Source organism: Gouania willdenowi, chromosome 10, assembly GCF_900634775.1.
Source record: "Gouania willdenowi chromosome 10, fGouWil2.1, whole genome shotgun sequence".
NCBI lineage: Eukaryota > Metazoa > Chordata > Actinopteri > Blenniiformes > Gobiesocidae > Gouania > Gouania willdenowi.
The window spans coordinates 7,464,403-7,527,863 of NC_041053.1; the positions used below are offsets into that span (position 1 = coordinate 7,464,403).

General features: G+C 38.7%; 4 protein-coding genes and 1 pseudogene across 5 annotated transcripts; 1 reads left to right on the plus strand and 4 right to left on the minus strand.

The window, feature by feature from the left end:
• Positions 1–8,128: 8,128 nt before the first annotated feature.
• LOC114470551 (forkhead box protein N2-like) lies at positions 8,129–16,994 on the minus strand. Its single transcript, XM_028458785.1, has 5 exons — positions 16,899–16,994; positions 11,280–11,895; positions 10,314–10,435; positions 9,022–9,068; positions 8,129–8,563 (listed from the first exon to the last, which is right to left on the minus strand). Exons 2-5 carry the CDS (start codon positions 11,865–11,867, stop codon positions 8,226–8,228), a joined length of 1,095 nt encoding a protein of 364 aa, XP_028314586.1. The 5' UTR covers positions 11,868–11,895; positions 16,899–16,994; the 3' UTR covers positions 8,129–8,225.
• Positions 16,995–19,039: 2,045 nt separating this feature from the next.
• LOC114471679 (uncharacterized) lies at positions 19,040–19,157 on the minus strand (annotated as a pseudogene).
• A 544-nt stretch (positions 19,158–19,701) lies between these two features.
• Positions 19,702–38,847, minus strand: yif1a (Yip1 interacting factor homolog A (S. cerevisiae)). Of its 2 annotated transcripts, none has more exons than XM_028458790.1 (9): positions 38,742–38,847; positions 38,335–38,380; positions 32,599–32,843; positions 27,082–27,186; positions 24,330–24,408; positions 23,435–23,492; positions 23,191–23,346; positions 23,002–23,095; positions 19,702–20,337 (listed from the first exon to the last, which is right to left on the minus strand). In XM_028458790.1, the coding sequence occupies exons 2-9, from the start codon at positions 38,363–38,365 to the stop codon at positions 20,179–20,181; spliced, it is 927 nt and encodes a 308-aa protein (XP_028314591.1). In that variant the 5' UTR covers positions 38,366–38,380; positions 38,742–38,847; the 3' UTR covers positions 19,702–20,178. The 2 variants fall into 2 exon arrangements, with proteins under 2 accessions (XP_028314591.1, XP_028314592.1); XM_028458791.1 differs by lacking the exon at positions 38,742–38,847 and adding an exon at positions 38,517–38,732.
• A 6,274-nt stretch (positions 38,848–45,121) lies between these two features.
• fosl1a (FOS like 1, AP-1 transcription factor subunit a) lies at positions 45,122–50,017 on the plus strand. Its single transcript, XM_028458789.1, has 4 exons — positions 45,122–45,830; positions 46,901–47,152; positions 48,079–48,186; positions 48,555–50,017. Exons 1-4 carry the CDS (start codon positions 45,720–45,722, stop codon positions 49,107–49,109), a joined length of 1,026 nt encoding a protein of 341 aa, XP_028314590.1. The 5' UTR covers positions 45,122–45,719; the 3' UTR covers positions 49,110–50,017.
• Positions 50,018–54,048: 4,031 nt separating this feature from the next.
• On the minus strand, positions 54,049–56,402 carry ccdc85b (coiled-coil domain containing 85B). The gene has a single exon (XM_028458795.1). The coding sequence runs from the start codon at positions 55,723–55,725 to the stop codon at positions 55,138–55,140; it is 588 nt and encodes a 195-aa protein (XP_028314596.1). The 5' UTR covers positions 55,726–56,402; the 3' UTR covers positions 54,049–55,137.
• Between the last annotated feature and the right edge of the window lie 7,059 nt (positions 56,403–63,461).

Below are 63,461 nucleotides of genomic sequence, written 5' to 3' on the forward strand. Positions count from 1 at the left end.
AGAAGAAGAAAACAGTGAATCATATGAAACAATGGAATGGATGTAACCAGTTTCCCAGCAGCATGGGTAGAGAAAAGGTGAGTCCTATCTTCTACTTAACATTTTTTTTTTTACATTGTCAGCTTTATTTGAATGTCTCAATCTACCTCACGCAACACTGTTACTCAAATTATCAGGATAAAACAAATGTTTCCTTTTTTTTTCTTTACTTATTTAATTAAGTAAGTTTGTCCTCTCGGTCAACAGTGAAAGTTATCCAAGAAGCTGGTTTCTATTCCTGAGAAAAAGCTAACATTACCATGAATTAGCAACCATGTTACTATGTTTAGAGTAAAAGGGTTGCACTACATTAACAAGGTTGCATTTCCTTCAGTTTTTTCTCCATACCAAAACTATCTATTTATAGTTCTATCAATTACTTTGCATATTCTAAATTATTTCTGAGTTTTACAGATTGAACTATAATCATAAAGGGGGAAATAAATGAAGTTATGTTGTGTTTTTCTTTCTTTCCTATAGCATGGAGTACCAATGAGCATGAATAAAGCAGCAACGCTACCATGCCATGATGTACCATGATGTTGACCTACAGAGGAGACAGCAGGACTTATAAAATAGAGAAAATATAGAGGCAAGGTGTAGAAACAGGAAAAATGCTCCTTTAAAAAGACCAATGTGAGAGAGGACTGAGCTTCCAGTGAAAAAAAGGGGAGAAAGGCACATGAGAGTCAAGCCAGAATATATTTATTTAAAGGGTTAAACACCCCTCCAATCAGCCCTGTAACAGCAGAAGAAGGAGAGGATAAGCCATCAAAAAGGATGCAGCAGGACCTGAAAGAAAAGTTGAGAAGAACAGAACAAAAAAATGCAGGAAACATCAATAAGAACTATATTTTTTAATTAAACAAATGCTATTAATGATGAATATATAACAAAAAACTGAAAACGAGAAGGTTTATTTTTCAAAAGTTTTGAAGCAAAAATGTCCTCCAATTCTGGAATGACCCTTGCACAGTACTTTCCTTGCATGATGTATATAATTATATTGAAAAATAAAGTGCACGTTTTGAAACCCGTTGTTTTCATGTCTGTGTCCAACAATACACACATGGTTTGGCACAGTAGGTAAGTAATAATCCAGAAATAAATTACATTTAAAAATGCTTAAAAAAACATTAAACATTATTTTCTGTGGCTGGAAAATAAACAAGGACTTTTTAATGCTCCTCTGAAACCGCACACACACACACAAAAAACCCCTAGCGGCATGGCGGCCAATCACATAGCGATGCGTTCCCTTGACACAGAAGTACAGTTGGCCAACCTCTGCGTTATGTTGATCCTGATGCTGAAGTATATACCAGGCTTTAGGTTAAACACTTCAACACGTAGATAACGATATACAAACCAGTTAATTTTTCCTAAAATTAACAACTAACTAAAACTGGTTGTCTTGTCATGTCTGTATAAAAGTATGGATAGAATACCCGACCCTAGCCCGACAAGACTCCTACACATATTTAATATGTGCTTTTAGTTCATGCTCAGTCACTTGAGCACCATAAGGGATTAAACATTTGAAATTCAAAACAGCTCAGTATGTCTGTAGCCAATGGGCCGGTTTCACTTGAAGCAAACATTTCCTCAGTAATAAGACGTACACTCTGCGGGATTGCAGAGACTTGTTAACCACGCATTATTTCCCTACCTGGCAGAACACACACTTTGCAACAATGTGCAGGCTTTTTTTACACACTGTAGTGATGACAGATCTTATGTTCAACCATATGGATACAGACAGAGTGGAGACTGTGTGTGACGAGTGCCTGTGTTAACCACATGTAGGGTCAACGGTTGACTTTTCCGTATGTGGAAATGTAGGAAGTTCCGAGTGTCTTAAGGCTTTCAACACAAACAAATGTAAATGTGTCAGCGGTATGAGGGGGAAAGAGGTTTGAACAAGGCTTGGACATAAATATCAAAGTGCCTGTTGGATTCGACAACATATGCTGCCCTATCCACACTCTAGTTGTATATCACATTGTTTTTATGTTCTCTCCAATTTTGTTGTTTTTTTCAAGGTGTTATTTATTTTACAAACAAGCACAATTATTTTTGTCCCACTTGATGGGCTGTGTTTGGCCCATGGTTCTTGAGTTTGACACACCTGCTGAATATAGAGCCTTCATGGGAGCTTTAGCAGTTGGTACATGTGAAATTGACATTTGCTTATATATGCACAATATTTAAAGCTTCAAACATCATCTGAAATTAGTTTTTGTGGTGCTCAAACCCTGGGCATCTTTTTGCCATGTTACTCGAGTAAGCAACCAACATCTCCAGCCATTCATGTGATGGATGGTAAAACTCCATGCTTTACTTCTTCCACCAACTTCTTCCACAATTTGAGCATCTATTGACATTTCTGAATGCGTAAATGTAGGAAGTTCCTACATTTGAAGCTCATTTACTCAATTGAACCCTACACTTTAGCATTACCTCCCCACATACCTCATGGCGCCATTCTGCTGTTTTTGGCCTTGTCACTTTCATCAAGGATAACCTATAATAGGTACTCACCACCACAGACTACAACACCCTGAAGAGCTGCGGTCTTTAGCTCTGACTCATTCAATAACTCCTGGCTCAGATTGGATCTAAATTGAAATGTATAAAATATTTCAAACCTGCTTGAGATTGTCACAGCAAATTTGCGGTTGACCTCATTTGGAGACATAATTTATTGCTCTGGTTGAATGATGGAGTCCAGTCGAAGAATGATGATTTTATAAAAAAAAAAGGATTTATTATAAACTAAATGAAAAAGAGTACAAAAGAAGAAGTGTCCCTTCCTGTTGGGAGGAAAGGCAGCCAGAAACTAAGCAGGATGGTCCAAAAGGTCTTGTCCCCGGCTCAGGGTATACAGGACTGACCAACAGTTTCACAGTTTAAGCTTTTATACAGATAGGTAAAAAGTTGCACCCTGAGAGAAATAAAAGGAGGGAGTCAGATGCTCCCAACAGTGGAAACGTTGGAAGATGATGAAGACGTGTATATTATAAGGAAGGCCTGCGCCACTGGTATCTGTCCTTGATAGTGTGTGTGCGTGTATATCTGCATGTGAGTTTGAGTTTGGCCTTCAGACAGAGACTGTGTGTTGCACTGTGGATACAATCTGTATTGTTAATCTAACACATGGCTCAGCTGTTCAAAAGTGCAAAGATTAATGCAATCATTGTGTATTAAAACATGACAAATTATATACATGAACACACATTTGACGATATGATGATGAATATAATAACAAGATGTATCAGGAATCATTTAATAAGGGATCCCTTCCTCCCTCTCTTTAAGCAGCAACAATGGGGCAGTAATGACACAACGGTTAAGGAAGCAGGCTTATAATCAGAGTGTCACCAGTTCAAATCCAAACTGGGTCATCACTGTGGGATATTGATCAAGTCCCTAAACCCTAACCCTGTGTTGTATGTCGCTCGGGATAAAAGCGTCGTCCAAAAAATAAATTGCAATCTTGTAAAAATACAGACACGTGTTATTGTGAGAACTTTTTTGCCCTTTCATGCTTATTGAATAATTTTTCATGGTTAATGATTCATCCAGTCTTGTGTTTTGCATATGTTTATTAGTTATTCATCATTTTTTGACCTTTTCATGTACTTGTGAAGTTTTCTCTTGATAACATAGCTCCCTCTCGCTCTGTAGATCCTCATCCCTGATCTTAGAGTTCTTATAATGTGCACAAGTGAAAACCCAACACAAGAAATTTATTCCATATTTGTTAGATGACAAAATCTAAAACTTTGGGAAATGCATACAATTTACAACGAGGAATTTAGTGAACCCGGAGATGTGTTCAATTAAATGGCAGTGAGTTCAAAACTTAATAATCAAACTATTCCAAAGATCATATCACAATTTAAAAAAAAAAGACAATCATGAAAACACAATCATATGTGGGGAAAAACCATCTCAACAGAAAGACATTGAAAATATGTATAGGGAAAACTGGAAGGACTTATTGCTTGTACACCAATCAACCATAACATGAAAACCACCAATATATTAATGCCAATAGTTGTCACCTTATGCTGCAGCAAATATTATGCAAACAGAAAGCCTACTTGGTGGTTGTTGCATGTTGGATGGCCCCATACAAACTGGAAGTCACTGTGTATTCTCATACTTTCCCATTACATAACCTGCAGCTCACCAACATATTGTGTATCAATGAGTCAAAGGCTATCATCAATGTTCTCTCTTTAGATTACAATTTGAAACTGACCAACAGTGCAGAGCAGGAATTACTCAAGTCAAAACATTTCTTGTAGTTCTGACCTGCCTTAATTCTTCTTTTAACACAATAACTTTGAGAACATATTGATTCAGGGCAGCCTTTTATATGCCACTCAATAGCCGTCCAGGGTGTTTGTGTCTGTCCCTTTTAGGAGCAGGGACAGACACCAGCAGGGGCACTATTTGGAACTCGGCATGTCTTTTGAAGAAAGAATCAGTGCTTTTCACTTCATAATGGTCATAATGTTAGTATGTAAGTAAAAGGCCTAGACTTTTTCCACTACATTATAGAGGTACATCTCAAAAAATTAGAACATCATGAAAAAATGCAATAATTTTTGTCACTCATTTCAGAACGTGAAACCCATATATGATTTTGGCTCATGACTATCCTAGGGCTATGTGTTAAAGTGTCCTTGAGCAAGACACTGAACCCTAGGTTGCTCCCAAACATCTATCCCATTGGCGAATGTGAATGGGTGAATGAGATGATATTGTGAAGTGCTTTGGGATATAAAGTGCAACATTAGTCAAGTTCATTTGCTTCTCAGAAGTCTGACATTTCTGTTTAAAATATCCTTTTTTATTGATCTAATGTAACAATCTAATTTTCTGAGACAGTGAAATTCATCACAATTCCAATAAATAAAGGCTTGAGATATTTCACTCTATATGTCATGAGACTATATCAGATATGGGTTTCACTTTCTGAAATGAGTGACAAAAAATGTAGAACAAAACTTTTAAGGACATAAATGACTGTAAATGAAATGAAACTAGATCAGGAAAATGGTTTTAGGAAATGGTTGTAGTAACAGCTTCAAAAAGATCATTTCAATGTCTTCATCAAAATAGTGTCTTTGCATATCCTCAAACTCTCATCAGCTAAATGTTCTATACAGCCATTCTTCTACATCATCCATGCATCGTGTTTCAGTGGTTTATATAGTGCTGGCCAGTAAGCCAGTTTATATTGCTGTTTGTTTGGGGTTTTGAAGTTGTTTTTTTTAAGATGTGATATTTCATATATCACAATACCAGTGAGTAGAATGTAGTATGTGATGTCGAGCTGAGTGACGTAGCGCCACTTAACATTATTTGAGACGGGACAGTTTTTAATTTGCATTAAGCAAGAAAGAAAAAACTTTGTTTAAAGCGAATGCAGCAGGGCTTTATTTAACTGAATGTGAGGCATTTTGCTCTTTGTCTCACAAAACTTGCTATTGGGAACAAGCGCTGAACAGAGAGCGTGCCAGAATGTGCTCGCGCTGCGTAAATGGCGTGAAGTGCGCACATGACTAAAAAGCAGTTGGCAGAGACCGAGCGTGTATGCTAGCTGTTGGAGCATAAATTACAAAGTTTTGTTATTTATTAAGTTTTACTAGTATTCAAATTTGGAATACATGAACTCAATTTTGGTCCACTCGTGCACAGGTACACTTCACTAGTGAAGTAAAAAATGTAACTAGTATTAATTGTGAAGCAAAACATGTCACTAGTGAGCCTTAGATGTAATAATGGGGCGGAAAAACCAAACTGGCTGGCGATTGGCTTTTAAAAATAATACAACCAATCAGGGTGCTGGATTTGACTTTTTGAATCTTTTGATTCCATTAAGTTCATTTTGTCTTCTTTTAAATATATGTTAAGGTTTCATTTATTCAGACAAGGTTTTTCAGGAAAAAGCCCAGAGAGAACTCATAGGGACACATGAAAGCCATCAGAAAATGCTTTGATGCTTTCCTTGTGATAGAACTTATAGGGACACATCAACGCATATCACCTCTGAGGAAGACTGGCAGTTGACAGTCAAAACATGTCAATAGATAAAATTTCCCGAATAAACGAAACCTTAATATATATTTGAATCTTTACTAGTACGACTAGTGATTTTATGAGTGTACCAATAGTACTAGTTAATAAAATCTTTGTTCTACTAGGTCAATTTTGTGTTACTAGTAGTACCCGTACTAGTTATGGCGCGTTCACACCAAACACATTGAAAGCGTCAAAAGCATCAGGTGTACATTCACAATATATGGTGGACGTGCTTCTCGGGAGCGTCAGAGGTCCCACTGCCTGTTCCGCGCCTCCTGTGCAGCACGTTTTGAAACTTTTCACGTGGCGGGCGCTGCGTGTTTTAAAACCTCAAGCTTTTGACGTGTGTCCGGCACCTCCAACTCAGCCAATGCTAGAGTTGGGATTGTTGAACCTTTGGGGCATATCACGACGCGTCGACCAATCAGGAGCTTTCCCCAATCGTGACGAATTCAGAAAGAAAAAAAACTAACCGAAGAAAGATGGACAGGGGCTCTTCTGTTGGCATAGAGCGCTTGTAGTTGGTGTCCTGGTAGGAGATGCGAGTGCCAATGCGGGTCAGCAGGTTGTCAAACTGGGCCCGGGAGAGACGGAAGTATCGCTGAAAGCGATTCTCGTCCGAGTGCAGCTCTAGTGAATCCAGAAACGGCGCCGAGGTGCAAATAACGCCACACCACTCGCTCAATAATGTAGAGCCGATGAATGCGAGTCAAAGGCGGCGTGTTCAGCAAGGAACTCCAAACTTTATTCTCCATTCACCACACTTCTCTATAGCCCTCTGACATCACAGAGTCACACCAAAGAACATCCTACCGGAAACACCACCTTCTCAACACAACAATGCTCCCCACCACTTCACAGTCACTGGGTGAATTATGAACGTAACTGATCGCCACAATATCATCCATTGTATGAACACCACCGGCAACAGAGAAGCCCCTCCCCTAAACACACTCTCTTCCCAACTTGTTTGGACGCTCCAGAGCGTCTTTGACAATGGTGACGCTGGCGTCTGATTCAATGAGCACAAGCGTCCAACTAGGAACGTGAGGCACCATTATGACGCCCGAAACGCGTTTGGTGTGAACGCAGCATAAAGCTTTGGGTTTTGTAGGACTAATAAAGCCAACAAATTAATGAGTAGTACTAGTAGATGTAATGCAAATAAAGTTGCAATGTTTTCAAAAGCCAATGACCAGCCTGAATTTGCTTTTCCTCGTCCCCTTATTAGTGACTTCATCTTGTGTTATTGGAGAGTTTTCTGATGTTTTAGAAGCACATATCACTCTCTAGTTACTTTCCTGAGCATTGGGTGCTGCAGTGCTGCTTATCACTCTCCCTCTGAAACCAGTACATGGGGTGGACAGCGCATCGTCACACACGTCTGCTTTGAGTCCACGCGAACCTCCGTGAAGTCCGTTCCACCCGAGAATGTTTGGAACTTTCGAATGTCGCTTCATCACGTCGGTCTTTTTTTTGCCACTTGCATGGCGTGCAAACTGTAGTGCCTAAGTCCACCATTACACTTTACTACAAAGGACGTGAATGCGCATCAACTTTAGTCGGGCAGCCAATAACAATGCCCCAGAACAGCTCATGGAGCACTCTGTTTGTAAAATGATCTCTGATTGGCTGAAAAGTCGCGTCATGCTCCTGGATTTCTAAAACTCAAATACCAAGCCAAGAGAAGAAGAAGAAGAAGAAGAGGTCCATTTTCCTCTCAGAACATTTTAAATTACAATCTGCTCAAAGGTTATTATGGAGTTTTGACCAAATGATCATAAAAATTACATACTGCAGCTTTAAATAAGAAAATACTGTCATATACAATGAAACCGCAATAATTTAGCATATGTTCACTAATCCAGAAACGGTGCATCTCCTTTCTTCCCCTGTGAGTAAAACCACTGTGTTTGCTATACCTTGGTCAACACTTTTCCTAATAATCTGCATATTTAGCTTCCAGGAGAGTTTTTTTCTAAGTGGAGGCCAATTGTCTTTGTACTTACTGTCAAAGTAACTGTCAAAGTACACTGTCCAACTTCTCCTGTTGGAGGATTTAAATTGGTGAATGGTGAATATGATATGATCTAATATCCGCCCCCTGCTAAGTCCAGCAGTGACCCAGCAGCCTCTTGGGCCTCGGTGTCGAGCTGGAGGATCTCTACCGTCTCCAGGTCCCACTCGGCATCACCTGGCAGCACTAGGTACTGGTACTGGCTAGACTGGTAATAGTGTAACTCGATGTAGCCGCTGTCAGACAGGGGGTCCTTCTCTGTTTCATCACAGACTTCCTCCTGGCAGTCCATGGTGACCAGCTCCTCGTCATCTGGGGTCAAAGGGCATGTTGGGTTTTCAGCAAGAGTCGGGTTTCCAGTGGTGAGGATTTGGGATGAGGATGAGAAGAGGGGAAGGTTGTGAGACAGATCTGAGAGAGAGAAAAACAAAAAAAAGATGCAGACATGAATATTGATGTGTGCCATCCAGCGGCTGTTTGAGCAGCCACTTGTTGGACACTGAAGGACTAGGCTGTAAAAGGGGCGGACTCATAAAGTAGACTGTTGCCAGGTTTCCAGAGAGACAGCAGGCGGTTGCCATGACAACATGGCCCAAACACAGGAACATGCTGAGAAAAAGCCTCAGGTAATAAAAGTGTCACTGGGAGCTGTTACTCAGATTAAACTCTGTCCACTACTGAATTCACAGCAGGTCAAATGTATTCTTCATCTGTGCATCTCAGAGCCTTAATTAGGTTGGTGTCAGTGAGGTCTGTGAATACTGAAGTGCAATGTAGCAGAATCAGGAAGCCCCTTAGCCATTGGATCCCATCACATATGAATGATTAGTATTTTCAATAGAGACACAAGTCTCTGTGGAGTCACTAACCTGACATTTCTATAGCTGCAGGAATCTCATAGGCAGCTCCATCCAGCCTGCAGAGACAAGCACAGGTACACGTTCGTTATAACAGGAACAGACTGTAGTGGTGAGCTCTTCTGCCTTACGTTCCTGTTCCTGTCTTTTATGGAAAAATGTTGTGTTCTTAATGTGCATTATTCTGTGTAAAACGGTCACTGTCATTAGGGAATGAATTCTGGAAAAGTAAAATCAAAATGAATGACAGAATCCAAAATGTCAACCCTTCCTTCCTGTAATAGTTTACGAAACAAACATGTAGTGTTGATTTATACAGGTTTTTTCCCTAAATTTTGAGAAAGATTGATATGATCCATGATATTAATAAAAAAAATCCCAATGTAGCATTAAAAGAGTGATCGTCGTCATCATTGTCACATCATACATATTGTAAAAGCACTGTATATTAATTAATTAATTAATTAATTAACTAAATCATTGCTTTCTGTATGTGCTGAGTGCATATGACTAAGTTTATATTGTAGAAAAAGCATTCCTAATTTATCATAATTATCAGAGAAGTGATCAACTATTTTAACTATTATTGACACTTTGATTAATTGTGTAAAAGTCTGATTGTAAAACCAAAACTTCTGAAAATGAGCAGTGTGTGAATGGAGACTGTTATGGCAATTATTATCTTCATCATCATATCGTCAAATGTGTGTTCATGTGTACAATTTGTCATGTTTTAATACACAGTGACTGCATTACTCTTTGAACAGCTGAGTCATGTTAGATTAAGAGTACAGACAGTCTCTGTCTGAAGCCTCATACAAAAAACTCACATTCTTTCACATGCACACACAGATAAGACACCAGAAATCTTCAAGGCCGAACTCACTCACATTACACACACACACACACACACACACCAACTGACACACGCACATTATCAGGACAGATATCATTGCTCCAACATCTCCACTGTTGGGAGCATCTGACTCCCTCCTTTTCTTTCTTTCAGGGTTGGGACTTTTTCTCATATCTGTAGAAAGCTTAAGCTGTGAAACTGCTAAGCTGTCCTGCATATCCAGAGCCAGGGAAGAACCTTTCTGGACCATCCTGTACTCGTTTTCATTTTAGCCTTTCCAATGTACAAGATGAGACACTCTCCTTTTTTGTACTCCTTTTCATTTAGTTTTATAATAAATCCTTTTTTTATAAAATCATCATGCTCTGACTGGACTCCATCATTCAACCAGGGCAAAAATAATGTCTCCAAATGAGGTCAACCGCAAATTTGTTGTGACAAGACTCACAATGCAGGCCGATTGAGCAGGTTGCTGTTGGTGCTGTGATAACTGTGGGTCTTTCTCAGCACTTCCAGGAGCGTCGGTCGATATTCTGGGCACACACACCACAGCGATCCCTTACCTACAGACTGAAACACACACACACACACACGTCAGGAAACACTGATTGTTATTTTACAAACTTTTTTGTTTTTTTGACTACAACATTTTGCTCAGAATTCTGTGAAAAGCATAACGATGGAACGAATGATAACACAAGGTCTCTAACTTTGTAAATAAGTGAAATAAAACAGTATTTAATGTTTCCTGAATAGATTTATTTCTATAGTTTGTATAATTTCCTGTCATCTCCCTCCTGATGTGGGTCAACACTGATCTTTGTATTTTCAGTTCATGTTCTAAGATCATTTTTATCATCATTTTGTGGGTTTTTGGTGTCATTTTGTTGTTATCTGGCCTTTTTATCATTCAGTGTATTTTTATCATATTTTGTGTGTTGTTGTGGTCATTCTTGTGTGATGTTGGTATTACATTTAAATTCTGTTTTTGGTGTTGTTTTGTATGTTTCTCTGTTGTTTTTGTGTATTTTTCTCTCACTTAGTGTCTTTGTTGTCGTTTTGTGTGTTACTGGTAATTGTATTTTTCCCTCTTAGTGTGTGTGTGTGTGTGTGTGTGTGTGTGTTGTTGGTGTCATTTTGTGTCTGTTGTTGTTTGTTCTTTATATCATTTATTAGTATATATCATCTTAGTTTGTGTGTTTTTGTTGTCGTTTTGTGAGTTGCTGATCATATTCACTGTGATTATCATTTTTAACTATAAATAAACATTATGAAACCCCATATTTTTAATGCTTTCATTAGTTATTTTTACTCAGTCTCAGTACCCCCTGTAGTCCAACCGCTTACCCCTAGGGGTACAAGTACCTCCACTTGAGAAAAACTATTTTTTTAGTTTGAAAAGTCTTGTGCCCACCTGGTTCCTGTCCCTCTGGATGCGTCGGAAACTCTTGCTGAGGGACAGGTTGTGTCTAACAGAGTTCCTCCAGCCTCCTGTGGCCGTCCTGTAGTAGGGAAAGTTGTTGACAATCCAGGCATAGATATCCTTCACTGGAAGCCTCTTGTTTGGGGATTCTTCTATTGCCATAAAGATCAGACTGCTGAAGGAGTATGGTGGTTTGGACGAGGGTGGAGCAGCCTGGCCCAGGGTGGGGTCCTCCTGCTGAGGGGTTGCTTTGGTGAGAGGCTGCATAGGCAGAAGGTTTCCTCTCTGATGCAACCAGCTGAGACAGGTCAAGTCGTCCTGCTCGGACGTGCTTTGTGGACTGAGGCAGTGAGACGTGCAGTGTGTGGGAGGGGAGGAGTGACTGGACTCTGCTGTGGCAGGAGACAGTAGGGACGGGGATGGGGATGGGGACAGTGGGAAGGAGATGGGAGAGAAGAGGCCACTAGAGGTGTGCTGGGGCGAGGGGGACCGTGAGGAAGGGCCTCCAAACGTCGGGGGACATGAAGACAACGATGGCAGTGGGTGAGGGGCGTTCTCCATCTGTTTCTCCGTCAGCATGAAACCACAGAGTCATCCAGCCAGAGTTCTGCGGACAGGCAGGGACCATTTATAGTTAGCCACAAACATTCTCTCTATAGTTACTTTTCTTTGTATATTTAACAGAGATACTTTAATCCACTGCACCCACACACCTGGCATGCCTTAATATTGGGTACATAGATAAATATGGATACATTAGGGCTGGGCAATATGAACCAAAAGTCATATCTCAATATTTTTTTTCTTAAAATGGCGACATCCGATAAGAATCTCGATATTTTTTATTCAAATAAAGTCTGACCAGAGAGACAATTCAGGGTTAAACAGCTGACAATATGTGCCACTTTTGGCTTTTTTTTAAATAAGGGACAGCACATGTGAGTGAGTTCTGTAGTGTGGCTTGTTTAGGGGAAGGACGCACTCAGCATCCATCTAACTGTCCTTTTCATGCTGTATTTTAATGCAAAATAAGCTGTGTATATATATATATATATATGGGCGACCGTGGCTCAGTGATAGAGTGGATCATCCAATAACCGAAGGGCTGGGTGTTTGAATCTCACTTTATTCAAGTCATTCTTGTTGTGTCCTTGGGCAAGGCACTTTACCCACATTACCTTGTATGAATGGGTATTAATTGTGCATGAATGTTGGTGGTGGTCAGAGGGGCCATAGGCGCAAAAAGGCGGCCATGTTTCTGTCAGTATGCCTCAGGGCAGCTGTGGCTATAATATAGCTTACCACCACTGGTGTGAATGAATAATGGTTTCTCTGTACACACTTTGTCTCCTCGAAAAAAGCACTATAAAAATTCATTATTATTATTACTGATACAGGCTATAATGTCATTTTCTATATCGCCAAAATAGAAAACTCAATATTTATTGAAGGTTGATATATTGCCCAGCCCTAGGATACACGTTTTTCACTTTTCATTTTATTTTGAACATCTCTGATTGTTTTTCTCTGTTGGAGTTTCCTTCTACACAAGTGACTTTCTGTACCTTTTTTGTTGTTTTTTTGTCCCTGCTCGAAAAAAATAAAAATAAAAATTTTGGTGTAGATTAATTTGATTTGTGATTATGATTGTTTTTGATACAAAACTGATTACAGTGTGCTGCTTTACAGTCATTTCATGTTTCCCTGGAGCCTGTGATTCCTAAATTATGCAGAAGTAACTGTGATAAACAGATAAAATACTTTACTTCATTGTCAAACAAACAGTCAAGTGCAAAACACAACACAAATTTCCACATCTAGTCTTTCATAATAAGAGCCCAAGACAGAAACTGCTGTCATAAACAGATGACTAACTCAATTTATTCACTCTCTCCCATTTGACGCAGGAAGTTGTGCCCTTAATTATATTAACCCTGCCACACTTCTGATTGTTCTGGGTAGGGTTTGCATGTTCTCCCTGAGAGTGTGTGAGTTTACTTCAGTGACTTCCCACTCTCCCACTGAGTAACATGGATAATGGGTACCGGGTTCCTTCACTGATCCCAGGTGTAAATATGTGTCTGAGATAATTAGTCATTTTTTCCAGTCCTGACAAATACAAGCAGCAGCCCCTGGAATATCAGTTTGACAGCCCTATTAGACGGATTGTTTTGGATCCTCATTGACCACAGCATACACTCTATTTCTATTCCAGAAACATAGAAAACAACAGCAAAATGCACAAAATGACAACAAAAACACACTCAAGAAACCATCCATCCATTGTCAGACCCACTTGTTCCTGTTTTTCAGGGTCGCAGGGGTCTGCCAGTGCCTATCTCCAGCTCACACTAGGTGCTAGGAAGGGGTACACCCTGGACAGGGCGCCAGTCCAATGCAGAGCAACACGTACACAGACAACCACTCACACAAGCAGTTTAGAGACTCTAATGAACCTAACAATCATGTTTTTGGATTGTGGGAGGAACCTGGAGGAAACCCACGTGGCACGGGGAGAACATGCAAACTCCACACAGGAAGGACCCAAGTGTCCACCCCAGGGCTTGAACCCTTCTTGCTGTGAGGCAAACGTACAAACCACTAATCCACCACGCACCCTTAAAAAACCACTTTAACACATAATGACTACAAAAACAACAACATAGAGAAGAATTCAAAGACACAAAATGCCAACAAAATTGCACCAACTGACAGAAAGATACACAAAAAGACAACAATAACACAAAAAAAATAACAAAAACACACATGAGTAGAAAAACACACAAAAAGGCAATAAAAACTTTCCATATTGACAAGAAAATAGACAAAATGATTTGAAAAACACAAAAATGTCTAAAAACTCAAAGAAACCCCACATAAAAAGGCTACAAAGACAAAACCTTTTGGTCTTTATTCTAAATACTAACATTAATGTTGATAATGTGGCCCTCGGATCAGAAAATCACATTTTGTGTTCATGTGTACAATTTGTCATGTTTTAATACATGACAAATCAATTGTAACAAGCAATAGATTAATGCATTAAAGTCAGAGCTAACTTATAGACAAAATAATCATCTTCTTTTTTTGCATCAGGATGTTGTAAACCCAGATGGATCATCCATCGGGTGTATCCTGATTTCACACTAAGCTATGGGATATAATACTGTGTACATGATGGGTTATTCATAAATCTGGCTCCTCTTGAAACAGCACCTGTTTCTGTACTTTTAATATTAGACTTTGATGATCTAAATTAAAAATACAATTTAAAAAAAAGACGATCTCATGTAATGTGAAAATGAATTTGGCTAATTATGGAGCCAATCCAGCAAAATGGTTATCATCACCAACCCATGTTGTTTCCATTTGTGGAACTGGGACTCAAATTCCTTTGTAACCCTTTAGATCAGACATTGAACACTGGGGGCCACTTATGGCCCTTGGTTTCATTTGATGCAGACCCCAAAGTAAACACAAAATGACAGAAAAATACATAAAACAGAAGCAAGAATACATATTAAAAAAATACAAAATATTAAGACTGCTGGAAAATACAGTAAAAGACAAGAAAAACAGAAAATATTCCAAAAACACAAAACTACTACAAAAATAAACAAAACAACAACAGAGGGGTATTCCATAAAGGAGGGTTAACAAACTCTGAGTCTATCCATAAACTCTGGGTCAACATACCCTGTGATGGGAAACTCTGGGTATCTGATTCCATTACAGCTGGTATGAAGTGGGTTAATCAACCCTGAGTATGTAAACCTTGGATTACTGACGTGGACGCGCGCAATAAAAAGACATCATCATTGGATCGAAGATTACTCAAGCTGCCATGACAACCAAACAGAATAGAGTGATTTATTCACCTTGATGGTGAAATAAGCTGGTGTTTGAGGAATATGAGCCTGTTCTAAAGGTGTGTTCAGTCTTCAGTGACTATAGTGGCTTAAATCACCCGTAATTAGTCACACTTTTTGTTCACTTCATCACTTTATTGCTTCAGTGACGTGACGAGCGGTGAATAATATGAATAAAATGCGTTTGAGGAGATGTGACAGCAGCATAGGATGTCTGCATAGAGAGTCCTCCTGTTACACTGGATATTAAGACAGTAACTGCCGCTTGATATCGAATCATTTATATTGATTTTTAATGTAATATTGTCACCAGAGTCATCTCGACGTCCTAAAAAATGTCATAAAAAAACAGCTGGACGCGAACACGTGACCCATCACTTTCACAGCAACATCACAAGTCACTGCGCCGTCATATCTTCAAAGATATGTGATCTACAGATTTAACTGTATAACAATATAAAACAACAATCATCTCCTTTATATTATCCACAGGTTTGTATTCAGAGAACTTTACTACAGACGTCAGTAGATCTTTTAATGCAGATCAACCTCTCAGTGACTTTCACTTAATGATCTGTATCCACAATGTTAGAAAGAAAACAAGTGTTTGCACAAAAAAAACAACATTAGTAATGATGTGAACACGTCTGTGGTGTGTGATGTCACTAATGTGTTTCAGAGAAAAGTGTTAAGGTTCATTAAAGTGTTCAGAAATGGTGTTCAGGTGGGCGGAGCCAGGTAGAAACCCAGGGTTTCTTTGATAAAACCTGCCAGCGACCAGGTTTAGTTCACTGACAATGTTGCCATGGTAACATACTCAGAGAAGAACATACCTCGTGTTTAGGAATGAGATACTCAGAGTTTCCCTCATTTGAGCCTGAACATACTCAGAGTTTGAACATAACCTGCTTTATGGAATAAACCTCTGGAGTACACAACATTATGCCAAATAACACAAAACAACAACAACAAAAATACACAAAATGACTCAAAATAATGTACAAAATTACAGAAAATGAAAACAAAAGTAGACAAGAAAAACACAAAACAATTACTTAGCAAACCCACAGTCCTAACAAACAAGCAAAACAACAACACAAATACACAAAAATTACTCAAAAAAAAAAAAAAAAAATGCAAAATGACAACAAAAATACACAATATGACTCCAAAAAGCATACATTTTACAGGAAAAATACACAAAAGGACAACAGAAATGCACAAAAAGCACATAAAGTAACTATAAAAAGTTAATGCTCAGATCGGTCATTATTCAGAATGCTGACATCAATGTTTATAATGTGGCCCTTCCATCAAACAAACACATTTTCGTGGCCCCAGCTGTGATAGAAGTTGCCCACCTCTACTTTAGATGTCAATGTTTGTTTTCTTCTTTAAGCAGGTTGCCAGATTCTATCATTTGTTTGAAGAATAAGAATTACAAAGCAAAGCAAAAACCAAGTCATCTGGGCTTTGTTTTTGTGTCTCTGTGAGGGATGACACATGATGAATGGAAACAACGAAATGTACATTCAGTGATCACTACATGTGACAGAAACATGACTCAGCTTAATATGACCAATGTTTAGGCCTGGTCCCATCAGTCTGAGCTTTAAAGTCCACATGGTTTAACAAAGCTTGGAGAGCAAATGGCGGAACAATCTAAAGTTTCCGGGAGGGGAGAAGCCGCCAGTTTTCCGCTCACAGACCCTCACAGACAGCAGCACGAGCTCCCACTCACCCACTCACACAGAACACTGCCTCTGGTCCACAGCAGGTCCAAGTCCCGGTCCCACAGCAGCTCAGAATATCTCCAGATGGGCTGTGTTAGTGTCCGCGTTACCAAGGAAACCAAAGGGACGCTCTGCGGGCACGCGTCTCAGTGCGCGTCCCCGCTGTGTGGGAGATACCTGATCTCCATGTACCCCTCTGTCCGACTACAACCAACTATAGAGCATAATAATGGAATGGATGAGTCATAACACATTTTGGATAAACTTGATTTGTAAATAAGTGGAAAGAAACAGTATTTAGCGTCTTTGGATAGATTTATTTCTAGTTTTATGTTTTTAATGCTATCATTTGTTAATTTCCCCCCTCTCTCTTTCTCAAGTACCCCCTATATGTGTCCTAAGGGTGCACGTACCCCCATTTGAGAAACCCTGTCCTATCCAATACCTCTGTGTATTCCTCTTATGCATTGTATATCTTTTCTTTATCTAATTTCAAGCTATAATCTATTCTCTGGTCGTCTCTAACCGAGGTTAGATCTATTTATAGGTCGGGACACAAAAACAGGTCATAAGCATTATTAGAAATGTATCTATACTGATTAAGTACTGGCTTTTTTTATACTGGAAAGGCAAAATATGTTACACTTATTGCATTTATGAAGTAATCATTGGATAATTTTGTTGGTTTAGTTTTGGTAATTGCACTTTTTCTTTGATTGATTTTCCAAATGTGCTATTAAAAGGCAGTCTTTGACGTTTGATTATCTCAAGTGTAAATGCAGCATTTTTTCTTTAAATCAATTCTATAAAATAATTTGAACAACTGATATAGAAGTTTTCACCTGATAAACCTCTACAATCTACTGTATATCTACAAACTAAAAAATTTTTTTTTTTTATTTTGACTGGTGTTTATAGTGGGTCACCAATGTTTGCCTTTCCACAAATGTAAGAAAATTATTCTTGAGCCCTTTTCCAAAAATAATGGTTTTCCCCTTAAAAATATATACATATGTACATAAAAACACTAAATAAAATAGCTTTTGAATTCCTAAAATAGGGTAAATGTTGCCTCGGGTCTTAGTGTTCCAACCTGACCAACATGTAGTTTTTCACTCAATCAGGGAAAGGTTGAGCTTGAGTGAGTCACGTGCTCTAAACATCTCTAAAATAGGGTGGGACGATACATCAATATCTTGTTGCACGATACGCCACCACCTTTATTTAAATACCACGATTAGTAACGTGTTCACAGATGGCAAAATAAGATATTTATGAAATTATATTCTGATATCAGCACATTTTAGTCTCCGCTGCTATTAAAGGTGCAGTCTGCAACTCTTATGAAAGTAACTTTTTGTCATATTAGCTAAAGCTGTCCTGACATAGCTTGATGTGTGAAAAAAACAAACTCATTGAGTCGCCCCTGCAGCCTTTGGCAGATTGCCAGAATGCACCACAACTGAGCAAAAAGAACCAATCAGAACCAGGATTGAGTTTGACGGGCTGTCTGACAGCTGTTGCTCACAGGCCCCGCCCCTTTCCCGGAGCTAGAGCGCCGTATTTTTTTTTACAGTATATGATCTGGAGGAGTAGAAGATGGAATTAGCGACTTTTCTGCTTGAAAGGTAATTACTGCTGCTTGATTTACATTATGTTTGATTGGTAATTGTTACACTAGAACTCTGTAATGCATGTGTTTGTTCGTGTGCATGCAAGTGACACTGTGTTGCTGCTGAGGTGTGTGTACATTGAGAGAGAGAAGCACTACAGTAATATACTTTTAACAGAGCATGTTATATTACTGTGATGTTGCTGTTGGGCTAACGTTAGCTTGTTAGCTCCTCTGAGGAAGGTTTGGAGGCAGAGCAAGAGAGCAGTGGGAGGGAGGGATCTGAGAGGTGCGGACTGCACCTTTAACAGGTGATATGACATCTTAATGATACATACATCTTATATAGCACTTTTTTGGACACACTCCACACTTAGTGGTGGTAAGCTTCTATTATAGCCACAGCTGCCCTGGGGGAGACAGACAGAAGCGAGGCTGCCATAATGCGCCATCGGCCCCTCCGACCACCACCAACACACTACATTCATACTAGGCAATGTGGGTCAAGTGCCTTGCTCAAGGACACAATGACAGATACCACTGTGGCACCTGGAATTCTCAGTGGTCTCCCATCCAACTACTAACCAGGCCCAGACCTGCTTAGCTTCTAAGATCTAATGAGATCGGGCAATGACAGGCTGGTATGGTCACAATGACTGTGTCTTATTCAGTCTGAGGATCATTCAGCAGGAGAACTGAATTTATGATCACTGGTGTTTTATTTCATGCAAATCACTGTAAAAGAAAATGGTTTCCTTTCAATGATTTTCATCTTCAGACTATAACCAGGACTCAGGGGAGGGGTTGCGTCTATAATATTAATATAAGCATTGATCCAGTGGTTCCAAAATTAGGGGTGAGGTCATTGCGGGGGTCCACATACAGGACATCATGTATATGCTCCATTTTCCCCTGAATATTGGACAAAATTATTTCTTTCAGTGTGCATGGTGGGTAACCACGGGTACAACGTTCAGCACCGGTGACTTTCAGAAGTTTGAGACTTGAACTAAAAACAAATTTGAGACAAGAACGGTTTTCTTGAATTGCACCAGGTCTACAAAGTAACTCCTTCATGAGTCACTTGACAAGTTCTTACCTGCTTAATCCACACAAAGTAATGCAGTTTGCAGCATTGAGTGCAAAAGCACTAGGCACTGAGGAGGGGTTTTTAAGGCAAAAAAAACATTCACAACCAGTTAAAACTGAATACACAAATATTTATGCATTTTATTTTTCCTAGAAAAATCCAAACTGTTGTCATGCTTTGTCAAACAAAGATAAATAAAATTATTGGTGAAAAAAAAAAACAATTACTAGAACAGAAATGGTAGTCAGATTAGGAGTAGAAGGGTCTCTGCCTTTGTGCTTTCAATCTGGTCAAACCTGTTCAGAGGTGTTTTATTTTGAAAAAAGGACATCTGAATCAAAGCTCTTGTGTTCACTGAATGGTGGCTAAAACACTTATCTCTGGTTCTCTGGGATCAAAATATTTTTTTTCCTGTGTCTGTTTTTTTTTTTAGTAAAATGAAGGAATCCAGAATCCCCCCTCCCCCTCCCCCACTGTAGCTCAGCACCGTCTACCGATGCTTCATGTTTACTGAAAACAGCGGGAGTACAAGCCAGATTGTGAAAGGCAGTTACACTCAAATGTGAGTGCATTGAATGCTTCACGGTCACCTGACCAGGTGAGATGTTAACCAGTATATGATGATTGGCTGAAAAACTGCAGTGGCCACAGTGATGTAAAGGCGGAGCTGAGGTTTGGCACTTGATGCCATTCCCATGGTGTCAGAGGAGATGGAGGTGAGGATCTTCATCTTCAGAGAACGAACCTGCAGGACAAAACAAAGACCTTCATTAGCAGAATGCTGTTTAATCGTCAGTATGGAATATGTAGATCCCAGAGATGAGGGATTATCTATCGTTGTAGGCTGGCTGACTGATACACATTTTTTATTGTAGAGAGAAAAAACCTATTATTTATATTCAGCTCCATGGTTTTCTAATATTTACATTATTTAAATTCACTTGAATGTCACGTTCAGCCCTGCCAAATTTAGTAATGGGGGCGAGAACAAATAAATAGAAAAAAAAATGTAACAATGAGGTCATAACTAAACTAATGCATTTAAATCTATTTTGTTTTAATGGACCAATAACATCCAATGATCAAGTTATTACCGTTGAAAAGGCCTATTTAGGTACTGTATATGAAATGGCCGGTCCCACCCAAGATCAAAGAAACTAATTTTAAAATGTAATATTTACCCAGTTTCTAATTTTCTAAACAAACGTTTCAGATTTGATCAAACAGAAAGTATTTTTAGTAATTACCCAGAGGAACCTTTAGAACACCTATTCTTTACCTGCCCATTTAGAGATTGGCTTTGTCTTAAAATTCCTAACATTCCCATTTTTACTTTTAATCATATAAAATGATTTGTTGACAACTTAGAAAGTAATGTGTCTGTTACTGTGAATATAGTGTTCCTCTATGCAAATACTATTTTATTAATGACTTTAAATTGTATTTTTCCTATTTAAAACTGTTGAAAGCTGACCACCATGCCATAAAAATGACATCTGTTTATCTGTCTAACTGTTGTTTTGAATGTATAAAGTCAGGCTCCTTTTGGTTTCTATTTTCCTCTGCCTTACAATGTACAGTATGTGTTTGTGTGTGTGTTAGGGTGTTATTATTTTTGTTTTTACTGTCTCTTTGTTTGGTTTGTGATATATTGTTGTTCTGCTATTACCTATACTCTATATCTTCTTGTTGTTCAATTAAAAAAAAAAGATATATATATATAAATATATATATTTATATTTAACTTGGCCATTGTGTCGTGCCAAGAAAGGACAATAAAGACGACAATTCAAATGTCTTGCATTTTTGATATTTTTCATAATCAGTTTGAGCCGGTTTCACAAACTATTAGCTTTAGCTTTGACATTGTGAACAAGCCTTGTATGTGTTTGTATAGTTTTGGTTATTGTAGGGAAATAAAATTAACTGTATGCGCCATTCTGTTTGTAGAGAACCAACTCCAAATCAGTTGTTATTTAATTCAAAATAAAACACCATAGTCTGTGGTGGTTCAGTAAAATATTCTGAAACTAATTAGGTGTAATTAGTTGCAGGTATATTTGCAGAATAAACTGAAGAAAGCTTTATATTAATCATCTTCGCTGCTTTGTTGTTTCTTCCTCATTATGCATCCGAACATCTGAGAACAACAACCAGGAGCAATAACAACACGTGTAAATAAAATGAACTGATTTACTTATGCTTGTAATTAGTGAAAATATTGCACATATAAATAAATGCCTCCTTTGGTCTGGAGTTTAAAAATAAACATTCATATATATATGTGGATGCAAGCAATATACAGTAGATCAGAGGTGGGCAACTTTTATCACAACAGGGCCACAAAAATGTGATTGTTTGATCTAAGGGACACATTATCAACATTCATGTTAGCATTTAGAATAATGACCAATCTGATCATTAATACAGGCAAGAACAATGAGGTTATGTTGTCATTCCAGGTATTTTTCTCTCATTTTGCGCATTCTGTTGTCTTGAGTGTTTTTACTGTTGTTTTGTGTGTTTTTGAAGTCATTTCGGCCTTGTACTACGAAGCTGGATTTCCTCTTATCACGCTAACTACCAGGATTTAATCGGTGTACAGCATCCTATACTATGAAGCTGGCTAACGTCTTACGGGGCTAAATCACCATGGTAACTTAGGCTGAACGATTAACCTGGTCAAGACCAGATTTTGTTCTGGATCAGATCTGAAGTTCTAAAGTCACGCCTCTTGACCAATCAGTCACTGTGTGGATCTGATATGACTGACAGAGAATATTTTTCCTTTATTTACTATGACATCCTATAGGAAATAAAGAGATTTGTATCTGATGGACTGACCTACATTATTCAGCTGACAAAGCTTGCGTGCATCGGGCGCTTTCAGACCCATAAATAAATAAATTAATTCATGTATTCTGTGGTGACGCAGAGAGTCTCAGTCCTGTAAGATTATATAAAATACAAATATATTCCACCTTATGATGTAGGCTGAACTGTATGAATGCAGCATCAGAGCCACAGACAAAGTGAAACTCATCAGTGTCTTATTCTCTGTTTACAATCTCTAATTTAATCATTAACACTCTTCAATTCCTGCATTCATTCCTTGCTGCTTTTATTGCAGCAATGGTGTTGTTTTTGGTCTGAATTATGGAGCCATTTTTTGTGCATTAGTTTTCTGTAGATTTTGTGTTTTATTGTCATTTCATGGTTTTGCTTTGGGGGCCACTCAAAATTAGTGCGACGGCCGCATGTGGCCCCTGGGCCACCAGTTGCCCATGTCTGCAGTAGATCAGGAAAAACATTCTCATAGTGAGATTAGGCAGAACTCCTTCAAAGAGGCCTCAGTTAACCTCAGGAGGCCCCATATCGCTGTGGATTTACAAAGAATGAAAACACTCACGATGAAGAACATGAGGGCACAGGAGGACCAAGCGAGGGCCACAAAATACCCATCACTCCCAAACAGCAGCCCACACAACACCGTGAAGATAATCCTGCAGGAAGAACAGGTTTCCAAATCACAAATACCATTTTAGATTCCATATTAGATCACATGATGCCAGTATGTGTGTGTGTGTCCTGCTCTCACCCAACATATTTGTATCCGCTGTAGGCCATGAGGTCAAAGGTGGAGAGGTCGCTGTGAACCGTCAGTAGATACAAACTCAGCAGCAACACTAAAACCTCGATGATGATCCACACGAGGGCAGTGCTGGCACACAGACCCAGAACCTCAGGGCTGAACCTTCCCATGATGTCAAACACAAACGTCTCCTTTAGTTCATCTTACAAACGGATTAAGTGTGAGTCATATGAAGAGGCAACACACACACCTTTTCTGGATCCCCAAAGCCATCCCCGCAAGTAAAATGTAGGTGATGAAGGCCATGGCTGAAAGAAGACACCATAATCAGCACAATGACCACGGGGGGGGGGGGGGGAGAGAAAAGAGAGAGAGAGAGAGAGAGAGAGAGAGATTGTAATTGCATATATTATAATTGTAATTTTTAAAACCGGTGAGACTAATTGGTAAAATACACTAAAGCTCACACCCTATTTAAAAATAACTGATGAGTATTTAAGCACCCTCAACTGAAAAATCTGTTGCTGTTGTAATTGTGATTAAATTGTAATTGAGTTTAGATAATTGACTTTGTAATTCTCATAAAAAAATCTATAAAAAAATGTCTATTATCATTTAACGCAAAACTGGGGAACCGTGTTACAGTTCTATGTACAGTTCTACACGTGTAGTTAATAATTATTAAAATATGTTTCGTATCATGTTTTCCCACATTTTACCATTAAAAAAATTATAAATCAAAGGGCATATTGACACAACAAAGGCTCAGGCGCCCACACCAAAAATATTAAAAACTATATTTATATTGAGTAGGAAGCCTAACAAGGTAACCAATAAATAGGAAATAAATTAGATGATAGATATGAGTTACTAGTGTATTTTACAGTTATCATAAGAGATGCTAACAGAAAGCTAACACAAGAGGAAGGTTAACTTTTATTAGGTTATTTATTTCAGGCTCAGTAATTGTGATCAATTGTTATTGAATTTCAGTAATTGAGAAGGTAATTGTAATTGACTTTCTGGGGATAAAAAATAACTGCAATTTAATTGTAATTGGAAAAAATGCTGGTCACTGTAATTGTAATTGAAAATGTAATTGTAACTGAAAAATGTAATTGATCCCAACCCTGGTGGAAACTCACTTGGTATGTAAAGATCAGGAGCGTTCACATCCTGTCTGGGAGGGAGAGGAGTGTCTCGATGGTACCGAACCTCCCAGTCCTGCAAAACAATGCAAACAGTGGGATTCATTCAAACCATGTCAGTCACAACACATTTCATCACGGTTCTACGCTAACATTTTACCATTGGAGGCCGTGTGCTCCTAAAGGCAAATATTTGGGAACAGTAAAAAATGTATTTATAGACACAAACAGCACATTAAACATTTTGATTTCAAGGACATCAGTTGTATATCCCACTGCTTTTGTGTGTTGGCCGTCTGGCACGTTTAAAATTCAGTCAGCGTTCCACTGCAGGAGTGGGATCAAACGTCCCAACAGAGACCCTCTGATAATCCTTCTCAAATAAATAATAACATCTTTAAATCTGCATATAAAGGACAAAGTGTTTCTACACTAAACAATATGAACTACATGACTAAACTGGAAGTTAGAACCATCCTTTTCTCCTACTTTATTTATTTCTTTATTTTGTTGCCCTGTCAGCTCTCACGACACTCATTACTTTATCACAGAGAACGACTGCGAGTGGTGCGGTGAAGAGGATTGTGGGATTTGTCGTTTGTAAATGAGACAACAACAAAGTTATTAATATAAGTACCTTTATTTAGCCCATACATGCCTGTGTTTGTTTGTCAAACATGTCAACCTCTGTGATTAAAGTGCTTTTATATGCACCCTCTCATTCCTACTAATAAAGTTTGCATATAATACTGATTAAGTTGAACAGTCTATATAATTTTAACATAAAAAAGTTGAAATTAGATTTCATTCTAATGTCATTTTTGTTTTTCTTTTATTTATTTAGCACACATTACAGAAAAAAAACAACATTAAAGGACCAAGGACAGAACAAAGCCCAAAAGGCTTGTAGAAGAGTTTCCTTTCTATAAATCATTTAAAATAAGGGCAAACAAATAACCTTTGCTATATGAGGAAAAATAATATATACAGTGTATACACTACACAAAATCAATATCAAAAGACAATAAAAATATTTAACAAAACAGAAATTGAAAATCAAAAAAGAAATACAAAATTAAAACATATACACATACACCAATATACACATGCAAATACTGTACATACATATCACACGTGAAAAGGCATAGAGTACAGAGAGAGAGGGCATGTGTGTGCAGTACAACAAACAAGCTTCACGTGTCCATTAAACTGCAGGAAATGTCTATTGATACAGAAATGTATCGATAGACATGGATACAAAAACATATCAATAGACCTCGGGACTATGGGTACGTGGTCTAAGGCGCCTGACTCAAGGATTCTTCCTTCCGCTGGCATGGGTTCGATTCCTACTTTTGTCATATAAAGTTTTTCATTTTAACATATTTAACACGGCAAATTCCACCTTTAGAAATACTTTAATAAAAAAACATTTTAGGGTATTTCCTGGGTTAGGGATAAAGTTTGAGCTACAATAAAAAGGGTTAGCGGGGTAGCTAAAAATAAATGAGCTAAAATAAAACTGACGGAACTTTAAGTCACGTGGTGCACCTATCACATCACCTAAACTGGCCAATGAGGGGCGCTGTGTATGAATAGATTGGCATCCTATTAATAAGTTTCCGTGTCAATAGCCACGACCTAAACTGTGAGAGCCCAAGACCAAGTCCCATCATCATGTCATTGTCAGGAGCTGGGTTTCCATTACAGATTTTCGCAAAATTAAAGTATTATTTCTAAATGTGGACAAAGTATAATTGCGTTTTGAATGAGTTTCCATTGAATGTTGTTTTGGGGAGGAGCCTCGTAACTCCCGTGAAATCTCATCCCGCGAGCCTTCACTGCAGAAAGACGGACACCTCACGTCTAATATGGCAGTAATGATTTTTAAGTATAATGCTAGGAAATGTTCCGGTCTCCTCTTCTGTTTACACGTACCATTCCATGTTTTGTCGAAGAGCAGTAGTCTGAAGCACTAACAGCTTTCGCCTCCATTCCCCCAGGACTTTGCTGAAAACCATGGGACACAGGGCTTTTCAGTCATCGGTACCCAGGCTCTGGAACACCCTGCCTGACCACCTCAGGGCTCCACAGTCTGTCGATTGTTTTAAGAAACATTTGAAAACTAATTTATTTAAGCAATGTTTTAAGACTTATTTATTCTATCTTGATTGGTCTTTGATTTTATATTACTGTTCTCACTCCCTGTAGCACTCTGAGATTTGTGTACAAATATAAAGTGCGTTACAAATAAAATACATGATTATTATTATTATTATTATTATGTGACCAGGTACGTCAAGTTCTGTGATGTTTATTTGTGGAAAAAGTGTTCCCATAGCACTTTTGCGACACATTTCAATATTTAAACGTCTGAAATACCTCCTCATGAAAGCATAAAATCCTATTAGTGATATTTGAGCATTTTTTTTTTTGTTTTTTTTTTTTTTATAAATTCAGGTGTTTCCATTGTCTGTTTTTATTGCACTATTTAGATTTTGTGCAATTCCAAAAGTAATGAAAATGCAGCTATTCACACTTGTATTGTTGTGTACAGGCCCTCATGTGTTTGCTTTATACAGGGTAACAGAGGACAAACATAATGTTATGACAGTGGTCATATCTCCACATTATAATAGTGATAAACAAAGCTGGACAGGAGATAAATAAGTCAATAATCCCGCATGTACAGCACGAGTCATGCTGAGAAACATGATGACAGTGAAACGTGGCAAGAAGCTCAGATTACCTGGTGTGTGTACGGGAACATGATGATCAGAAGTTTCTTCAGGACATATCTGGTGTCCACAGCAAAGAAGTATTTCAGCTTGTTCACAGACATGAATCTGCTGATCTGACAGCAAAGAGAGCACAGACATTACCTTCACAGATGAGAAGTGACAGTTTGCCAAAATTCATCAATGCTGCCGAGTCAGTCAGTTATTAATTAAGAAGCTTCAGGCCAGTGCGTCACTGGGAGGCTGCCAATCCGGTACAACAGCACCTGGTTCACTAATGGACCTCCCACAGCCCACACATTTTCTTCCATTTTATTTGCATATGCTATGAGTTGATATAAAATCCTTCACAGTGGCTTCATATTAAAAAGTAAAGAGGGTAGTGTGGTTGATTGAAACCTCAGCCACTGGAAAGGACACATTAAGTGGTAGAGCGTCTGCTTCTGACAAGTCATGCACATCTGAGAGCAGATCAAAGAAAGACAGACTAAAACTACTCCTGGAGGGTTAATGAAATCACATACTGTGTGTGTGTGTGTGTGTGTGTGTGTGTGTGTGTGTGTGTGTGTGTGTGTGTGTGTGTGTGTGTGTGTGTGGTTTGCAATATTAAAAAACAAAAGAGTCACTTATCACATTATGAACCAAACACCACATGAGCAGAACTAACACTTGAGCAAATAAACAAGCTGCAGTAAAGAGTCATGAGCGGGATATCTTGTTTACTAGGGATGTAACGATTCACTCAACTCCCGATACGATGCGATTCACAATTTATTTTACAAATTTTGATGCAATTTCATTAAAAATAAATCCTGAATGAAATAAAGAAATAGTACAAATGAAGAAGACTGTTCATTTAAATTCTGGTTCTACAGTAAACAATGCAAAACTACATAATAGTTAATTTCCTTTTTAAAAGTGCAACTGAAAATGTACAGTAATTTGTGCCTCAACAATTAGACTTTAAAACAAATCCCATATCAAAGAAATAATATATATAAATAAACTATGGCTTTCATTCTCTCTCTTGTTTCTCCCTTTCCTCTGTGACCCTCTGACCTTGGATTTCACGTGTTCTTTCTTTCTCACTTCTTTAATTTTGTCTTGGGGAAGCCAAAATACTTCCACACTTCTGATTTAAAACATGGTGGTGCGTCCTGAATTTCAAATTATAAATAGATAGCCCTTTGCTGTAGATTTTTTAAAAGTACTGCAATTCAATTTCAGAGTATCGATGTGAAACGTGACACCTTTGAAACGATTTTTAACTGCTTCACGATTAGTCTTTACTTCCCTATTGTTTACAGTACTTTTTTAACAAAGAAATCTCGACTTGTATCCACGTCAATGACTTGCATGACATTTAGGGATGAATTGATGTCTAAACAAAAGCTAATCATATTATAAAAGTGAACTCTAAGCAGTGTCCAAAAAATGATCCAGTAAGCATAACTGTGCTTACGGCTGTTTTTGTTCTGGAGGATAATTAATGAAACATATGCTGTCAGTAACTAACCCACTGACATTAAATCCTAGTCAATAGAATATCAAACAGTTTCAGTGCTTTGTTTGTCAGTTGTGTATCAGCACATGTTCAGGTTAAAGATACAGTCTGCAATGTTGGAAATCTAGCATAATTTCAGCAAGCAAGACCTCCTCTAAGCTCCACCCCCTCCAGTATGCTCCGTTTAAAGTCACACTCCCACAAGCTTGAACCAAAAAACTAGTTTCCTTCCACTGTTGTATAGTGTTTAAAAAGTACTGTTAGTAATAATTGACAATAAGATTATTTGTATGCTGATCTCCATTACTGATTTGTAAAAGGACCATTCCCATAAATAACACTTTGATGCCATTACACCACATTTAGTTGAAGCTCAGGGTGTGCGATCTGACGATATTAGATCATTAAGGATTAAAACATGACGACAATCTGCCAAATCATGAAGATCGTAGAACCGTCTGTAGTGCACTTCCCTTGCGATGCCTTGTCTCTGACATGTCTGTGGTCCATACACAGCACATTCAAAGGTTTTTTCCTTTGCCAAATCACACCATTTACTAGTCAGGCTCATTTCAGCACTACAGAGTAGACACATGGAATAATTATTAAACACTCAATCAGCGCAGAAAGTACGCTCCGCTAACTCCTAATTTACTTTTTGAATGTGAGGTTTTAATTATTTTTTTTTTTTTTTAGGAAAGCTATAGGTATTTGTCAGTTTATCAGCTTTACTGAAAAATCTGCACAGAAAGGTTGTTTATTTTTGTTAAACTACATGCCTTTCTGCTCTGCAACAGCGCACAGGAGAAGTAAGATTGATTATTTTTTTTAAAAATTCCCTTTAAAAGAGGTGAAAATCTATATTTTAGACCGGGGCCTCAAGTACACAATAAAACCAGGTAGTAGAACAGTGAAACCACGAATAGAAAGCATTAAGAGTCACTGTGTTCAGCAATGCCAAACCTCACACATCTGCAAATCCTCCAATAGAACACGATGAGTCATGGCACACACATTTCACGTTTTATTTCAGCTTATCCAGTCAAACCAGATTTTTATAACCCGGTAGATCAATTATTTTAATTGTGTAAAAAATTACGAATTGACAACGTCATTAATTAGAGGAAACAAAGAGCGTGGGTGAGGTGTCACATTGATGAACGGTTTCAGTGTTCTACCACCAGTTTTTGTGTGTCAAAATCAAGAGAGTTGTAGTGTGTGAATCTACACCTGTTTTTACACACAAGTACAAGTTGACAAATCCCATCTTATGTGTATGTACGATCAATAAATGAACCCTGATGAGTAAGAACCCTCTGTCATTGAAACACGTAGGCACTCTACCTTTGGGCAAATGTTTCATATTTCAAAGGAAGCACACAGAGAACGCTCCAGCTTTGCAGGTTTCAAGGGTCATTAGAAAGTGTGGCTCAGAACAAAGCAGAACTGTGACCATGCCTCATCATCTAAATATACCTCTACATTTTTCAGTTACAATTACATTTACAATTATCCATGTTCAATTACAATTCAATTACAGTGACCAGCATTTTTCTCAAATACAATTAAATTACAATTATTTTTTATCCTCAGAAAGTCAATTACGTTCTCAATTACTATAGTTCAATTACAATTAATCACAAATAATAAATAAGATAATAAAAGTTAACCTTCCTCTTGTGTTAGCTTTCTGTTAGCATCTCTAATGGTAACGGGTCCTAAATCAGCTGTAAAATACATTAAAAACAAATATCTATCATCTGATTTATTTCCTATCTATTGGTTACCTTGTCAGGCTTCCTAATCAATGAAAATATAGGTTTTAATATTTTTGATGTGGGCATCTGAGCTTTTTTGTGTCAGTATAGCTAGATTTTTTTTTTTTTTTTAAATGGCAAAATTTGGGAAAGCTTGGTATGAAACATTTATTTTAATAATTGTTAACTACATATGTGTAGAACTGTACATAGAACTGTAACATGGTTCCCCAGTTTAGGGTTAAATTATAATTGAATAACTTTTTTGACAACTTATAATTTACTTACAATTTTCATGACAATTACAAAGTCAATTATCTGAACTAGGGGTGGGCAATATGGGAAAATGATCGTATCACGAATTTTTCTTTGTACGATCACGATTTTTTTTTCTCATTCAAATGATTTAGACTATTTTAAAGTTATTTAACAATAAAACAAACCAAATTACCTTCTTAAAATCATCGCCCTAAATAGAAAAAAGGAATAAAAGATCATTTAGGACAAGGTAATTATTTTTATTTTTTATTATTGTATGTAAGCAATTCATCAAACTGGTTCCTAGTACAATTAACATCAAACAAAAAGGCTGACAAGTTATTTTTTTCACACAGTCTTTTTACTTTGATTTAGAATTAGCATCACTTGCTACATAACAAGGCAGCATATCAGTCTAGTGATTTCTATTTGTTATTGAGGTAACACACTCATATTAATAAAATACTACTTTAAGCAGTGTTTGAACGCCTCATTTAACACAGTTTAGACAATTATATCCTTTACAAGATAAAACGTTACTGCTTTGGTTACATTAGGTCTGGATCATATGAACCAGTATTCATATCTCTATATTTTTCCTCAAAATGGCAATAGGTGATATAAACTCCATTTATTATTATTTTTTTCAATAGTTTTGCAAGAATAACAATAATGGGTCAAAGTCAGTGGAGAAAAATGCCACAAAGACCCTTTTATGAATCACAAGCAGCACAATAACCACATTTTGTCACTTTTGATTGTTTCCTTCATTAAGGCTGAAATGTGATTAAATTATGTAGTGTTGCTTTTTTCAGGGCAGCTCTGAGTTGTTGAAAGTAGTTTTTAAAGTAGATCACATTCAGGACACTGTCTCTTTAAGGATATGGAAACAGCCCAGTGAGCTACAGCAGCAGCAGATCTCTGCTGAAGAGCAACAGAGAGTTAGTTAGAGAAGAGAAACACATGCAGTGTTTCCTCAAACATCTCTCAGTGCTTCAACACTCAGAACTGATTGAGTTTTACAGACAGACAGACATCTGCACTGAGCCTCTGACAGTCGCTAACACGGAGGAAGCAGCACAGCTAACTCTGTGTGTGCACTGGGGGGGAGGGGGAGGGCGAGCGGAGCGTACTTCTGCCCTGTTTAAGCGCTTAATTAATCTTAATTAATGTCTGTTATGCTGACATGCTGACTAGAAAATGGTGTGATTTGACAGAGGAAAAAAAACATTGGATGTTCTGTGTATGGACCACAGACATATGATGCAGACACGGCACTGCAAGGGTTAAAATATGAACTACAGACGGTTCTACGATCTCTGTGATTTGGGAGACTGTCGTCATGTTGTAATCCTTAATGATCTAATATCGTCAGATCGCACACCCTTAATCTGAACTTAATTACGATTATGACAGCAATAATTTAGAATTATGCCATAATTGTAATTAATTATCAATTACACAATTACAATTATAATTGACCCCAATCTTGATACATACCTACATACATAGTTTTTTTCCTCTCTCTTGTTGCAATAATATAATACATGAACACATCTATTAATACTAACCATGTGTAATAATATTAGCACTTCACCTAACAACCAACCAGGCTAACAGCGAAGTGCAATTTCTTATTCAAGACAAAATATTAGTACGGTTGCACTTCAGCACTAAAGCACTTATCATCTGTCTTATGCACTTTAGCTGCAATGGTCACTTTATTTCTGGTGTGTCCTCAGCTAAACAATGTTATATTTTATTGTAATGTCCGTTCTGTCTGATTTTGGATTTGTCTGGGTTTTTTCTTCTGGTTTTGTTTTTTTAAATGTAATTTCTGTTGTACACAACATCAACCTGCCGGGGACGATAAATGGAAACTAGCCTGTGGTTACAATCTGACACATTTACATGTTCACATCCATTAATGAGTTTGTCCCTTGTAACAAATAAATATATAAATAAATAAATAAATAACACCCTCCCTGTTGTGCCCTGTGCTTACTTACCTCTTTGTTTACTATATCCTTTCCTTGGTTAGCTAAGGAGGAGCCATACATCATGGCGGCATTAGCCATGGGGTCGGCGAACATGTTGCCCGCCCCTGGCCCTCCCTGCATGTCACTGCTGGCTCCTTGCATGTCGTACCCGGGGGTGTAATAACCCTGGCTGTTCATAGCTGGTGCAGTTGAGCTGGTGTCCTCAAACAGAACGGATCCTGCTGGGGGCGGAGCTGCACGAGCTCTCGACTTTGCTGTGAAAGAGCGAACAACTGTTATTGAACTTCTTAAATTATCCATGTTAAAATACTCAATTACGATTACGGTGACTTAAAATTATAATTACTCGTACAGTTCCCATCAGAGGTATTATTCATATTAACATTAACAAGAGTTTAAGTCTTAAATCAGCTGTAAAATACACTAAAAGATTATCTATCATCTAATTTGTTTCTCATCTATTGGTTACCTTGTTAGGCTTCCTAATCAATGAAAATATTGGTTTTAATATTTTTGGTGTGGGCATCTGAGCCTGTTTTCTGTCAGTATACCCCTGGATTTATTAGGGGGCCAAGCTTGCAGGGCCAGGGACCAGCGGTGCTAGGAACCCTATTGTATTCGTTCCAATTATTATTATAGTTAATTTTCATAGATCCGTTGGTAAAAGTGGTGCTGCAGAGGGTGGGTCCAGAACCCCCAGCTTAGCTTTGACACAAAAAGTCACATGTCAGCAACCAGGTGGCGCTAAAACCAAGGTCAACAAGTTTTGACCTATAGTTCCCACACCGTATGTTGCACATTCAAAAACTTCATATCCACAGATTTCCTGAATAGCACTAAATCACCTGGGCTAGGCCACGCCCATTTCCGCCTAAACTTTTGTAAGAACAAAATTGCGAAAACTGGAAAACCTACTTTTTTGAACTCCTCCTAGGGGTTTGGTTCAATCAGCGTGAAACTTGGCACATAGAGTCTTCAGTTGGACCTGATATAAAGCTCAGCAAATAATTTTGCTCAAGCAAAATATGCGCAAATTATTAACAAGTAAAGTTTTCTAGCTAGCTATAAAAACGCAAACTGGTGCATATCTCGGTCAAAATAAATGCTAACAACAACAAATTTGAGATCCTTGGTTGGCATGTGACTGTGGGGGTATGAGCCAAATTTGAATAATGTAAGACACTAGGGGGCGCTGCAAAAATGGGATATTTATATCTCTTAAATGGCAAGACCGATTTTCAACAAATTTGGTGGATATGAACTTGGGTCACTCCTGAGCCCATATCTCAAAGTTATTCGCGATTTGTCAAAGTGGGTGTGGCTTATTACAACATACCATATAAATAAACAAACATTTATTTCAGCTGAATTATTAGGCTTGGCCCACTTTCATAACTGCTTGCAGTTCTAGTTATTATTATTATTTTTAATGGCAACAAGATCCTCAAGGAACTCACAGGCAAACTAAATATGAAATATATTTTAATAATTGTTAACTATGTATGTGTAAACCATAGAACGATAACATTATTTCCCAAGTTTTGTGTTTACTTATATTGTAAATCAGTTTTTTAATAGAATTTTCATGCCAATTACAAAGTCAATTATGTGAACTCAATTACAATTCAATTATGATTACAACAGCAACAATTACAATTACGTCATAGTTGTAATTAATTATCAATTACGTGATTACAATTATAAGTGACCCCAACCTTGCTGTGCAGTGACAGTCTGTGTACAGTTTTAAGATAATAACATGAATGATCAGCTAAAACGACAACACTTTCATCCTAATCAACATGAAACCTAAAGTTGAATAACAATAAAAATGTGAAGATGAAAACGTAAACCTAATTACATAAATGTGAATAACCACTTAGAAATACATAGCAAATATTACTTAAAGAAACGTTAACTACTGCCCTACATAAGTGATCGTAAAAATGTGGCCAATACGGTGTGGATTTTTCAACAAGTCGGCACACATTAGTCATGATGCAGAACTGTGCGTTACTGCCATCACACTTGGTGGGATGACTAAACTGGCATAGCCACTGTACATCTCTGAGAATCTAACATTGAAAAATGAGCTTCGGAAGTTGTGGGTAAAGTGATGCACTCAACAGCACGCAGGACGGATAGGACGTGCCTCATATGCAGGACCGTGTCTGAGTGCGGGAAAATTGCATTTGAGCGAGTGACTGAAGAACTCATATCTGTTATACATTAGTTTTCATCCTTAATGCCTAAAATAAGAAGTTTGCTTGAATATAAAGCAAATAACAGTAATAAAATGACGTTTCTGGACCGGGGAGCGGGGTGGGCGTCAGGGTTGGGGTCAATTACATTTTTTAGTTACGATTACGCTTTCAATTACCTATGTTCAATTACCAAGTCAATTATGATTACAGTGACTAGCATTTTTTCCAATTACAATTAGTTTTTTATCCCCAGAAAGTCAATAAAATTGCGTTCTCAATTACCAAAGTGCAATTAGAATTCATCACAATTACTGAGCCTGAAATAAATAGCCTAATAAAAGTGAACCGTCCTCTTGTGTTAGCATCTCTTATGCTAACGGGTCCTAAATCAGCTGTAAAATACACAAAAAACAAATATCTACAATCTGATTTATTTCCTATCTATTGGTTACCATGATAGGCTTCCTAATCAATGAAAATATAGGTTTTAATAGTTTTGGTGTGCGTTTTTTGTGTCAGTACACCCCTAGACTTAATTATTTTATTTTATTTTTTAAATGGTAAAATATGGGATAACTTGATATGAAACGTATTTTAATAACTGTTAACTACATATGTGTAGAACTGTACACAGAACTGTAACATTGTTCCCCAGTTTTGCGTAATAACCAAACTCTATAGACATTGTCGCGCCAATCAGAAAAACAACAAAACTGCGCAAAACAGAACGTAAAACTCCAAACTACATGAGTGAGTAAGTAAATTAAAGTATTATCTACAATTCGGCTATGTTTTTAAAAAAAAAAAAATCATTTTGTACCTTCAAACCGAGTGATCAGAGCTTAACTTCCATGCACGGCACCACAGAGAATCTGCAGTTTTCCAGTTGGACAATTGAACGGGTTGAGTTACTGAACAACAGTTATATGGTTTAAACAATGGGAAACGAGTCTGCAAAAGACTCAGTCAAAGGTAACAATAGCATGGCACAGGAGAAAGTGGAGGAGGAGTGGCCGCACACGTGACTCTTGCTCGTGTGAGGAGCTGTGCAGTGAAATAGATATAGATGGTGCGCTAGCACCCCCCTCACACCCTGAGGTCAAAAGTTGAATAGGTTTCATTTTGGGGCCGTCCAGAAGTGAAATAAAATTAAAATAAACATTTTGAAATGACCAAATTACTCCAAAATAACAGATACACACACTCGGGGTATTTGGAACCCGTTGACTGAGTTTCAGGTCGAACTCGCACCGCGTCGGGGAGACATTTGCTCCACACACACAGACCTCCCTTGCTTTTATAGGTAGATTTTGTAGTGTGGAATGTTAGAAAAAGCTTGATCAAGTGATGTTACTCAAACAGAGAACAATAGTCAACAATTTAAGTTCACTTCAGTTATTTTTTACTGTCAGTATATGATGGGAAAAACTGAGGGAGGGACAAAAACAAAAACTTATCAGAGCGCTTATATCTGTGATTTTAGAGTCCGATAAAATCCCACATTCGTTTTCTGGCCGATATCGGACCAATATCCGATATCAATATCAGATAGGGACACCTCTAATAACTATTTACTAATGGCTACGGCTTCAAAGGGAAAGATCTAAGAAAAAAGGTAGTCTCCAGGATCCTTTTCTTCGTAATAATTTACTGTTGTACTAAAACATTTCTATGTGACCTTGTTGGTGCACTGTTTTACTGCTGATGGTACAGTACACTCTTTCAAGTAAAGACAAGTACGAGGACTTATTAAGACACTGAAGGATAGAGGAAGTAAAGGCTCAAACATACTCGGGCGGTCATTAACACAACGGACTCCTCGCAAACGCTGCCAAACTACTACGCGGCGGTGCATCCAAATATGTAAGCTCTGAAGAGAGCGGACAGCCACGTGGAGTCCATCATGCGCAGAGTACATCCAAGTAAGTTCGAGCCTTAACAGATGCACTTTTCTCCACAGATCAACAGTGCACTGAGGGGAAAGGGATTATTTGGGATCAAAGATCTGATCTGATCAAAAACAGCTCAGGCCTTGTTTTTAAAAGTCATACAAGAATCTGAGTAAGCTGAAGAGCAGTCCCCTTCAGAAACCATTGTTAGTGTCTCAAGGATATTCTGCACTTTATTAAAATGGAGAAGATAAGATGTGGAACCAATGGTTCAACCAAAAGATTTCATAAAACATGGGGCATTTTTTTTCCAAATATGTTAGGGGTCTCCATTTACTGGATGACTTAATATCTGTGGAAACACCAGGGTTTTCTTTATTTATGATTTGATTTATTACATTTTACTCAGGCTGAATGCTTTAATAGTGATATATGTATATTCCTCATTTCTGTGTTTCTCAAGTTTGCAGGTGCAGGTTACATGTATGCATTGTGCAGTGAATTAAGACACCGCTCTTGGAAGCACAGGGTCGCAAGTTCGCATCCTGCTTCAGTCTTTTTTTAATGACATTTTTTGGACGTTGAGATGACTCTGGTGACAATATTACATTAAAAATCAATATAATTGATGCGAAATCAAGCGGCAGTCACTGTTTTATAGCCAGTGTAATGGGAGGGCTCTCTATGCAGCCATCCCAAGCTGCTGCAACTTCTCCTGAAACATTTTTATTTATATTATTCCCTGCTCGTCACGTCACTGAAGCAATAAAGTGATGAAGTGACCAAAAAACGAGACTAATCACGGGCGATTTAAGCCACTATAGTCCCTAAAGTGGCGTTCTGTGTGAACACCTTTAGAACAGGCTCATATTCCTCAAACGCCGGTTTATTTCACCTATCAGGATGAATAGATCTCTTTCTTCTGGGTGGTTCGGGTGACCTTCGATCCATTGATGATGGCTTTTTATCACGGGTGGGCACGTAAGTAACCCAAGGTTTACATACTCAGGGTTGATTGACCCACTTCATACCAACTGTAATAGAATCAGATTCCCATAGTTTCCCATCGCAGGGTATGTTGACCCAGAGTTTATGGATAGACTCAGAGATTGTTAACCCTCCTTTATCCACTGAGCCAGCTGGCCTTAGTGAGGATCTGAGCTGTCTCCTGATGGAGATGTTTCACACTGTCCTAGTGCAGAGAACTACCCATCTGTGATGTCATCACGCAGGTTAGGGCTTGGCAATATGGACCAAAATTCATATGTCCATATATTGCCCAGGCCTAACGCAAAGCAAACTCAAAACAGAAGCACATAGACCCAACAATGTAAACGAAGACAGAGAAAAGGCTTGCTGGTTTATTTCCTGCCACGTAATAGCTCAGTGTGTCTGCGATGTTTCATAATTAGTGCCAATATTCATTTATCTAGGTGTAATATTAGTCCCCCTGTGCCAGAATGCTAGATCTGAGTGTTTGATAGCGTGAACCCACAGCAGGGTTAGAATATTTAGCTGTGAGTTAATGGTGCGAAAATATCCTTAAAAACTGCATCATAGATTTGTATGAAAAAAACCTGCTGAGCAAAGAAATAAGCTCATATAACCTGTGTGTGTGTGTGTGTGTGTGTGTGTGTGTGTGTGTTACTTACTGGCTCTGTATCCTTGATGTGGCAGATCCATTTTAACCTTTACTGCCTGTCAGGACAACAACACGTTAGCCACAGTTAGCTTTAATTCACTTTATCTAACACTGAACTGGTCCAGGGTGAGTCGCACACACTGGTATCATATGGTTCAACAGGTTAGTAGGAAATAACAATGTTTGACTAACCTGTTAACCTGATTCATAAATGACTACAGGGCCACGGCTGCTAGTTTGCGTTAGCTCCTAGCTAAACAAGCTAACTTAATAACGGCCAAAAGGTCGCTGTAACTCAACAGACTGTCACAGGAGACACTTGCAACTCCATTATCAGATCCAAACTGGTCTCTGAAGCCCATTTAAAGTCATTCCAGCTGTTTAACTGGAGGAATACAGAGGACAGAGAGCACTTACCTGCACCGCTAACGTTGGCTGCTGCTAGCTATGGTGTAGGATCCACCCATCCACAGTGGTTGGCTGACTGCACTCAGTGCCTGCGTGGCACAGTTTGCTCACAGCTGCTGTTTCAGCCAGAACAACAAAGGTGGCAAAATACTAGGATTTCGTACTCAATAAAAATATAGATACTTGAATGAAATAACACTCAGGTAAAAGTAAAAGTATTGAAGTGGCTTCCTTACTTGAGTAAAAGTAAAAAAGTACATGCTACGAAAATGTACTTAAGTAAAAAAGTGAAACATGTCCCTTCAAAAATAAAACAGCGAATTCCATTAACTTTTTTTTTTTTTTTTAATTATTATTATTATTTAAGAACTTGTTGAAAACTGGTATATTGAAACAAGTTAAATATGTTACCTTAGAACACCTGAATTTCGCACTCAGAATATATAACATTTGTAAATAAAAAGTGCAAATGCTCAATATATCCCATGCAGAACAGTTTTGAGTAAACATTTTGAAAAACTTGAAAATGAAGGGACCCGCCTAACAGAAAAAAGATCAAACTATGAACATTTTGCGTCTTTTTACGTCGTGACGTCATCTTCAAAGGTCTTAAAAGTATTAAGCTCATTTTTAAAATGTAAGGAGTAGAAATATATTGCTTAAAAAGTAAGGGTTAAAAGTAAAAAATAGATACTCAAGTAAAGTACGGATACCAGAAAAAATACTCAAGTACAGTAATGAAGTATTTGTACTTTGTTACTTGTCACCTCTGCAGAGCATTACGTACACACAAAATAAAGTCTAAATACATTTATAGATCGGTTATAAATAGATATTAGTGCTGTCAAATTCTTTTTTTTTTTTTTAAATATCTGTAGGGAAGATGAGCCATTTTTCATATTTAGGATCACTACATCAAGGTAATTATAGTTTTGTTGCTAACTAATATATATGCATATATATTTCGGGATGTTGTGCATCCCTTCAAACAAATATAGCATGTCCAAAAAAAACTTATGGGGTAAGTTGACCATTGCTGCAGCCGGGGAAAATTGAGCCATATTCAACTCTGTAATCATACAAATGCAGAAACTTAATATAATATTCAAAACATATAGGCTACAGTCAAAATCACCTTATTACTTTATAGTAAAATGAGCTGGTGGCTCACCGGCTCTACTTACCCTATAGCAGCGGTTCCCAAACTGGGGTACGTCACATGTACCGCTAGGGGTGTATATATATATATATATATATATATATATATATATATATATATATATATATATATATATATATATAGTGGCACAACTCTTTAAAATACACCAAAAGGTGAAGTTCAAATTCTAAATTCAGCAAATCATCAGAAATAAATGAATAAAAAGGCCTAAATTCAAGGTTAATGTTGGACGAGACACAGGAAAGAGTTTAGACGAGCCTGCCGACACAAATAAATGATGAATAACATGAGCTAAGAAGTATATTCTAAGGGGTACATGGGGCAATAAAGTTTGGTAAACACTGCCTAGAGCTACCATTATGACTTTATTAGACCCCACAGCTAAAATGGTTCATTTTTGTGCTAGGTTGTATCATCATGTTAGCTCATAGATACCACAATTGATGTATAAAACACATTTAAAATGATCTAATTTGGTCTAAACACAATTCTCATGAAGGTTATGATCGACTAAATTAACTTTCAAGAGTGAAAAATGCTTTTTTGGAAATAAATGTCTAACCACTTTACCCATGTGGTCCTTACCTTCACAGAATCCATGAAATATTGCCTTCCTCCTAAATATGTGGTTGCATGATCAATGTACTGTATGTTTTACCATTTCCGAGCAACAAGGAGTGGCTCAATTTACCCCTATTGTGTTGTTGGATTATGAATGGAACGTGTTCCAGAAATTGTATTGTCCAAATCAACAACAAAGCTTCGGTATTTGTTCAAAGTGCTTTTTTTCTTTTAAATTCTCCTTGAAAATCTGAACTTTAATTAAAACAATTCATTTGTAGCCGCTGCTAATTATGAGCCAAACTACAAAGTCATAGCAATATGATCTTTGTGTTTTCAACCAGCTAACAGCAGAGCATGGGATTAGCCTGGAATGTTTAGTCATTGGTAAAAAAAAAAAAAGGGAAAATTGATTAAAATTATATATATTTTTATTATTATTAATCAAATACACTTCACACACAATAAATAATAAATAACTGTATCATAAACCTAAACTTTCTCAAATATAAATCTAGTAATAAAATGCAGTATAAAAATATCTGAGGTGGCACACTTGTTACTTTGTGCACTTATTCTGGCTACTCTGTATTTGTAACACACTTTAATATACATGATCAAAAACTAATTCTAGAAGATGAAAAAATGACGCTGGGGTCGCTGGACATTTGTGATACCAAAATGGGAACACGGGAACATTACTGATTGTGTGCAGTGCAGGAAATATGTTCAAAAATATACAATCTCTTTGCTGTTATCATGTTTCTTGTACTATCAGTGACAGTGTTTTAGTGAGTGACTCAGCATTAAAAAGTCCACCTCCAACACTGCTAATGACCACAGTTGAGACTTGCATGTAATCCAACCCGATCGTATGTTAACTCTTTTCCTCACTCCTGTTGTATTTATCTGTGACAACTGTTTAAAGAAAAGTTGAAAATCACATAAGGAAAACAAGTTATCTGCTAAAAGTGAGTTGTGTTTTTACTTTATATATATTAAAAAATGGATTTTTTGGATGTTTAAGTGAATTGTGGGTTCTTTCTGCAGGACTGCAGTCGACATGATTGGGAATGTACATTGAGGATCTTGTGAATAAATACTTGAAGAGACAGATCTAGCTGAGTATCAGACACCATATGCACTGGCATACAGCAAAGCAAACTCCTGCTCCCAGTAAGGAATTACATCACCTTAGTCAGGCCAGGGGAGATACCTCCAACACAGCAGAGGTTCTTGGCGGGCTTGCTTGCCTCAGCTTGGGACTGGCAGCTGCCAGTGGATCTTGGGAGAAAGCTGAAGTTGCCATTATTTTGCCCACCTGTAGCTGGTGTTTGGCTCCCTCTGTGTTACTGCCAATTCCTTTCTGTGCCTTGCTCATGTACTGACTCATGTGCCTACGTATCTCTACCTTTCTCTCTACCTGTTGTAGAGAGAAAGGTTATTGACATTTTGCTGGTGGACATCCTTCTTGGTCATGACTTGGTCCATATCTAAGCTAGGCAGGTAGCATTAGGGGTCTTTCCTGTGGACTTGTCTTGGATGGTGGTTGCCTCAGCTGGGATTCAAACTCAGTTTGACTGTGTGACGGTCCAATGTTTACTGTACTGTCCAGCTGCTATTAATCATATGTCTTTAAATTTAAAATAAACTTTTGTTGTTATAATAATAATATTAATAACAATAATGACGATGATGATGAAATAATGTTAATAGTATTGAAGCCTCTTTTTAAAAACAAAGATTCTCAGGGAGCAACATGGTGAAATAGTGGTTAGCAAAAAAACAAGTCAGGTTCGATCATTAGATAAACCTCCTTGGACACCTTCTGTGTGGTGTTTACATGTTCTAACCTTGGTTGAACAGGCAGCCAGTGTGTTGGCCCTGCAACAAACTGGCTGCCTGTGCTGGGTGTACCCTAGGCAGGGTGTACCCCCTAACCAAAACCCCACTGGCATAGGTACCATCAAACACTGTGAACCTGTACAGGAAGATGACATAACGCTTTATTTGTGGTGTCACTAAAGCAGAAACATCAGTACAGTAAATGTCTTTGTAAAAATGTGTGTTCAGGACACTTGTCACAATGTTCACATCCACAGATTGCAGCTGGAGTCAGATAATCTCTATCTTCTAACGGTCAAAGAATCCCAAGTTGACAAGGCAAGAACCACAGCAACCACTAAACTAATAAATTAAATAAACTCTGTTCAGCACAAGTAGGTGGTTGTCTTTGTGTGGGCGTGAGGGGGTGAGTTATCATGACTGCATGTGCAAAATGAATAAAATAATCAGGAATTTACACTTCCTTCTATCTCACCATAAAAACGTTGACTTGGAGGGAGAAGTGGACTAACTCAGAAAATGCATTATTATGCTTAAGTGCAAATGAACACCTAAGGACATTAGCATAATTTCGGTCATCCATTTAACTAAGAAGGATTCATGCTGTGCAGACCAGTAAAAGTGAAAGAGACTCACTGCATGAATGAATGAATGAATGAAGGAAGCTGTAATCGGGGAACTCAACAAGCTGTGACATGTCCAACTTAATGTCGGGCAACGTGTCATCATCTTCATTCCTGAAGCATTAGTCACCTGATCCTCACCTTTGCTCCACTTCACTTTCATATGACACCATTAAACAGTGACACATGCCCTGTGTGTTATGTCTTGCTCACAGGGTATTTCATTGATGAACACGGGCACTCAGAACAACAGGTACAAGTCCGGGAAGTCTCCTATTCCTGTTTTACTCTCATTTATTGATGAGAGAAACCAAGACTAAACTTTACTGACTCAATTATGCCAGGTGAGAAACATTATTAAGCAGTTATAAATGCAGGTGTCCATTGAATGGACACCATATGTCTCCACAATTGCATTTTCACCATAAATATTGACAGCCTGTATCCTCAGGGGGAAAATTAGCAGTAATCGGAGACATCAGTGCAACAGTCAGCGGCCAACAGAAATCAGTCGTTGCCGGGAACCCAGTCCTCAGGGACTGCAAGGTCAGCAGCTGCTGTCCCACACTGAGCTTACCAGACCACAGCGTGCACATTTTAATCTTCAATACATTCTGCATGCAAGTGAGGAATGGTAATCTAAATGGAGTTGAAGTAAGTGAGCAGCTTCTCTGCTATTTGGGTGACTCATCTCCACAAGCATGTGTGCATGCTGATGTGGTTTGGGAAGTGAGAGTGAGTGCCAAAAGCCACTCATCAATGAGGCACATGTGCCTGACTGTGAAAGAATTAATGATGCTGTCCACAGTTCTTCCTGTACTAAAACTAGCTGTCAATGTGAGGCAAGCAATAGTAGCTTCTAGCAGTATGATGAAACATGAGCAGGGAGTGGTTTAACTGTGTTACGCAAAAAGCTTTTGTTATGAACGTTTCCTATAATTGTAAAAGAAAAGAAAAAAAGATCTGTTGTAGTGTATGTAATAGGCAGCTTTAATCAGATGTTTTGATAGATTTACAAGAAACAAATGCTGGTCAGTTGGAGTTTTGCTATTTAAAATACAGCGACTCATCTTGTGAGTCTAATTGGTGAAATTATAGTTTATAAAACAATATTTTGATATGATTCTTGTAAAAAATATAAACTGTCAGTTACAGGAAAACATACACTGAAGGTCACACCCTATTTAAAAATGACTGATGAACATTTAAACACCCTCAACTAAAAAGGTTTATGCTTTTATAACTATCATATTTTTGACCGCTCAGTCTCAAATTGTAGGTAACACTGACATTGTATTGTAAAATCTCCTAGATTAGGTAAGGTTTAATATATAAATGCAGCTATTGTTCACTAATAAACTTTATGTTTATTATGTTAATGGTATCTCAGGAAATGTGTATACCCTGAAGTTTCACTGTACAGCTTTTAATGATCAATGATAGACAGGTGGAAAAATAAATAAGTATATTCATTCATTAATTTAACTTCCATACACACACACACACTCTCTCACTCACACACACACACACACACACACACACACACACACACACACACACACTAGAAAGATGCACAAAATCCCTACCATGTATCAATATAAAAATAATGACACATATTTCTTAACAAACATCTTACATTTAAGGTTTGGTTAAGGTTAGGTGCAGACATTTGAAGGAAGGAAGTGTTCAATTAGCATTGAGTCAGAGTAATTTAGAATTACTGTATTGCTAACATTAACTTTACAGTCTATCCAAAATCAGAAAACGTTTAATTACATTACAATACAATACATAGTGAATAATGCACTGGTGTGAATGAGAAACAAAAATATCATGAAACAATATTTAGTGTTAATTTATACTAGTGTCAGTGTCGTGAAAGAATAATAAATAACAATAATAATATGTTTTCTATAATTAAAGTGTTTTATTCATTGATATATTTAAGAACTAAACAACGTTTTTCCACATTTACTAAATGAGGTAAAATATATTTAGAAAATATTACAAAGTTTGCTCAATTCAAACTTGCTGGTAAAATGTTGTAAATTATTGATTAATATTGTTGTTGTTATCATTATTTTCTTGGATACCTTTAATTGATTGATTTTGTTCTTGACGTTATTGATGTATTTTTATTTTTTTAATCACCCTGTGTGTTCTGTCGTTGTTTTTGTCATTTCTTTCTGTTCCAGCAGTGGATATTTTGTCACGTAAATGTTTTGTTGACTAAAAACAACTACTCCACTGATTAAATGTGACACTATTTCCGTCCCTGCGGCCGCAGAACTGCAGCACGTTTTCAGTTTTCGTGTTCAGACAGTGTGTTGCAGTAGACCGAGGATTCTCTGAGGAGGAAACTTTCTCCTTATATGGGCAATGACGTCACACACGTTTCGTGAGAGATTCCAGACGCTGCGAAATTCCCGTAAGTGAGGAGGGGCGTAGAGAAAACTAAAGTCCGCTTTAAGAGTTTACAACCCCACAATCACCACCATACTTACCACCCTGGGTAGATGACTAAGAACAGCTAAAGCGGACGGAAGCGTGTTTTACAGCATTTAAGAAGGATTTGAATAAACCCGAGATCGCTTTTCATTTCCGTTCTCCCCCTGCTAAAGGCGACATATTGGACTCTACCGTCTTACTGCAATAAGGTGGGTTTGCCCGAAAATTAAACTGACACGCTCTGTCGTGACACTGAAGTCATTTGTTGAGACGTCAGGCCCGTTTCCACGCGTTTGGACATCGTTTTAATTTGTCAGCGAAGCAGCGAGGATGTACCGACACTTTGGCGGCCAAAGCAGAGGCGACCCAGTATCTGGATCAAGTTCTGGGTCTCTGGGAAACACCATCACTCCCAGCACTCCCAGCACTCAGCAGGAACAGGTAGGAGTGTTTCCACTGGACACATGTGCAATCCACTCACTATGATGACACAGGAGCAGGAAGGTCGCTATATAAACCAAACTCATTTAATCATAAAATATGGAGGTGTTGGTATTTTTTCACTGTCTATTAGGGCTGGGCAATATAGCATGATTCAAGATATACCTAGTTTTCTATTTTGACCATATAAAAAAAGACAATATTGCCTATAATGAGATATTTCTATACTTTTTTAACTTGTTTTTATTCATAGAATCACACAGTAACAATCACATCATACAATAATTTAATATTATTCATAGAGTACAGTCATTGTCCTTCTTTATAATTTTAACATATTTCTGAGATAAACATTTTTATAGCTTATTTTATTTTTATTTTTTGTATTAAAATACTTGTTTTAGGTGTTGCTGCTTTTGTAACTTCTCAGGACACCATGTCAGATGGATTGCTGAGTGCATCCTAACCTAAGACAGAATTCACTCACACGTGCTGTCCCTTAGAGGAGGGAAAAGGCTAAAGTGGCACTTATTGTGCAGCTGTTTAATAAATGTGGCATTTTTCATAAGCAAATTTAATCCATAATTGTCTTTCTGGTGAAACTTTGAGTTAGAAATACTGAGGTTAATATCATGTATCGCCATTTTCAAAGAAAATATCAAGAAAATAGTTTTAGTTAATATTGTCCAGCTCTATTATTTATAGAGTAGCTGTGAAATACAACATGTCACATTGCAGTTTTACAAACTCTAGGGAAAACAAAGTTAATCTGAATAAGGATTATCATATGTTTTACTGTAAGTCTACAAATACTTTGTCATTGACTTTAAGTGACTGTCACTGTGTTTGTAAAAGAAAACTTTGTTAGAGCAACCCAGCTTTAAAAAAAACAATGATGAATCTAAATAAACAGACTTGTTTGAAATGTGTCATCGCAAAAATAAACACAGAAAAAGCTAAAGCAGCATTGCATAGTATAAATAGGTAAAATTAGTCTGAGGTTGTGTTAAAGAGTCTGGTAAATGTAGTGTCCTTATTATTCACCAATGTCACACTTTTGTCTTCCACAGAAGTTCACCATGGCAGGCAGCAGCCAGTACGTGCCCAGCCTTGATGCCATCACTACCAACCAGGACCTGCAGTGGCTGGTCCAGCCCTCCCTCATGCATCCACCTGGGCCTTCCCGGTCCCCTGTTCCCCCTTACCCCACCCTGTCAGGTCCTCGGCCCCTGGGCCCTCTGCCTTCACAGTCCCATCTCCTCAGACCAGGGGTCATAAGGGCAGCAGCACACACCTCTACGCGGCGCAGGAATGATGAGCAGGTGAGTGAGATTGTTGTGGATTGATCCTATTTCTGCTGAGTAGTTAGAGTGGTAATTCAGGGAGTGCGGGATGACGAGGAGGTGATGGCTCAATCTTTTCTATGTAACTAGTGTGCAATATCCTGTCATTGACTGTAACAAATTAGGGTCACCTCCCATTGGGCTGTAGACAAAATCTACTTATTTAACAACAAAAAAAACCCACCTAAAATAGTAAAAATTACTGTTGAGATTGTATTTATTTATTTTATTAAATGGGACAATATGTATTAGTAAACATTTACATGTACCAGAGGGCTAATTTCTATCCCCCGTCTGTTGATTTGAGACAATTTACCTTTATTGCAGGTGTAGCTTCTGTGTTTGATGGTGTTTCCTTTGAGCCACTGTTGACTTAGTAAAGTTATCAGATTGTTTGTGAACCACAAACCAGCAGAGCTGCTTTGTTAAAAAGATCAAATCCAAAGTAACTTGATGTGAGGCTGATTCTTACTCTAAAGTTACTGAAAAGGACTTGGCATCAGTAGCTTGTGGCACATATCACGTCCACTGGGCTGTAAGTATGCCACAGGAAGTAGACTGTCATGTGACTCACATGGCAATTGATTAAGTGTGACTCACACCTGAGTCATGGGTGTTGGCTGAGCATGACTCATCTGAATGAAAGGGCGCGAAACATTGGATCAACAGCAGTTATTCAGTCAGTTATTCATTTTGAAACCAGAGTGAATGCTTTTGAAAAGACACAAGTGTAGATGTTTCTAAGTTATGATGTGATGACTCAGTGTGCACACATGGTGGTAGTATTTGTCCTGAGTCAGCTCCACACATGGGTCCAATCTTTGACTGTGATACAGTAGTTTGGAATTGTCTTGTATTGTCAGCTTTTTGGGTTTGATCATATTTTGTGCTTTTCTACATCCCAGCTATCACAGGAGGAGTTGGAAAGACGCAGAATAAGAAGGGAGCGGAACAAACTGGCTGCTGCAAAGTGTCGCAATCGTCGTCGGGAGCTCACAGACTCGCTTCAAAACGTGAGAGATCTCTGCACATGTGATCAAATCATTTATTCTAGACCAGTGGTTCTCATAACCCCCCCCCTCAATTACCCCCTGTAGTGCCATCGCGTACCCCTAGGGGTACACATACCCCCATTTGAGAAACACTGCTCTAGATGACATGTTAATAAGAGAGTGCATTTTCTTCTGTCTTAAAGACTTGTTTGTACATTTGCCTGTACTTTGAAAAGGACTATTCATCTTAGCTTAGAACGTGGCCTCCTGGGGTCTCTTTTACTTTGTGGGGTTTTTTTTATCATTCTATTTAGACCCCAGTTCTAAAAAGATTTGTGTGAATGATTTCAAATCCCTCTATTTTTGTGTTTTGTTCTGCCCTGGTGTAGGAGACTGATGACCTGGAAGATGAAAAGTCTCGCCTACAAAAAGAAATTGCTGAGCTGCAGAAGGAGAAAGAGAAGCTTGAGCTGGTCCTTGAGGCTCACCGTCCCATTTGTAAAATTGAGGATTCGGATTCTGATTCAGATCCAACTCCATCCATTTCCTCCTTGGCTTCCATCAAACTGGAGCCTGAGGATGGCAGCGCATCCAGGCTGTCGAGCAAACCAGCAGCGAAGATGGAGAAGCCCAAACCAAAGATAACCATCCCAACCAAGCCCCCCACATCGTCCCCTTCTACTGCTGTCACTGAATCTGAGTCCCTGCACACCCCGGTCCTCTTCACCCCTTCACTCATGTCTTTCACAGCTGGCATGGTCTTCAATTATCCTTCAGCTCCTTTAGACACCAGTGCCTCCGCGTTGTCCCACAGTGCATCCAACCAAGGGAACGTCCAGCAGGCTCCTGCACCGCAGCCATGTGGCGTCGCCCACCGTCGCAGCAGTAGCAGTGGCGACCAATCAGATCACTCCCTGCACTCACCAACCATCTTCACATTGTGATTGGTGCTTCAACACTAATGTTGATGTTAGGAAGACACAGAAAGTTCTTCTTTGTGACCCTTTCAAAGCTAACAGTGTAAACCTGTTAATCGTGGCCTTATCAAGATCAGAATGTTACACTCTTTTTACACACAGTCTTTATGTATATCATGTTGAAAGCTATGACTATGAATGAGTTCTCTTCAAAAAGCAGTGCATGCTTAATTTTATTTCTATAGTTATAGAAACATTTGTTATAACACTGTTATGTAAGAATTTGAAGTGTTACCTCTTTTTTTGATATGCTAAATATGATTTAACTTAAAAACAAAAACACTGCTAAAGAAACTAAATGTAAGTCTTGACAAATAATCCTTATTTTTGTCAAAACCTTTTAAATGCATATCTGTTTTTTCATTGTGTCAGGGAGTGTCTTATTGATCATTTATCAATAGTAAAAAAAAAACGTTTGAGTTCTGCAAAATATCTCATTTTTTATTACTTTACCATTATTGAACCTATGAATTAAGTTTTTATTATAAAAGCAATGCTAAATGTATTTTCTATTGTTGTAGAAGCATTTGTGATAGCACTGTTATGCAATAAGTTATATTAGTTAAACATTGTTCCCACTTCTATGTTTTAGTGTGTAACACCAGTATATTATCAAATATATTTTAAAAGCTTATAAACAAATAGTCTTTATATTTGTAGTAATCTTGAAGAAAATATCAATAACTGAATATGAAAACTATTGATCACTAAAGGCCGGGCCTAGGAGTTGATAAAGAATTTTTAAACTATATTTATTTTTTAGAGTGTAATATATACAAAGGATATTTTTGTAGTGTTTTTTATGGATTTGGTGGGCAGTGCCTTACTCTTGTCTTCCAATGGATTTGCACCACTTGACAAACCAATAATTAAACAATTTTTAAAATGCATTGGTGTGAAGTTATTTCTGTAAAACAGGATGTTTAGACTAACATATCCACCATATTCATAAAGGACAAAACATATACAGGACACAGGTAATGCTGCACTAAGTGTATCATGCATTTGGCAAACATGGATTATAATCAGTGTTGGGTAAGTTACTCTAAACTTGTAATATATATATATATATATATATATTACTAGTTACTGTGATAAAAATTTAATCTATTTGTATTACAATATTCCTGTTTTTTTTTATTTTTTAAATGTAACTGTTACACTACTTTGAGTTACTTTTGGTCCAGAACACTAATTATATCACACTGATAGTGTTCAAATAACAACGGTTTAAGTTTTGTTTCAGAAAGCTCTATTTTGTTCCCCATAAGTTATATTTAACTATAATGATCATCTTTTTTCCTCAAATAATTACAAACAAATATGCACTGAAATTAAATATGCATGTAACTTGAGATACTTTTTAATTGTAACTAGTAACATATTTACTTTTCACTTTTGTCATGAGTTACACTACTGACTCTGAGTTACTTCAAAAAGGAATATATTACTGTAATATATTACAAAAATAACTAGTTACTCCCAACACTGATTGTAATGAAGCAGGGTTCCTCAGTCACTGGGTCCTGTTTTTTACTGCAACATTTACCTCAATTAGAAGATATCTTATTTAGATTTTAATGTAAACACTGTATGTGGTGAGCTAAAGGTCTAAGACAAGTGTTAGAAACCGTTTGAAAGACATAATCAATTATTCCAAAGCATAGTTTTGGTTTCATCTTCACCAATGTAAACATTAGCTTCTTTACCTTAAATTGAGAATAAAGTTAAAACTGGAGTTTTAATGTGGTAATGCCATAACCTGAGTAACATGATGGTGTAACTGTTAGCATTATTACCATGCAGAGAAGGCCCATGGGTGCTAGGTTCCTTTGAAACTTTGTATGGAGTTTGCATGTTCTCCATGGGCCTACATAGGTTTTCTCAGGTTTCCTCCTACAGTCAAACAATTTGGGTTGATTGAAGTCCCTATTGAGTTCAATTATAATTGAACTTGCGTAATTGATCATGAATTACAATTATGGCGTAATTATATTTGTAATTGTAATTGCTGTTTCAATCATAATTAAATTGTAATTGAGTTCAGATATTTTTTTACTTTATAATTGTACTTGGCATTGGAATTCTATAGAAACTATTAATTATAATTTAATTTAACATAAACCTGGGGAACCATGTTACAGTTCAATGGTTTACACACATGCAGTCAATAATTATTATTAAAATGTGTTTCATATCAACTTTTCCCACTGCCTGTCAGTTCTCTTGAGAATTATTTTAACATTGAAAAAAAATCCTAATAATCGCGAGATATACTGACAGCAAAAACGCATATACCAAGAACATTAAAACTAATATTTTTATTGATTAGGAAGCCTAACAAGGAAACCAAGAGATTTGAAACAAATTAGGTGATAGATCATATTTTTAGTGTATTTTACAGCTGATTTAAGACATGGGTCAAACTGATCAGTTATCATAAGAGATGCTAACAGAAAGCTAACACAAGAGGAAGGTAGGGCTGGGCAAAAAAAATGATTTAATCGATCAATCGAATTTGTGGATAAAAACAATTTTTATTTTGCAAATTCAAGTTTAAAAAATAATAATTATTTTTTTTTTTTGTTCCCACCACAGTTTCTTCAGACTTTTTCACCGTCTGATGTGAGCCCGCCCCCTCTTTGTTTACACGTGTTTACCCTTTGAATAGGCTATGTGTGCCACAGGCATGCTCAATTTTTTATTCACACTATGCTGAGATGCTATGGGAAGAGTTTATCATTAATTTAATTGTAATGTTATAGAATATGTAATTATCTGATTTCTTAATCAGATAATTTAAGCTACTGTGAAGTCGCTGTTGTACTTTTGCTTAAATCTGGGTTAAAGCTTGAAATAGTTGAATGACAGAGCCTCATTTACTTTTTATTTTGGGATTGTTCTATGTATTTTAACCCTTGAGGACAATCACAACAATAAAGCTGCACTTTTGACAATATATCTGTTCATTTTTAGTCATTTTTAAGTGCAATAAAAAAAACTTTATTTTTTTTTTTTTAAATTGGTGATCCAGCCCGAGAGGAAGGTAACATTTTATGGGGTTATTTTTTAAAGGCCCAGTAATTGTGATTAAGTGAAAATGAACTTTGGTAATTGAGAATGTAATTGAATCGTAATTGACTTTCATGGGAAAAGTAAGAATTTTAACTTTAATTGGGAAAATTGCAGAGCACTGTATTTGTGAACATTGATAGTTGAAGATGTAATTGTAAATAAAAAATGTAATTGACCCCAACCTTGGTCCCTACATTGCAAGTAGGCCCTGTGACAGACTGAGCCTGATCACATGACACTGTACACACTGTGTAAAGGTGCAGTGGTTGAATGAATCAATGAATGAATGAAGCCAAAGGTTGACAGACAGACAATATAAGAGGATTAAGACATCTGTCAAGTAACCACAGTGTCCGCCACGCTTCTATGAACCCTCATGAATACACCATGAGAAAAACTAAACAAACCTTGCTCATGGATGTTGTTATTGTTTATAACAGGGTTGGGCTCAATTACATTTTTCAGTTGCATTTACGTTTTCAATTACCCATGTTCAATTACAATTTCATTACGACGACACTGACCAGCATTTTTTTCCAATTTCAATTAAATTACGACTACTTTACATCCTCAGAAAATCAATTACAATTACGTTCTCAATTACTAAATTGAAATTACAATTAATCACAATTGCTGTGCCTGAAAAAAAAATAATAATAAAAGTAAACCTTCACCTTGTGTTAGCTTTCTGTTAGCATCTCTTATGGGAACGGGTCCTAAATCAGCTGTAAATTACACGAAAAACAAATATCTATCATCTAATGTATTTCTTATCTAATAATTTCTTTGTCAGGCTTCCTAATCAATGAAAATATAGGTTTTAATATTTTTGGTGTGGGCGTCTGAGCTTTTTTTGTCAGTATACCCCTCGATTTAAATTTTTCTTAATGGTAAAATGTTTATTTGTACAGTTGCCATACGGACAACCACCGGTGCTATTGGTACGTTTACCGCAGTACACGTACGTAGCATCTTAGGGTTAGGGTTAGGTTTAGGGCTAACTTATAACCCTATATCGCCACAATTTTTAGGGTTAGGGTTTGGTTTACGGTTAAGTTTAGTCTTAGTCACGTGACCTAAACTGGCCAATGAGGGGTGCTGCATTCGAATAGAATGTCAGTATATTGATACGGCAACCATACATATAGCCACTGCCTTTTAATAATTGTTAACAACAAGAACTGTAACATGCTTCCCCAGTTTGTATCAATTTTTAAAGAATTTTCATGGTAATTACAATTACAAAGTCAATTATCTAAACTCAATTCCAATTTATTTACAATTACGACAGCAACAGATTTTAAAATCCACAATTACACCAGAATTGTAAATAAATATCAATTATGCTATTACAATTAGAATTGACCCCAGCCTCTGGTTTATAACCCAGATGTTGTTTCTCTAAATCCCTGACTGTGAACACTGTCATATTTGTTCATCCATTCCTAAAATAAACTAAGTGAATCTCTCACTAATACACTCACGGCTCAGAGAGCATCGGGTGGTTAGAATGGGGTTAGTGAGAGATGGGCCGAAAAAGTGGAGAGCTGGAGGGGGAGGAGGGGAAATCTGTGACTTCTATGCATCACTAAGTGCGTTAAAGCATTACCGTCCACTTCAGCTCTCCCCACTGTGCAAACGGGGATCCAAAAATAAAACTGATGAATGTCTATAGAATCTGTCCAACATGATGGAAGCATCAATCAAGCACAGCTTATTCATGCGTGAAGGTCACAACAACAAGTGCAGAAATCAATCCTTCACTCTGTGTAAATGTAAATGCTTTTTGTTGTGCAAAGTCAGACACGCAAAGAAAGGTCAGAGCGGCACAAAGTGTCACAGCAACTGTATTTAAAGCTCTTCAGTGCACTACCAGCATTGGCCACCGATAAACAAGTAAACCACAAAGTAAATCTGTTCTAATCCTATGTGTATCATCATCATCTATGATTTCAACTGAACTCAGTAACATAGTTGATACAAATAAACCAACACAAAGAAGGTGTTACAGAATAAATGCAGAGCAAGAGTTACAAAGGAGAAGGCTGACGATTGGCCAACCTGAAAACACTGGGAGATATGGAAGGTGAACACAGACAACAGCATGAAAAATAACACCAGTGGATTCAATAAGCCTTGGTTGATAGAGTTAAAAAAGGAATCAAACTCATACTTTCCAGTTTCATTAAAAGAGTTTCCAGTTTTTTTTCTATAAAAAAGTGACACAACTTATCAGAGGTCCAATGATATCCCTCGTGTCTGAGAGCTTTCACATTCCAGCACATGTTAGCATTACAACATACAGCAGCCGCACCCTCACGCTGGTCTGTAGGCCTGAACAAACCGTGACAATCATCATGCACATATGGCACTCCAACCCTGCCCGGAGGAAGAGAGTGCATTAAATATCACACACAACTATGGGCTCCCATCACAAAGCATTATCAAATACTTGTTTTTTTTTTTGTTGGTTTTTTCAGTGCTATTCGACTCAGTGGAATAATTATGGCTCAAAACTGGATTGAGATTTATCATAAGCAATTTTTCCTATGATTCAAGTTGATGTTGTCCAGTGCAATAGAAAAAAGTCTTCTACAAGTGTAGGCTAGACCAGTGCATGAGACAATTTTGTATTTGTGACTCATTTTTGGTCCCATTTTTAAATAGCAGACTGCTGAAAAAGGAGGAAAATCATTAGAAAAAACCTTAAAAGGGAGACACATTATCAACTAGTAAACATCTACGAAATGTCCCAAAGTCCTGAAATTTGAAAAGTGAAAACCCAGAGTGGCACACACACGTTTGCAGCATTCAGAAAGCCCTAATGCCTTTTAAAATCCAGTTTAATCAGTGTTGGTGTCAGAGCACCAGTCCTCTCTGTGATGGAGATGGAGAAGCCCTCGTGGTGAGAATGAAGAGGTCAGTCGTCAGGTGAGCACACCAGGTGGAGCTGGTCTGGGCTGCCCACACTGCCCGTGCTGGAGCTGCCGTCCCCCAGGTCCCGGGCCACCATGCAGGGCAGGTTGAGCTCTGTGGAGCCCCCGGGACTGGAATCACTCCTGCTCACACACTCCTCCTCCAGCACCAGGCACAGCTCCTTCAGGTCCAGGTTCTCCTTCACCAGCCCGTCCTGCATGCGTTCTAGGTCAGCCAGCTTTTTCAGGTACCCACCCAGGTCCTCTCGCATCACCTTGGCAGCGTGGTGCCCAAACAGCTGCCACTCCCTGGCCAGCTTCTTCACTTTGAGCCTGTCGTCGTCCAGGAAGCAGCAAAGGTCCCTCAGCTCTCCATTCTCCTCCTGCAGGCGCTGGTTGATGACTTTGAGCTCCCTGATCTCCAAGAGGTGTCCCTGCAGCTGCTTGTTCACCTCTTTGATGAGACGACCACGCTGGATCAGAGCTGAGATCTTCTCCGACTCCTCTTTCCTCAGCCTGTTGACCAGCTCCTCTTTGGAGCAGGACAGCAGCTCCTCATCACACGTTTTGGACAGCTCTACCTCACTCCCCATGCTGGCTCTGAGAGGGCACTACCTGTCCTTTACCTGAGAATCAGAGCAGTGTGCGTGTGTGTGTGTGTGTGTGTGTGTTTCAGAGGCAGTGATCACATCCTCTGAGCACCGGAGGAGAAATCAAGGCAGGAACATGTGATGTCTTTATTTAGAAGCTTCTTCCTCCAAGGCGCAGTGACTCCAGCCTCAGCTTTAATGAGGTCGGCTATGAAAATACAGAACAAATGTCAATCTGCCATCCTCTCCTCTCCCCTCCTCTCCTCTCCTCTCCAGGATGGGTCTCTCCACAGGCCCTCCAGGACCACCGTGTTCTGTTTCCAGTATGTGGAAGGCGACAGGCTCCTGCTGGGCGTTTTCCCCACAAAAAGCAGCCGTACAGTCCCAGTGAATCCACGGGGTCTTGATCCGTGGGCCCAGCCTGCTGATGTGGAGCTTTTTGAAATATATTTTTTTTATCTCGCTGACATCGTCTCATCAGGTTCGGCTGAATGAAGCAGGAACTAAACGGTACAGATCCATCTCCTGGTTTAGACTGAAAACCAAACACACATGTGGCTCTCCTCGTCCCTCAGGTTGGATATATGTGTAGAAGTGTCCGGACTCATCCTCCGAGCAGCGGCTCCGACCGTTAACACAACAATGTCCGCCTGCGCCGCTTCCGCCGCTCGCGCTGCTTTAGTCAGCGCGTCGAACAGAGAGCTGCTCCTTCAAAATAAAAGCACCCACTGCTGCATGCAATTTGATTTATTTTTTTATTCATTTATGTATATATATATATATATTTTTTTTTAGATATTCGTGTATCGAAATGTAACTATGGGTCTCCAGCGGGCGGAATTTGGACTCTACCCGGTCAATGCACATAATGCACATATTCGAGCACTTTTGTAAAACTGATGAGAGAAACAGTATCAAAGCGACAGATTAGACCTCCTCTGCTTCCACACTTTCTCCCAAGCTTTTAACTTGTGATTATGCTTTTTTTTCTTCTGTATTTAACTTTATTATTGTTAAGTTTCTTTTTTGACTTGTGCAATTGTTTTAACAACTGTAAAGTGTCTGAGTTTTTGAAAAGTGCTTATAAATAAAATGTATCATTATTATTGATGGGACAAGTGTGATTTCCGAGAGTGAAAAGGACAGAATGAGTTCTCACTTTAAAAAGGTATTTTTTTAGGTACACCATTCACTAACCATGTCCATGATTATTTTTTATTAAGCTATTATTTAAAATTAAATTTACAAATTTGAAAGAAGTACACAAGATGGACACTAAACAGGTCGATAAGAGAAACCGCACCGATCAGCTGATTGATCACTGTTTAAAAAGCAGGTAAACCCTGAATTTTCAGCTTGTGTGCAGCATTAGCTTTAGCAGCTAACTCGGCATTTCTGCCTTGGAGACCGATACCACTTGTCCGCAAAAAATCTTTGAAGGAATTAATGTTCTAACAGTAAAAATAATCTAAATCTCCATCAGACTCGTTGTCAGCCAAGGCGAGTTTATCCTTCATGACCATTGAACTTAAGCGCGAGAATTGAACAGCGCGAGAGTTCCGAGAGTGTGAAAAGGCTTATTATTGATCATATTAGGGAAAAATGCACTACTTTTAAACAAACAATAGGTGCATAGTTTATTGTAAAATAAGCTTTAAATTTAAATAAAATAAAATCAATTATCAAAAAAAATTACCCATAAATTAAAAATTTACCAAAAGCTATATGAATAAACACACTATTACAGAGTGCAGAGCCTGTATTTCAAATCTAAATATTAGATAGACGATCAGGTTAATTTAATCGGGGCAACCAAAATCGCGATCATGTTTCAAATTCTATTAATTGTGCAGCCCTAAGATCAGCCCATTTTTAGTGGTTTTGCATATTCTCTGTTACATAATGTGTTACTTGCATTCCAAAAACATGTTAGATTGTTATTAACTCTGGTTTCAGCCCTGTCATGGAATAGTACGATGGTGCAGCCTGTCATTTGTTCTGAATATGCAGAGATATTCTCCCACACCATGAGTAAGTGGGCATGAAAGTTGGTTCATTAGGACTGTGTAACGATAATCTGAACATCTAGTTATCTTGCTTTAGGTATTGGGGCATTGTAGCTCGCCATAGATTCCTTATCATGGCATACATTCAGTGATAAAACATTATTTTATGAGGGTAAACTGATAGAGGTTTTCCTTGTGAAGTCCTTGTGTATCTACAATTAGCCCTGAAACAGTTTATGGAAAAACAACATAGAAATAATGTTAGTTAAGGCCATTTCTAATTCATCTATTCTTTAGCAAGCATTTAGAACAAAAGTTGCCTTTAATTAAAGCACTGTCCTAGTTCTCTACAGTAGCACACATTGGAGTCACTTGTTAATTTCTTCAGCTTCTGTATGGCTGTTTGTGTCATTGAAGCTTTTATTACTGATTTGAAATGGAGTACAAATAGCATACATGCATTAGCACAGTTTGCATTGAAAGTCAAAGGAACTATCACTTCCCTATGATGATCTCAACCTTTCAAATTTCTGATATGTTGACTTTAGAGTTCCTGTACAGTGTGTTGTAGTTGTAACGTTAGAGACTCCAGGTTACTTCCTTTCAAAGAAAACCATTGGAAAGTGTGACTGTGACTGTGTTTTTTCCCTGGGTTTGTGCTGAGGCATTCAGCCACATCCTTCCGCCCTCTGCCCCCCTCCTATTGTTCCACTAAAACGATAACAATACAGGGTGTTAACCGAGCAGGGGGGATGAGGGAATTTAATCAGGGTGTCATGTGAGAATAGAAACCAGATTGTTGATGTGCAGAGGGAGATCCCACTAAAAGACGAGTGGACTGAGCAGTTTCCCGCCCTCGTGTAGTGATTTTTGAAGGACACATGCAGAAACACAGAAAGGGAGGGTGAGCATGGGGATTTGCAGGGATTTATTCAGATTAATCGTCAGAGGAAAAGAGAGCAGATTGTGTACTCGCAGGGAGAGAGTACAGAGCACGACGTAAGGCCTCTGCTTATCCTGAAGCCTATGATCAGACACATTTAATCATAACGACTGTAGGTGTTCAAAATAAAAGGTTACATTTAACATTAGGTCACTTTTAAGCCACTACTATAATTTGAGGCTTCACACACATAAAAAGAGATGACAAGTTACAAATATCTGTACTTTTTACTCTTTACATTTTGAAAATAAGCTCATTACTTTTAAAGGTTTAGTATTATGCTATTTTTCACCCATCTCTATTTGTTCTAAGAACCCCCAAAACCTGTTTTCCAGAGTTTTAGCTCTCTGAAAAGTGATTTTCTGAGCAGTTTTGAAAACAGGCTGTTTTGGCGTCTACTTATGCATATTCATGAGTGGGCTTGTCTGTAGACAGAGACTTCATGCCTCGCTCTTGTGAGGGTGATCAGTGATCACCAAAGATATTTTCTTTTTCTATCCACACACTGTTGTTTATTGTTTTCAGCCCAAAAACTGCACATTACAGTTAAACACATGGCTATTTAAGCAGCTATTGTGATTGTGAGTCCGTCTCAATGCTTCAGGGTCTGTGTCACGGAGTGAGCCGTGACGCTCACACTATAACTGCAGTTAGTTACTGACTCAGCATCTATGCAGGGAAAGGCCTACCAGCATATGTGGTTGTTGGTTAGCAGCTAACTCACCACCGTGGTCACAGGAGCACTTCCATTTTCAGGAAACCAGAGGGACGAAACCAACTCATGTAAATAGGGGTGTTTGGTGGGCTGGTGTTGGGTCAAACCATTTGTACAGGGGTGTTTGTGTAATTTTTGTTTGTTATGGATTTTAAAAACATTTAAGGTGAATTAATTTACATGAAGTTATTATGTATGATTGAGTAATTAAGGTTTGTTGTTTTGTGTGTTGCTTGTATGAATATTTGGTTTGTTATTGAGTTAATTGATTTTAGATGGGGTTTGGTTTGTCTGTGGGAGGAGTTACAGTTAGAGGCTGCCTATAAAAGAAGCACAGCCTCAGTTGCTAGAGAGGACCCTGAGTGAGCAGACCTGTTAAAACTGATGGAAACAAACAGAGGGTAAAGTCCATGTTCAGGATTTGCAAAAATATAGCCTGGCATCTCAATGCCCTTTTCTTTTTGTTTTGCTTAAGTTTTTGGTTTTCTGTTTTGGGGGTTTCACTGTAAATATATTGCACCTGACAAGGAAGAAAAATAAATAGAAAAAGCTTGAAACGTATTTCTACTCTCGAGTCTGTCTGTCCCCTCCGCTGCCGGTCATCCTTACCACATTTGGTGTCAGAAGTGGGATGAAGGAGGTGGACTGAAGAAGGACAGGCAATAATAGAGAAAGAAGAAAAAAAACAAAACAAAACAAAATGGAGACCATGAAGAAAAGACCTGAAGAGAGCGCTGCTGAGGTGACAGAGGTCAGTGGGCAACCAACTGCAGGTGAAGCACTTAGTCACCTTGGAAAAATGTTTGAGTCTTTCATGGAGGTCCAGCGAGCCAGAGATGAGCGGATGGAGAAGGAGTCAACCAGACAAGCCAAGCAGTTCCAGGTTCTCAACCACCAGGTGGTTCAGCTACAATTGGACTTGGAAGCAACCAGAGAGAGAGCAAGGACACCTCAACCACCTCCATCCCGCCCCACAACGCCAGAGCCGCCAGCAGTTAACCGCAGGGGTCGGGCCTACGAGCTAAAGATGGCCAAGCTTGAGGACTCTGACAATATTGAGCACTACTTGACCACTTATGAGCGCCTCGCAGGGGTGTATGAGTGGCCGAAGGAAGAGTGGGCCATTCACTTGATTCCGCTGCTGACAGGCAAAGCACGCAGTGCATTTGTGGCTATGGACCCAGACAGCACAACAGATTATGACCTGCTCAAAGAAGCTGTGCTGAAAAAGTACGAAATAAACTCAGAGACTTATCGCCTACAGTTCCGTGCCATGGAGACCAGCCCAACAGAGACACCGCAAGAACTTTACATTCGCCTCAAAGACCTCTTCTGCAAATGGACCAGGTTCGAGCAGTGCACTAAAGAAGGGCCTGATGGAGGAAGATGGTGCTGGAACAGTATCTGCGTGTCCTCTATCCTGAATTAAAGATCTGGGTGAAAGAGCACAGTCCAGCGACAGCAGCAGAGGCAGCCAAGCTGGTGGAAAACTTTGTGGCGGCGCACAGGGGCCCAAGGACTTATCGCTACGCTGGGTTGATCGACAAGCAAGCCTGGGGGTAAGTGCTGATGGTGTTGGTAGGGATGGCTCTGATGCTAGATTTAGTCATAAAAGCAAAGCTCCACCCCCCTCCCTGAACAGGCCCAAACCCTTAGTCTGTTTTGAGTGTGGCAGGGAAGGTCACAAGAGTCCAGCTTGCCCTCTTCGAAAGTCAAAATATGGTAATCACTGCTATGTGCCCAGTCCCTCCCCACCCCTAAAAATCTGCCAACTTAAAGATCCCATCATCACCATAGAACTTAATGGTAAACCAGTTACAGCCCTCATAGACACAGGATGTTCTCAGTTGAAGCAGAGATAATTTCTTCCAAGGAATGTAATTTTGGTGAAACTGTTGAAGTTTGCTGTGTGCATGGTGATAGGACAGAGTACGATACGGCAGATGTGTATGTGAGAGTTAGTGACCAGACCTTTCTTCTAAGAGTGGGAGTGGTGCCAAAGTTACCCTATCCAGTGCTATTAGGGCAAGACTTTCCCTTATTACCAGAGCTGGTGGGTAACACAGCTTGGTGTGGTGTAGTTACCAGAGCCCAAGCTAAAACAGAACAGCAATCACACCTCTCAGAATTGCCTTACTTTGAGGCTGATGTCCCGGTTGAGTCTGGACAGCTAAGGGAGATGCGTTGTGAGAGGCGCAGGAAGGATGTTGGTGAGATGATAGAGCATGCCAACATGCAGCCAAACACTGATGCGACACACCCAGGTATAACTGACATAGAGTTAGTGTTCAGTACAGACTTAGCAGAGGAACAACGTCAGGATGCCACACTTGTCCCTTGCTTTAAGAGAACTGCAGATAGTTCAGATAATTATTCTTTGCTGGGAAGGGATAAATATGTAGTGGAGAACAATCTTTTATATCGGAAGAGTGAAGAAGGTCTTCAACTGATTGTTCCTAAAAAGAATAGACAGGAAGTTTTAGAACTTGGACACTCAATCCCATGGGCGGGCCATCTAGCTTGCATGAAGACTTTACAAAGAATCAGCAAGAGGTTCCATTGGCCAGGCCTGTATGATGATGTTAAGAACTTTTGCAAGTCTTGTCCCCAATGCCAGAAGACAGGTGGGAAAGCTCTTGCTCCAGCCCCTTTGATTCCCCTACCAGTTTTAGACACTCCATTTGAGAGAATTGGGGTGGACATAGTGGGTCCCTTGGAGAGGAGTAAGGCGGGGAATAGATTTATTTTGGTAATTTGTGATTATGCCACGAGATACCCAGAGACTTTCCCCTTACGTGACATAACGGCAAAACATGTTGCCACTGCTATGCTCCAGTTCTTTTCAAGAGTGGTATTCCCCGGGGAGGTGTTAACAGATCAAGGCCCAAACTCATGAGTCGCACTCTCAGGCAGGTTTACAAACCTCTTAGGTATCAAACGCATCAGAACGACCCCATACCACCCACAGACCGACGGACTTGTCGAAAGGTTCAATCAGACTCTGATCAGCATGCTCAAGAAGTTTGTTTTAGAGAATGCTAAAGACTGGGACCAGTGGTTGCCATACCTGATGTTTGCATACAGAGAAGTTCCGCAGGCGTCACAGGGCTTCTCACCGTTTGAAGCTCCTGTACGCACATCATGTTCGTGGGCCACTGGACGTCCTCAGAGAATCTTGGGAGGGAGAGATGCCGAACAAGATGGATGTCATCTCCTTTGTGATGAAGATGAGGGAGAAGCTCTCAACAGCAGCGGGACTGGCACAGCAGAACCTGCGGGAGGCCCAGAAGAAGCAGCAGTCTTGGTACGACCGGGCAGCCCGTTCCCGCACATTCCAGCCAGGTGATCGAGTGCTGCTGTTGCTGCCCAGCTCTGACAACAAATTACTTGCAAAATGGCAGGGTCCGTACGTCGTATCAAGGAAAATGGGGCCAGTGACTTATGAAATTGATATGCCTGATTGTCGGAAGCAGCACCAGGTGTTCCATGTCAACATGCTGAAGGTATGGAACGAGAGACTGGAGCCTGCAGCCACATCAGTAGCAATGCTGATCCGGGCGGTCCAGGAAGAGGATGATTGCAGTGAGCAGTACCTGCCGGGCCAGGAAGGGAGGACGGAGCTAGACCCTGAGTCACCCTGCCAGATGCTCAGCGGAGTGAGCTTCACAACATCCTGCCTGATGATCTCTTCATGGGGCGGCCAGGAAGGACAACGCTGGTGGAGCACCGCGTTGTGCTGACGGACCGGGGACCAGTTCGACAGCCATGCTACAGAGTTCCTGAACGTCTTCTTCCAATATTGAAGGGGGAACTCGACATGATGCAGGAGTTGGGGGTAATTGAGCCCTCGAGTAGTGAGTGGAGCAGTCCCATCATTCTGGTCCCAAAAAAGGATGGAGGCAGGCGCTTTTGCCTGGACTTCAGGAAGGTCAACACCCAGGCAAAGTTTGACCCCTACCCCATGCCGAGGGTGGATGATCTGGTTGAGCGCCTCGGCAAGCAAAGTACCTGAGCACGCTGGACTTATGCAAAGGGTACTGGCAGGTGCCATTGGCGGAGGACAGTAAAGAGCTGA

Bases quoted from the DNA above. Each gene is read 5' to 3' on its own strand.
- LOC114470551 (XM_028458785.1), bottom strand. From the start codon at position 11,867: ATGCTGACGGAGAAACAGATGGAGAACGCCCCTCACCCACTGCCATCG. The intron at 10,436-11,279 runs GTGGGCACAAGA...TGTGTGTTTCAG, and splicing joins TCCAGAGGGACAGGAACCAG to TCTGTAGGTAAGGGATCGCT. The intron at 8,564-9,021 runs GTTAGTGACTCC...TCTCTCTCTCAG, and splicing joins TGCAGCTATAGAAATGTCAG to ATCTGTCTCACAACCTTCCC.
- fosl1a (XM_028458789.1), top strand. From the start codon at position 45,720: ATGTACCGACACTTTGGCGGCCAAAGCAGAGGCGACCCAGTATCTGGA. The intron at 47,153-48,078 runs GTGAGTGAGATT...TCTACATCCCAG, and splicing joins GGCGCAGGAATGATGAGCAG to CTATCACAGGAGGAGTTGGA. The intron at 48,187-48,554 runs GTGAGAGATCTC...GCCCTGGTGTAG, and splicing joins TCACAGACTCGCTTCAAAAC to GAGACTGATGACCTGGAAGA.
- ccdc85b (XM_028458795.1), bottom strand. From the start codon at position 55,725: ATGGGGAGTGAGGTAGAGCTGTCCAAAACGTGTGATGAGGAGCTGCTG.
- yif1a (XM_028458790.1), bottom strand. From the start codon at position 38,365: ATGGATCTGCCACATCAAGGATACAGAGCCA. The intron at 32,844-38,334 runs GTAAGTAACACA...GCTCTTTCACAG, and splicing joins ACATCAAGGATACAGAGCCA to CAAAGTCGAGAGCTCGTGCA. The intron at 20,338-23,001 runs GTGAGTGTTTTC...TTTGTCCTGCAG, and splicing joins GTGCCCTCATGTTCTTCATC to GTTCGTTCTCTGAAGATGAA.